This window comes from Myxine glutinosa, chromosome 13 (genome assembly GCF_964187855.1).
Source record: "Myxine glutinosa chromosome 13, kmMyxGlut1.1, whole genome shotgun sequence".
NCBI classification, from domain to species: Eukaryota; Metazoa; Chordata; class Myxini; order Myxiniformes; family Myxinidae; genus Myxine; species Myxine glutinosa.
In genome coordinates, this window is record NC_136273.1 from 78321291 (window position 1) to 78393379 (window position 72089).

Sequence of the window (72089 nt, forward strand, 5' to 3'; positions counted from 1 at the left end):
CTTTTTGGCGTTAATTCTGCACAAGGTAATTCTGCACCGCTTTTTGGCGTTAATTCTGCACAAGGTAATTCTGCAGCGCTTTTTGGCGTTAATTCTGCACAAGGTAATTCTGCACCGCTTTTTGGCGTTAATTCTGCACAAGGTAATTCTGCACCGCTTTTTGGCGTTAATTCTGCACAAGGTAATTCTGCACCGCTTTTTGGCGTTAATTCTGCACCGCTTTTTGGCGTTAATTCTGCACAAGGTAATTCTGCAGCGCTTTTTGGCTTTTTTGGCATTTCCTGGGTTATGTTAGTGTGACTTTTTCGGTTGCATGCACATTACATTGGAAATGTACCAAAAAATATTGGGTGTAGTATGAATACGCAAGGCCCCAGAAGGGCTGAAGTCTGCAAAAAATAAAACAACCCAAAAATTCCTCAAATAGTCTGTTTCAGTCCACTGAATAGACAAAGGCCTCCTTTAACTTATGTCGAGCGGTGTTTGCGAGAGCTCACCAAGCTTGCTAAGTGTGGGTTGGTGAGCACGATTAGCCATGCGTAATCGAGCCCGCAGCCTTTGGAGAAGAAGACATAAATTTAACCACTCGATCAAACAGCCAGCTCAGGGGGGGCAGAAAGAATGTTTATTCATGAATTATGACACTTCATTTTGTCAAATAATGAAACGATTTTCTCCTGAAAAGGAAACCAAACTTGAGCTTCAAAATATAGGAAATTAACATTATCGTATTTTTCATTTCACATGGAAATTCATTTACATTTCACCTGGAAAAATGTATTCACATTTTAGCAGCGAAGCTACACATTCAATTTTTGAGGAGGCAGCCATCGCTTACCAATAGGAGCCCCTGATTGGTGGTGGAGAGCTTATTTGCATCACATGGTTTTTACAGCCAATGAAATACCTGCATGGCTCGTTTACACCACTTCTTCAAGGCCACTTGGGAACCGGCGGGCACAACTAAGGGGGTGACCGCGCTGCTCCGACGAACCTGACGGGTCGCTCCTGTGAGATCGATCTCCGTGCCGCTGGTCTGTTCAACCAGAACTGACTGGGGCAACACAACAACAAGCGTTACGCCTAGGTCCCCCCGTCAGTGAAGTGATGTGAGTTGACAAAGTGGAAGACACAAGGCGGCCATCTTGGATTTTGATGTGGCGACTCAATTTTCAATAGCGTTCTTCCTTATGCGTAGATACACCCACACACCAGATTAGAAGTTAGTAGTTCGTTTATTTTTCAAGATATTTCACTCACAAGGTTCAGACATATATATATGGTGGCGGCCATCTTGGATTTTGACGTGGCGACCCAATTTTCAAAAGCATTCTTCCTTATGCCTACATACACCCACACACCAGATTAGAAGTTGGTACTTCGCTTATTTTTCAAGATATTCTGCTCACAAGGTTCAGACATACATGGCGGTGGCCATCTTGGATTTTGACGTGGGTTGCACCCACACACCAAATTAGAATTCGGTCCTTCGCTTACGCACGCACGTACGGACGGACGCACGCACGGACGGACGGGGAAACCATAGTCCCCCTTTCGCTCCGCGGTGCGACGGGGGACAACAACTAAGGGGGTGACCGTGATGGCTGAAAGGAATGTAAAAACATGCAGAAAGCTTTTCTTTCATCGTTCAGCGGATAATCTTCACGGAATGATGTATGCCTGTACGACAATGTATTAGCAATACCTGTATTAGCAATTTTTGCGCAGGTCTGGTATATAATGTATAATTACTTGGTGAAAATGAGAGAGTAATAGTTTCACTTGTATATTTTGCCAGCAATCACACTCTTCATCTGCACAGACCGGGAAATGTCCACCATTTTTTCTTTTTCTTCTTCTTTGAGTCAGCTAGTATAATGACTTGGCATGGAGGCCTTTACGCAGCTCAAATCATGATGAGGTTATGATGTGGCAGAGGAGCTTTGGCTCTTGGTGATCGAGCAGGTGAGACTACCTGATTTACACGTCCTTGACAGATCAGATTGGGTGCGAACACAACTTCACATGACCCTGCCAGGTCACAAGTGACATGGAAACGTGACTGTTATGACTGTCAATAACAATAATTAACAATAATTGACTGTTTAACAATAATTGAGTCGATAACAATAATTGACTGTAATGTCAATCATTTAGTTGCCTGTGCACATTACCTCCGCCAAGGTGGACGGGGGTTATGTTTTTACCAGGGTGTCTGTCTGCCTGTGAGCAGGACGTCTCAAAAAGTCATGGATGGATTCGGCCTAAATTTGGTGGGCAGGTTGGTTGTTTGATGAGGCCAAATTGATTAAATTTTGGAAAGAGGATCCGAATCCACATCCGATTAATTTCAATTTTAACTAGAGGTTCCAGGGAACCTGAACTCAACTGGTCTATATCAATATGGTTAGAATATGCATAATAGAACCACAAACTATATAGTTTATATGTGCTAAAAAATATATGACAAAAATTGATTTTTCAATATGGCTGCCCAGCCGCACCCATTTTTGGGCGTGCAACGCCCAAATGCAATCCCAAACTAGTTTATGTCTTAAAGAGACTGCATAACAAGTTTCATCAAATTTCATCAATATTTGTGACTTTTAGAGCGTAGACGTCGAATTGTTTACAGACGACAGACAGACAGACAGACGACAGACGGACGACGGACATTGGGTGTCGACAAATACTCAGCTGGACATAGTCCAGTTGAGTTTAAAATGATTCTTCACAATTGATAGGGCCGAAAACGATAAACAGTACTAGCAGGAGTACCTGGCAAAAAATGCGGCGTCAATTTATGTTTTCCTATTTTTTTGTGGCTGCCTACAACACTTCCCTACACCTATTAAGGAAAATATATATTTAATATCTTACTATAATTCACCAAATGTCCGTCTGTCTGTCTGTCTGTCCATTCCCAGGTACCGCAAAAACGGCTGAACCGATTGCAACGATATTTTGGGTGGGTAATCCTGGGACCCCCTGGAGTAAAATAGGCTGTAGAGTTTTTCCAATTTTCCAGTTTTTCCAAACACGATGGAATAATATTTACCGATATGAACAGTGATGTGGCTTTTGTTTAAATTCTACAAATACTGTTTAGATTTTGATGAGAATTATGAACCTGCCGCGAATGCGGAATCGGACAGATTACGGCAATTAGTGGGTTTGATAATATCCCAATACAACCGTCATTTAAAACAGTATTTTGTTAAAGTATAAATTGATGATTGGAATTGAGTGAATACAATTACGATTTTAAATTCGTAATTGTATTCACCCAACCGTATGGAACTTCACATCAGGATTTAAATATTTGTTTATATCATGAATGTTGTTAAAAGTTTCTTTTTTATATTAACGTTATTTAATTTGTGATTGGAGTTATGCTGTTTGGAATGAAAAAAGAGGTATCGAGTTCAAGTGAATGACTAAATGCCATGATGGTTTCTACTTTATAAACGTGAAATTCGCGGATCGCCATATGCAGATTCGCTATTGACTGGGTATGAAACAAACGTACCCGTTTGTTTGCCAACGGGTACGTTTTTCATGGAAGTCCTTCACAAACTTGCTGTCCATGTCTGACGTGCGACTGAAGGTGCTACAGAAATGCGGAATTTATTGGTTTTATGCTTTAGCATTCGCCGTTTCTGCATTGTCTGTTTGCTTCTGGCCTCCCACCAGTGCATATCACGGGTACCTCACTAGTTATAATAACACACACTCACACACACATAATAATCGGGGATAATTTAATATTACTTTTTCCATAGCTATGAAGGCTCAGGCACTACAGAGCAATTTTTTAAACATTCCCCAAAAATCACAATTTTTGAGGGATTTAAAAAAATCCAAAAAAGAAAATGGCACTTTTTTGGGGATTTTAAGAAAAAAAAACATTTTAACTTTTTTTTTTTCAAAATAATTCTTCTTTGTATAAAACACTCCATATCACTCACTGATGAACCCCTGCAACTTTGACGAAGATCCATTCAGCCATTTCTGATTAAACATGGAAACACACAGACAGACAAATGGCTCTCTTGTAGTATAGATAGCACGATATTTCAAAATGTTATGGACAGCTTGTAGTGAAAATGTATCAAAGTTGAACCCAGGTGTGATGCTCACTTAAACCGCTGAGAGGCGTCTATAAGACCTCGGACGTCCGCGACTCTGGGCCACTCCTGCGACATTATACTATGACATGTAGACTTGGATGGTATGTACCCGCTCATATTCTAGACTTGCTTGCATTGACTGATATCGATCCTTTCTATATGATGCTAAGATCCTGATACATATATTGCATGATTGTATTTTACAGGATGATGCCAGAGATCTGATTGTTATTAAACCTACCTATGGGACAAAGTTGTGGATTTGATTCATTCTCACAACACTTAATAACAATCAGTCTTGCCGTCCACTCGAGGACAAGAGGCGGAAATGGCGGGACACAAGATGATCCAGGTCCCGACATTCGGCGCCGACCCACAAGCTGTGGATTCGGGCTCGGAGCTAACGCATTGGCTCAAGACACTGGATAATCAGTTCAAAGCCCAGGATGCCGTTGTCACTGATGAAACGAAACTGGACGTGCTGCAGACTAAAGTTCACCATAGCGTCTACAGGAGCATCGAACAGTGTACGACATTCAATGCAGCTGTGACGGAGCTAAAACGAATTTACATTAAGAAACGGAGTGTGGTATATTCCAGGCATCTGCTCGCAATGCGGTGTCAACAGCCCGCTGAGTCGATAGATCACTTCGCCCAAGAGCTGCGACGTCTACTTGCAGACAGTACTCAAGAGGTACGCACTCACGAGCAAGTCCAAGATGATCTTGTCCGAGATTCTTTCGTCTCTGGGATCAGCTCTTCGACTCTCAGACTCAGACTTTTGGAGACAGCGGACCTGACGTTCACGGGAGCTCTACGGCTGGCACACGTATACGCTGAGGCCCGGGAGCAATCTAACGCCTATGACCACACACGGGTCGTTGCGGGGACTTCTCAACACGCGCGACCGGAGAGAGCTACCGCCGAGAATACGGGAGCGGACTCGACCACACTAGCGGAACCTCTGGCCGCTCCCGAGGAGGACCCGGATTCGGGCTTGGCGGCAACTGCGGTGGCTAGACCAAAGCCTGTACGAAACGCTACGTGTTACTTCTGCGGGAATCGACAACATCCCAGGACTGCGTGTCCGGCTCGGGAAGCGATATGCCATTTGTGTTCGACAAAAGGACATTTTGCTAAAGTCTGCCGAAAGACTGCGTGGGGCACACGAACTCGTGTGACCTTGAATGGGCTTATCGCCGAGCCAACGGGCCGAGCACGGAGCGGGGCGCCTCACCCGGCTTTGATGAGCGGCGCTCCTCCTCGTGAGCCCCTGACTGCACGCTCGACCTTGGTGAGATACATCGGGCCGCCAAAACAAGTGGCACTAACACGACCGAACGCGGAGCTACCATCCTTGACTGGTAACCGAACGTCTCATGATGGCTTTGAGACTCATCGCGCGACTCTAGCGCCATCCAAAGGCTGCCCGTACAAACTACAAGCTCTTGCTTCAGCACGTGAAACCCGAACGTCTCATGATGGCTTTGAGACTCATTGCGTGACTCTAGCGCCATCCGAAGGCTGCCCATACGAACTACAAGCTCCTGCTTTGGCACGGCAAACTATGCGCTTGACACGAGCGCTCTCCGGAGGCTGCTCGAACGACCGGAAAACTGTAGCCGGCGTCGGATCTACACGCGAGGCGCGATCATCTCGCTCGGATGGCTTAATAACTACCGGACCTCCCGGCCTTGCTCAGGCCATTATTCCACTTATGATCGAAGGCATTTTTGCGCGGGCTTTAATCGATACGGGGTCCACGGATAGTTTTATTGATCATCGACTGGTGCGAAAACATGGATGGCCGGTCCTTGGGACAACACGACGGATCTTTATGGCCTCCCAAGGGCTTAGGCTCAGCACAAAAGGGGAATGTCGATTGAAGCTTGTGATAAAGGGACGCATGTTTCCAGATGTACATCTCATGGTCTTACCTGCTTTATGTGCTGACATTCTGTTAGGACATGATTTTCTTAAGCGACATGGACGTTTGGAAATGGAGTTTGGTGGGACTGACACGCTTGCTGTGTGTGCACTCGCAGGAATGGAAATTGAGCCTCTTTCGCTGTTCCCCAACATGACCATGGACTGCACACCGGTAGCAGTAAAATCGCGGCGCTACTCACGAGCTGACGCGCAATTCATTGCGGAAGAGACTGCCCAGCTCTTGAAGGAAGGTATCATAGAACCTAGCCGGTCGCCGTGGCGGGCACAGGTCTTAGTGGTGCGAAGTGAGGAGCATCGCAAACGAATGGTAATCGACTATTCGCAGACGATTAATCGATTTACACAGCTGGATGCCTACCCCCTCCCGGGAATGGACGCCCTGGTTCGACAGGTGGCCCTGTACTCAGTCTATAGCACTCTCGATCTACGTAGTGCGTATCATCAGATCCCCATCTCCGAGGCAGACCGCATCTATACCGCGTTTGAATCAGGTCAAAGGTTATACCAGTTCACCCGACTACCTTTTGGGGTGACGAACGGGGTTGCCTGTTTTAAGAGGGCTATGGACGACCTCATCGCTAAGGAGAACTTGACCGATGTCTTTGTATATCTGGACAATCTTACGGTTTGCGGGCATGACCAGGGGCATCATGATGCTAATCTGAAGCGCTTCCTCAAGGTCGCGCAGAGGTATCGCCTAACCATGAATGAGGCTAAGTGTCGTTACTCCCTGCGCACGATAGATCTTCTGGGGTACACTGTGACCTACGGCTCTGTTGCACCAGATAAGGAGCGTCTGCGACCTTTGCTCGATATGGCTCCGCCCTGCGATCGAGCTTCGCTGAAGCGTGCTCTCGGGCTGTTTGCCCATTATTCTAAGTGGATGCAAAATTTATCGGTGAAGCTCTGCCCCCTTGTGGCCTGCGACACGTTCCCCATGAGCCCAGCCGCCTTGGCTGCCTTTAGGGGCCTTAAGTCCGACATCGCTGGCGCCGCTGTGGCGACGATCGACGAGAGCAAATCTTTCATCTTAGAAAGTGATGCCTCGGATCATGCAATAGCGGCGACTCTCTCCCAGGGGGGGGGGGGGGGGGGTCGCCCTGTGGCTTTCTTTTCGCGGACTCTCACCTCCGCTGAGCAGAGGCATCGTCTGTCAAAAAGGAAGCGTACGCGATCGTCGAGTCAATTCGGCGATGGCGACCGTACTTGCTCGGGCGATGCTTCCAAATCATCACGGACCAACAAAGCGTGGCGTTGATGTACGACACCTTACATGCTCAACGCATTAAGAATGAGAAAATCACTCGCTGGCGTATTGAACTCGCCGACTTCTGCTACACCATCAAATATCGCCCGGGGAAGGATAACCTGGTTGCCGATGCCTTATCGAGGCCGGCTACGTGCGCGGGTATCATAACTTTGGAGGGTCTGCACGCTTTGCACGACACTATGTGTCATCCTGGGGTGACGCGTTTCGCTCATTTTGTGTGTCGTGGTAATCTGCCGTACTCGGTTGAGGACATCCGCCGGGTCTGCCGCGACTGCGCTGTATGTGCGGAACTCAAACCGCGTTTTTACAACCCTCCCATGGGGACGCTGGTTAGGGCTACTAGACCGTGGGAGAGATTGGCGATGGATTTCAAAGGACCGCTGCCGGTGTCGAGTAACTCTCGTTATCTGCTCACTGTCGTTGATGAGTACTCGCGATTCCCTTTCGCGTATACGTCGCGAGTTTCGTGAGGAGTCTGGTTGGTGAATTCCCTTTCGCGTATGCTCACTGTCGTTGATGAGTACTCGCGATTCCCTTTCGCGTATACGTGCGCGGATATGACGGCTGCCACAGTCATACGGTGCCTGCAGAATTTGTTTTCTATGTTTGGGTATCCGACCTACGTGCATACCGATCGGGGTGCGGTGTTCCTGTCCCAGGAAGTGAGGTCTTTCTTGCTCCAAAATAATGTTGCTTCGAGTTACACCACTCCGTACAGACCCCAGGCGAATGGGCAGGTCAAACGCTTCAATGGGATTATATGGAGGGCCGTCATGCTAAGCCTCAGGACCCTCGGCCGGGGCCTAGATAAATGGGCTTGGTCGTTACCTGCGGCACTGAACTCGATCAGGGCTCTATTATGTTCGGCCACCAACCAGACTCCTCACGAAAGACTGTTCCACCACCCTAGAAGCTCGGGCAGTATCCGATCTTTACCCAGTTGGCTCGCTGAGCCGGGGCCGGCCTATCTCAAACGTGCGGTTCGCACAAGCAAGTACGATCCCTTAGTGGATAAGGTGCAGGTACTCCAGGCTAATCCCGAGCATGCTCGTGTGATGACGGCAGATGGACGTGAGTCCACTGTCTCCGTACGCCATCTCGCCCCTTGTGGGGTCATCGACCCTTATAGGGATATCGACGAACCGATCTACGAGTCTATGGACTCTCCCGAAGCTTCCCCTATGGAGCATCTGCCGTCCCTCCCTTCGCCAGATACACCCTTGCCTGAAGGCACTGAGGTGCCCCCTCCGACACCTGCCTCCAGCGGCTACTCCGATGCAGGGGACTCTGGGCTTGGGGATGTTGTACCCGGTAGTTTCCGGACCCGTGCTGGCAGGGTAATTCGCCACCCTGACCGCTACGGATGGACCGACTGACATGGAATGACATCCCCAATCAATTAATGCTGACGCACGCTTGATTCCTGCCTCGCGGCAGTGTAGTTCTAACGGCGGGGAGAATGTAGTGAAAATGTATCAAAGTTGAACCCAGGTGTGATGCTCACTTAAACCGCTGAGAGGCGTCTACAAGACCTCGGACGTCCGCGACTCTGGGCCACTCCTGCGACATTATACTATGACATGTAGACTTGGATGGTATGTACCCGCTCATATTCTAGGCTTGCTTGCATTGACTGATATCGATCCTTTCTATATGATGCCAAGATCCTGATACATATATTGCATGATTGTATTCTACAGGATGATGCCAGAGATCTGATTGTTATTAAACCTACCTATGGGACAAAGTTGTGAATTTGATTCATTCTCACAAGACGGCTTATGACAAAACTTGGTGGATGGGTTGAGTAGGTGACAAGAACAAGCCAATTCGATTTTGTTTAAGGTCCGATGACAACAAGCCTTGTATTCGCATTCTCAGCAGTACATTAAAATGAACATGTGCACACCAAAGCGAGAGTTAAACAATAAAGGGAATTCCAGACCTGGATCTTGAGCTTTCAGTGGAGAAGCAAATCCCATTGCATGAAAGCCAAAGGCTTTTATGCCATGAGGAGCTGGGGAGTGTCAAGCAAATCTTTTGTTCAATGGATTGTGTATATCTTTTAAGACCAGCTTGGGGTAAGTACTCTGAGGTGCATATTATAGGTCCCCGGAGTTTTATCTACTCTTACATTTCCTAGCTGTTTGTTTACTTCCTCCAACCAAGCCTGAAACTCCTATAAAAGCCCTTCCTCACCCCCTAGATAGATACCATCAGCTACTGGTTAATCCACTGACTGTCATTGTGTAAATATTGAAGAAAAATAATTATTTAATAAGCCTGCCATTTCACTTTCATCACTAACCACTCTCCCTGTGCTATTCCTCAATGGGCCCACACTTCCGAACCTGTTCTTCACCCTTTATATGCTTAATGATGCCTTGCTATTATGCTTAATATTCTTCGCCATGTCCTTCTCATACTCTCTTTTGGTTTGCCTAGTTGGTTTCTTAATATGCTAGTAGTAGGCAATAGTAATAGACAACCATCCTTGATTTTATGGAATGTCAGCCGAGGTCCTCACGTTTTCTTTCTTCCGCCCTCGTTTTTTCACCTTTATTCGCTCTTAAATTCGTTTTCTCCACGACTGCTTGAGCAATTGGACCAAAACCTTCAAAATAGGAGTGACTTCCCATGGAGAATTTTTAAACGAAGTTACATGATTATTGGATGGAAAATGCGGCCGTTTTCTGTAGGCATGGGTTGCAGGGTGTTTCACGTATCAGGAATAAACAGCCTAGTCCTCGCTTCGCTCGGCCGAATAAATTACAAATTGAGTTTTCTACATTTTAGATGTCATTCCATGATCTTGACAATGTCCAAGAGCTTTTGTTGGGATATTGCGATCAAGTTGGATTTGCTACAGTTCAAGTTTAGAAATGCGAAAACCCCCAGTATTGACACAGTTTAGTTCATTAATGAGTTCGTATTAATTATTTGATGTGAATATTATGCGAGATTTCAAATTGGCTATTTCATTGGACTTTAGACATCGTGTGGCTTCTGATTAAGAACCGAATAACAATTTTAAAAATAATTTTAAATCGAATCTAAATCCCAACACTATTTTGAAACTGTTTTTTAAGTGCAGTTTTACATGTTATTCATTTTCTTCGATGCTAACATAGGTATATACTGTAGTAATGCGTGTGAACGGTTCAGGTGACATGTGGTTTGCATTCCAATCAGGAAATGTGATTAACTTTTCATAACTATAGATTGCCCTGTTATAACTCGTCCAACGCCTAAATTTGAGTCATTTACAATAAATGGTTCAAATAAATAGTTGATGAAACAGTCCACCAACAAAATGCTCAAATATTCCGTCCACTTTACCTTGACGCACATGACGTAATTTTGATTCTCAGTCCTGCTTTGTACTTTTGAGCCGAGTTTCCATGCTTTTGTGGAATCTGTGATGCATGGTGGAAACAATAAATCTTCCATATAAAACACAATGTCAGTTTATGTATTTGTACAGGTCAGTCCCCCTTCATAAGGCTAGGTTTTAACACGAACGTGTTCACTACTGTCTGTTTTTGAGGATAAAACAAATTTGAAAAACATTTTCCATAAAAGAGTAATTATGTCTCTTCTATTGTAATTGTAGATGGTGGCTTGCAAACCAAGCCTCAAAGGCAGTGTACAGAAGCGTTTTTTTAAATAACAAGATGCAGGGAGGTGAAATTCGCTGCACATGATGTGCAACACACGCAGAGTAAAACGAGTGTTTATTAACATCCGTATGGTGTCTAATAAATAAAGATATAAGCACACTTGACACTAGGCCGAGGCTTCAGACTTTGGCATGCTTACGAGGCTGCACCGTCGAATAAACTGTTCCAACCCCATCATATTTGATGGGCTTTTTACTAGTAAATAAATAAAGCAGCAAGACTGGTGGAGGGAGGCTCATCCATTAATCATTTATTAAATGTAACAGTCAGAGCGAAGAGAGATAAACGAAGTATCTCATCAGCAGGGGCCTTCCTTGTGAAGCGTTGCTGGACGACCCTAGTCTTGGCCTTAAAACAAACCCTCACTGATCTCTCGACTCTTCTCTTTAGAAAGCACTTGTAGTTCGTCTGATGTCTCTTCCTCTTCATTATTTTTTCAGGGATAGTACGCACCAGTAAGCTCACGATAGCCCTCAATTTATGTTTCCGAGAGAATAAGGCTCCTGTGATTTGAAATGCCCATCCACACAAACTGCTCTATTTGTCTCGTCATCTTGCATCCTCTCTCCCAGCTCCCTTCCAGACAGTTGTTTTGAGTCACGATTACGAGATTGTTCTGGCTGAGAAGCTCGGCTTGTTTTTAAAGGATATCACAGTGAGGCCAGGATTTTATCTCTTGGACAAATTAACAATTGTCTTTCTTTGTTTCCCTCTCGGTGAGCTGTGTTGTCATGTTTTGTTTGCCACAGTAATAGCAGGTGTACCAAGCGGTCTAATATCTGTGCCGAAGGACCCCCGGGACCAAACCCCGATGGTATTTTCTTTCATACCTGTAGGCTAATCTCTCAAAGTGACATCCCCACCAATAGACGAGCGAGTGACACCTTTTTGTGATGAATCGTTGACGCAGTGCTCATTAAAAGATGAATATCATGAAAATTAAGTTCACGTGTTTGTGTCTTGATTTACATCGTGCTCTATGGAATTGTCTGCAATTATTCGTCAATTATTCATATGCCAAGGAGGAAGGCGTCAAAATATCTGTCAATTCATAAATCGCTGATTATGGATGAGGGAAAGTGGGAGTTCACGAGATGGAAACTTGAACATCAACTTAGAAATTCAAAACGGATTTCTGCCACCATTTTCTGATTCGAAATGGTTTTTGAACATATTTAATTGACGTTGTGTCAAGATCGCCTTATTGTCCACACCTTGACAAGTCAATTAGACTTCTCCTTTGAAATATTTGGGCTGGTTGGATAGCCAAGGCCCAAGAGGTATGCACCCTCGCATTTCAGCTGTTTAGATTGCAACATCTCAACACTAGCTATAAACTGTCATCCTGGTGTTTCACATCACATGCGGAACGAATCAACGTGTGTGCCGTCCATCAGAAGGATATTCAGCTGTGGGATACATCGGTGGTGGATGTTAAAGATCCCATGATGTCCTTTGCCAAGAGTAAGCATGCTGAACAAATAAAAAAAAATCCTGTTCTAACTGACTTATGGGGAAGGCAATGGCAAACCACCCATTGCATAACCCTTGCAAAAACACTGATTTGGGAGTGTCGATTATGTCTAAAGTGTCTGGTGTATTGATGATGATAATTATTACCTCCTCCACCAAAGGTGGGCGGAGATTATGTTTTTTACGCCATCTGTCTCTGTCTGTCTGTGAGCAGGATATTTCAAAATGTTGTGGACAGAATCGGACGAAACTTGGTGGACAGGTTGGGTGTGTGACAAGGAAGAATTGATTCAATTTTGGTGACTGTCCAAATACGGATCTGGATACGATAATTATTTAATTTTTTTACAATGATTCTTTACCATTGAGTGATAGGGCCAAGAACAATATTTCTAAATTTAATATGTATGGTATTTCAAAAAGTTGTGGACGACTAATGACAAAACTTGGTGGATGAGTTGGTTGGGCGAGAAAAACAAGCAGAATCGATTTTGGTTCAGGTCTGAATCCAGATCCGGCCTATCAGTGGAATACAAAACGTAAACTGTTCAGCCTGGTGGAGGTATGTGCTCTACCGAGTGCCGTTCTAGTTTAATTACGTCATACCAAATCAACAGTTTATATAATTTATGTTGATGGTTTTGTCTGGAATAGGCTGTCTCCATTTTGTTACCTGTGCAGGTAAGTGGCTCCAAATGGCTTTTTAACTCTTCCATGAACACGACTATGTATACTACAAAAAATGGCTGCTATGTATACAAAAAGTCCCATTTTTGCCTCGTACTCTCTATCTCACAACATGCATGAAATCCTAGTGGACCTTCATGTATTGTACTGCTGAATATCATTGCCACAGATTTTGCATTGGTAAGCTTATATTTTAATTTAAAAAAAAAGTCAAATAAGGGAAATAAATGTGTAACATGCACAATACGCCGAGGCGTGTCACGTTTTCAGCCTCGAACAGATTGAAAGCAGCAATGATTTTACCTTTACAGCATTGTTACTTGTTAACTGTTTTACAAAAATAGGGGCCGAAGTAAGAAAAGGCTGTACATCGTCCAGAGCTCTTTAATAATTGATGAATCACAGCAATATACATCTTTGTGACACGAGTACAAATAAAATTAATTCCAGTTTCCTTTGAATCCCTGAAAGTCTGTTGCCATATCCTCCAATGTACCTTCAATGCACCCATTGCTCAAGGTGTTCACTCTAGAGTTAATTTTAATGTACAGGAAATGTTATGAGACTGTTCATCTTCCAATGTGTTGTTTTTCCATCTTCATGTGTGTATTTTGCAATTAGTCAGGCATTAGTTGTATTTAATGGACACAAAGTGGTGGACCTGTGTTGTTCGACCGGAATTTGGTACCACAGCATTTCTGCAACAGGATGGTGGTCCAGCACATTATTCACGTGGGGTCCAAAATTATCTGGATGACAACTTCCCAGGTCGGTGAATAGGCAGAGGTTCAACGATGGAGTGGGCGTCTCGAAGTCCAGATCTCACAACATGTGATAACTGCTTGTGGGGGATTGTTCAACAAAAAGTAGTTGCAGGTGACGGTACAACCTCTCACATCCCCACATTTTGCCTCTGTATCCATCTTTTCCACCCTTGCGTTCTCCACTACCCCTTATAGTTACCCGCATCTCTTATTTGTTCTTCTTCGTCTGTTTTCTCCCTCGGCCTTAATGGTGGCATCTCCATCTCACTCCCTCTTTCTGCTGTTGCTTTTGTTATGTTGCATCCTGATCCGTTCTGTGTTCTAGCTCTTCCACAAACTTTGACTATGCATACAAAAACTCAGTGGACGATTTGAAAGCTGCTGTTACAGCTGTAATGGTAAGCCTGGTGTTGGCTTAGCGGTTAGGGTGCCGGCGTGGGATCTTAGGATCCTGGGTTCGAATCCCGGTCGATCGCTGAATTAACTCCAGGGGAGTTGACTCAGCCTGTCATCCTTCCGAGGTCGGCAAATTGAGCACCAGTTCACTGGATTCCCTGTGTGTCGCAAGAGGCGACCAACAGGGTTGGTGGCAGGAAGGGCATCCGGCCATAAAACATTGCTTCAAGAAAAGGGGACCATGGTGCCCAAAAAAAGGCCAACCCCTGCTCTGTGGGAAAAATGGCCTCTAAAGATGGTTTTGTTACAGCTGCAATGGCAGATATCACACATGCCATGTTGAGGAAGATGTCTCAGAGGACATGGCGACGCTTTCAGGTGTGTTTGGATGACGGTGGTGGTGATAAACAAATATAACTAAACGTTATCGAATTGACTCCCTACATTGTGGCCACCTGTAGTTGATCGGTGTTGTTCTGTTTGTCAAAAGTTTTTTGTTTTTTTACTTTTCAAATTGTATCCACATTGGAATTATTTCCACAGAATTGCTGTGACCTTACGCGACATGGCTTTTGAGTTCAGCATGTTTTGCCAACAAAATGAATTGCATTCGACAGCAACTTAATAACGCAAATGTCATGGATGAGCTTTCCTGCCCGGAACATTCAACTGGCAAGCAGAGCGTATCAAATCGACTATTGAACTTTAGCTAATTTGCACAAAACGTCTTTCATTGTGGATTTATACAAATGCAAGGTGATCTCGGAAGTAAATTATGTTTCATTCCACGAATTGAACTTCATTTTCATCCTGAGATATAAGTTGGGACATATTTGCTATCACACACTCTCTCTCTCTCTCTCTCTCTCTCGTTTTATTATAACCAAGGTGAAATACCTATTAAGGATGGGAGATGGAATGGTATGGGATTTTCCTGAATTGTGTTTCATACCTCCACTTGCTGCATCATGGAAAAAATATATCGACATTGGAACGTTCCTACTTTAATTTTGCCAAAGATTTGGATCGGAGGAAAGGGCAGTCTTTGTTTTTAAGGTCATCGTTTTTTGGGGTAGTGGGTTTTTGGAAAACAAACCCCCTTTCCATGAGTCGAAAAAAAAATCTTAGTTTAGTAATTATTGATTTACTTTACGCCCCAGAACAACCTCATGATGGAAAGGCACGCTGGAAGTGCTGCGAACCTTGTCAATATGCCCATCAAAGATGGGTTGTGAGATGGATATATGATTAGATATGTTAAGAGGAATATGCCAGAAAAACAAGAAGGATAATACAACAACAACAACAACAACAACAACAACAACATGCATTTTAAGGCCATTTTCCCTGCTAGAGCGGGGGTTAGCGTTGCGGTCCCCATGACAATCTTCTCCATCTTGCCCTATTTTCTGCATCTCTCCTTGTTAACCCCCTTGTCCGCATTTATTCTTCCACCATCTTTAGCCAAGTCTTTCTCGGTCTTCCCCGTCCTCTACTTCCTTCTACATTCATTTCCATCACTCTTCTCAACCAGTCACTTTCATCCTTCCTCAACACATGACCAAGCCATCTCAACCTGTTCCTCTTCACAGCCTCAATCACAGGCTCTATTCCCATCATTTTTCACAATTCATCATTTGTCTTCCTCTCTCTCAACGATACTTCGCACATCCGTCGAACCATTCGCATTTCCACCCTTTCCAACCTTCGTTGCTGCTCTACGTTCATTACCCATGTCTTACTCCCATAAATCATAACACTTCTCACACATGCAGCATACACCTTTCCCTTCAGCTTCAACGACACTCCCCTCCTCATCAGCATGCCACTCAGTTCCCGAAACTTCTTCCATGCACATCTCACTCAAGCAACCGTTGCCGAGTCTGATCCACCTTCTCCATTCAGCATGTCTTCGAGGTAGCAAAATGTTTTCACACCTTCCAGCTTCACGCCGTCTCCAAGATCCAACTCAACATTTCCTCCATCTGCAGCTCCCTCTGTGCACACCTTACATTTGAATGTAGCTGCCACACTGGTTAATGACCCTCTCAGACCACTACATTTTTGATGAACCCACTCAGCGCACATTGTACATTGAATGGAGTTCACTCCGACACCCTTCCTGCACACAGCACAGGGCCACTTCCCAGTTCTTTCCACCTCACCACATGCTTTACTACTTGCCATCACCTTCGTCTTTCCGATATTCACCTTCAGACCTTTTGTCTCCATACATTCCTTCCACTTGTTCATCTTTTCCTTCAGTCCATCCATACTTTCCGCAATCAACACCAGATCATCTGCATACAACAACTCCCACGGTAAACCCTCCTTTACGTTCTGAGCCAGCACCTCCATCACAGCTACAAATAGTAATTGACTTAGTACCGACCCCTGATGCACTCCCACCTTCACCTCAAACTCACCACTGTTCCCGTCCTTCGTCCTTACAGTTGTGCGCGCTCTTTTGTACATTGCCATCACTACTCTGATCAACCATTCCTCCACTCCTAACTTCCTCATTGCCCAGCCGGGAGTAACCAATCCAAATATATCTTGACAGGCAGAGCGTATGTACATGGCAGTGACGTCATTAAGTGCGCTCATTGAAAGCTGGAGAACTGAAGATATATTTGGTTTGGTTACTCCCGGCTGCATCCAGGTGATTCCATATAATGAGTGGATACCAGAGATAATGTGCCATGTGGCAGATGGTACTTATCGCTCCCATTAAGGTACAGCATAGCTGGATGGGATACCTTAATGGCGGTTCACCACTGATGGTATGAAATCGCATAGTAACTGGAATATAACTGAAAGGTTTTCAGAGTCATGAGTGTATGCAGGACTCACTGCGTTGCCCTGATGAGCCCGAAAAGGGCGAAACCAGGTCGGTAACTGTGAGTTTTGCATACGCTTCGGACAGTATCTGAACTAAGATCAAAAATTCTGCTCTGTCGGTGGGTTCTCTTGAGAGCTTGACAGGCAGAGCGTATGTACATGACAGTGACGTCATTACGTGCGCTCATTGAAAGCTGGAGAACTGAAAATATATTTGGATATATATGCAGACTTGGCATTTAATTTGGAATTTTTTTTTTGTGGGGGTGAACTTACTTTTCAAGATGACTTAGAACCAAAAGTTCATTGGAATTATGTTGAAATTATTCTAGATTTTGTTAATGTGACCTTTAAAAGAAACAAAAACCACATTTGACATTTCGAAGCAAATAAATTGATCCTTGAAAGTGATGTAAACTGATATCGAACTCAATTCACGGACAGTACTGTGTTAAACTTCTGTGCGTTTTCCAGAAGTATCTCTTTATTTTGCACATTAGCCAAAAATTTTTTTTAACAAAAACAAAAGTTAAATTACGACTGGGATTACGGACAGTAAAATTACAGTTCAGTACTTCGTGTAACCCCCACGAGCATTCAGGAGAGCACGTACACGTTGAGGCATGCTGTTCACGAGATTTGCCAAAGTTTGGACAGGAATCACTTGCCATGCAGTTACAATAGCCTGCTGCAATTCACGCACAGAAGCAGGCTGCTGGGCCAAGTTGTCGATTTGACGCGTTAATTCTGCCCACAAGTTCTCTATCGGATTCATATCAGGGGACATGGCAGGCTACTCCATATGCTCTACACCACGGTCAGCAAGAAAGTGTTGGATCATGCGAGCACGATGAGGCCGTGCATTGTCATCTTGGAAGACAAAGTTTCCTCGAAAGGCTGCACGAGCAAATGGAAGCAATGTTTCTTCCAGAATGGCCCTGTACTTGAACTGGTTCAGGTTTCCATTCAGAACAACAAGGTCAGTTTTGCCCCCTGCATGAAAAGCAGCCCAAACGGTCACCCCACCACCTCCAGCTTGGACTCTTGGCACTATACAATCTTCGTTGCAGGCTTCATGCACTTGTCTGCGCACTCGGACACAGCCATATTGACGATAGACCAGAAATCTAGACTTGTCACTGAAGATCACGTGATTCCAATGTCCTGGTTGCCATTGATAGTGCTCTCTGGCCCACTGCAATCGGCGCTGGCGGTGTTGTCTGGTCAGACATGGCTTTCTCAGGGGACGCCTGGCATGATAGCCTGCTTGAACCAGTCGTTGGTTGACCAGCCTTCTGGATACAGGCACATTTGTCAGTTGCTGCCACTCAGCCCTAAGCCGATTAGCTGACTTGGTACGGCCATTGCAGACTAACCGGTGCAGCTGGCGATCATCCCTCCTTGTGGTTCTGCAGAGACGTCCTGACCTCGGTATTGGAGTAGGGACACCCCTCTGAGCATTTCGTTTCAGGATCTTTGACACCTGACCTTGAGTGATGCCATACTGCCGAGCAATAGCACGCTGTTTCATGCCGTAATTTCGTAAAGCCACCACTAAATGACAAACAGCATTGTCGAGTTGACGGACCATCTCCAGGGGAAGCGGCAATAACTTTTGTAGACGTGCAGCAGTTGTTTTCCACTAATACAGAACGCAACAACCCTTACATACCCCCATTGTGAAGCCAATTGTCAAATGTACCTGTCCGTACATTTTGTCACGCCACCTGTGATATAATCCTGTTATTGACTTCTTGCTGCGACAGACAATCAGTGACATGGTTCTTTTAACAAAGAAATCACCGAAGCGTAAAAGAAACTCACCAGATTGATATACCGAGTTCAGAAAGTAAGCCCAAGTCAAGCAAAAAAAAAAAATTCCATATTAAATGCCAAGTCTATATATATATATATATATACGTATATATATATATATATATATATATATGTATATAAGAAAGTTTTTGGTTGTTTGTTTGTCTGTAAGTGCTAATCTCCTTAACGGTGAAAGATAGGAGGAAACCTCCAAAACAAAAAATGTCGGGACGGGCCTCGGGAAGGTTTTAGGCTAGATGGCGAGGCCGGTCGAAGCTGCTTCAGCCGGGCTGGGCCAATTTCGCAATTAAAAGCTGAGCTGAATTATAGTAGTCAATCTTCTACGGCCGCGAGTAAAAGCTGAATTATAGTAGCAAATTCATTCAAAAAGAACAAAAAATGTCGAGACGGGCCCCGGGAAGGTTATAGGCCAGGTGGCGAGGCCGATCGAGGCCACCTCGGCCGGGCTGGGCCCATTTCGCAATTAAAGGTTGAGCTGAATTATAGTAGTCAATCGTATACGGCCGTGAGTAAAAGCTGAATTATAGTAGTAAATTCATTCAAAAAGAACCCGGGCAATGCTGGGTGCTTTTGGCTAATATATATATACACTACTCAATAAGTTAGGGATATTGGCAGGTTCTTCTGTGTGGTTGATTTTGTGTACTAATTATGTTGAAAAAGGTTGTTGGTCCTAATTCTATGGTTATTAATGTGTGAAAAAACACAGCATTCATGATTTCAATACCTTAACCCTAACCCCTATTTAAAAAATTAACTCACTCCCACAATATCCCTAACTTATTGTGAGTAGTGTATATATATACAGTATACACATATATATCACTGTGCAAAAGTTTGGGTTACTCAAATGATATTTATACTTCAGGGTAAATTCCTCAAATTATATCAGTGATAAGTCATATTTGTTCATTATTGTAAATCAATAGGCTTTATAAATGTGCTTGAAATAAACTGCTGAAGAACAGTGTCATTTTACCGTTTCGGTCAATAGTTTGGGTGTCCGCCCTTGGCCTTTTTGAGTGTCATCACTCTTTTACCCATGCTTCCTGTATACAGCTGAAGCACTCTTGCAGGAATATTTGCCCAATATCCTGTCGTACATTCCACAGTTCTGTAAGGTTAGTTGGGTTCCTCTTCTTCTCTGTTTACAGGTAATCCTATATATGGCCTCGGTGGGACTCATGTCCAGACTCTGGGGCGGCCATTCTAACACTTGGAGCACACCAGCTGAAACATTGTTCTCCAAATACTGTTTTCCTTTATCGGAAGTGTGTTTTGGATCATTACCTTGTTGAAAAATGAATCCTCTTCCAATTAAACGATTTACGCATGAAATGCATGGTGCTGTAGCACCTGCTTGTACTTCTCTATTATTAGCATTGATTTCAACAAGTTTTCCAACATGAAAAGCTGAGATACAATCCCAAACAGACGCAGAGCCTCCCCGTGTTTAACAGTAGGCTACAAAATTTAAGTATAGTAACTTTCCCCAGGTATTTGTCATACGAACTGGCGTGTCTTTGACTTTAAAAAAGTGCAAACTTGGATGCATCAGACCGGGTACCGATTCCGCTGTTCATTCGCCCAATCTTGGTGTTGCCTTGTAATTTTCAGTCTTTTCACCTTATTCTGTGTTCTCACCAGTGGTTTATCTGCTGCATCTCTGCCATGGAGATCTGCTGCACTCTACCTTCTGTGCACAGCGCCAGATGAGATGTTAATCTTCAGTGCCGCTCTCATACCTCCACCACCAAAGGAGGATGGAGGTTATGTTTTCACCCCTGTCTGTCTGTTTGTCAGTCCGTTTTTCCCGTTTGTTTGTGAACAAGATATCTCAAAATATGGGGACGGATTCGGACTAAATTTGGCAGAGATGTAGTGTAGGTGACGAGGACGAAATGATTAGATTTTGGAGAAGATCCAGAATCCGATCGGGCTACTAGAAATTTTAAAGTGATTCTTCACCATTGGGAAATATGCCCAAAAACGATACATAGCAGGATATCTCAAAAAGTTAGAGACGGATTTGGACGAAACTTTGTAGACCAGTTGGGTGTCTGACGAGGACAAATAGATTCGATTTTGGTGAAGATCTGAATGTGGATTCGGATATGAGCATTATTAAATTTTTAAAGTGATTCTTCACCATTCAGTGATATGGCTAAAACCAACATAAAGCAGGATATCTCAAAAAGGTTATGGACGGATTTGGACGAAACTTGGTGGAGAGGTTGTGTGTTTGACAAGGAAGAATCGATTCAATTTTGGTGAAGATGCGGATCCGGCTCGTATAATTTTTAAAGTGATTCTTCACCATTGGGAGATAGGGCCAAAATCGATACAAAACAGGATATGTCAAAAAGTTGTGAACGGATGATTTTGATTAAATGTGATTCTGTATTGTGATTTTCTGGTCTACTCTGTGATACAAAACGTAAACTGTTCACCTGGCGGAGGTGTGCTCTCTACTGAGTGCCGTTCTAGTTCTAAAGTGTAATTCTAAAGGACTACAATTACCCTTTAGAATTATACAAAGGGTAATTGCAAAGGGTAATTGTAAAGGGTAATTCTAAAGGATAATTGTAAAGGGTAATTCGAAAGGGTAATTCTAAAGGGTAATTCTAAAGGATAATTGTAAAGGGTAATTCGAAAGGGTAATTCGAAAGGGTAATTGTAAAGGGTAATTGTAAAGGGTAATTGTAAAGGGTAATTCTAAAGGGTAATTTTAAAGGGTAATTCTAAAGGGTAATTTTAAAGGGTAATTGTAAAGGGTAATTCTAAAGGGTAATTGTAAAGGGTAATTCGAAAGGGTAATTCTAAAAGGTAATTGTAAAGGGTAATTCTAAAGGGTAATTGTAAAAGGTAATTCGAAAGGGTAATTCTAAAGGATAATTCTAAAGGTTAATTTTAAAGGGTAATTCTAAAGGGTAATTCGAAAGGGTAATTGTAAAGGGTAATTGTAAAGGGTAATTGTAAAGGGTAATTCTAAAGGGTAATTTTAAAGGGTAATTCTAAAGGGTAATTGTAAAGGGTAATTGTAAAGGGTAATTTTAAAGGGTAATTCTAAAGGGTAATTATAAAGAGTAATTCTAAAGGGTAATTATAAAGGGTAATTCTAAAGGGTAATTTTAAAGGGTAATTCTAAAGGGTAATTCTAAAGGGTAATTCCAATGGGTTTTGTTCATTTCTAGGCTTTGCCTATTTCATATTAAAAATGGCCAACGGAATCGCTTCCTTCGGATATGGGTGCGATGTTTTTTGAGGATGCCCACCCAACACATGATTGATAGCTTAAAGATGCCCACACGTTGACACCTGATCGATCTAGAGAGCGCTATTTATCGGTCGTAATTTAAAAGAAAAAACGCACACATCATCAATCGAGCTAATGTTATTTTACAGATTACCTCGGAAAAGTTAAGCAGAAGCAATGAAACAAAATTATCCAAGTGGGGCACCCACACACCAAATTAGAATTCGCTCCTTCGCTTACGCACGCACGCACGTACGCACGCACGGACGGACGGAGGGGAAAACCATAGTCCCCCTTTCGCTCTGCGGTGCGACGGGGGACAATAAAAGCAGAGAATAAATTACATGAAAGTTTACAAAAGGTTACTAATTTCTTCAAAAGTAAAACTAAGAATGAAGCTGCAGCGATAATGTTTGGGCGAACAGGGACAAACAATTCTACCTTATTAACCACGTTTTTTTTACCTAGTTATAGCTAGAGTGTGTGATATTTCAAGCTCAATACAATGCACTCACACTGAGATGTCAAATTAATCTAGTCATTACATTCCTATTAAAATATAGATTTTCTTTTTAAAGTAATAGCTGCATGTTTTCTGTATTTTTGGTGAATATTGAAGAATAAAGTAAAGTTAAATCACAAACTGCAGTGCATTATTGAAGGGTGGGACATGCATCGACTGTAAATTGACAGTTGTGTGTGTGTGTGTGTGTGTGTGTGTGTGTGGGGCATGTTTTTTGTGGAGTTCTACTGGAGCTTTCTGTTGTGGAGTGCGACACACCAAAATGATCGCCATGATCTCCTGAGTTGACTGGACTCTGACAATAAAAAAATCCGGAAGAATTCCTATGTTTTAAACGCACGTCTGATTAAGGTGTATAGAACAGCTTGATAGGTCCTTCCACGGTATGGCATTCCATTACAAAATAAATAACAATGAAAACATTGTAACAAAGCACATATTAATTAATACTAATGATGTTAACAACAACAATAATAGTAGCATCATCATTTGGCAATAAAAATACGAATGTATAATTCCCGCCTTGGCCCAAGCACATCTGGGATTGGTGAAAGGCAAGCCGGCGCTTTTTTTTTTGTTTGTTTTTTGTATACTGAATCGAGGCTCGTGAAAGAGCTAACATTTATTTCACAAACAAATCAACCAGACAAACAAAATATACAAAAAGAGGGAGCGGAAGACAAGATTGGGAGAGAAGGGGAAGCACACAACCACAACATTTGAGAGCAGGGAGAAGTGTGGGAGGGAGAGGGCTTTGGGGCAGGAGGCGTGGGAAGGGGGGGGGGGGGGTGTGGGAGAAGTATAAAACACAAGGGGACCGAAATTAGCGGGGGTAGAAAAGACCAAGGTTTTGGATGGGGGAGGATAAGAGATGGTGGTGAACAGCTGTTTTAAAGACCTGGAGGGTGGAGTGGGATTGAAGAGAGTGAGGGAGTTTGTTCCAGAGGCGGGAGAAAAGAGGAATGAAGGAGTGAAGGTGAGCAGAAAGTCTTGATTTTGGCAGTTTAACCATAAGAGGGTTGCAGGCAGATCTTGTGCGACCTGCAGGAATATTTGGGGGACAGAGCCCAGAGAGGGCTGGGGGGGCAAGGCCAGAGAGGAGTCGGTAGAAGACGGAAAGACCACCAACCTGCCTGCGGTGAGTGAGTGAAAGGCCCTTGGAGTTAGCTTCATCGCGGGAGATTCCAATGATTCTGAACGCTTTGGTTTCAACAGCGTGAAGACGAGCTAGGTGTGAGGCAGGAGCACCAGACCAGAGGGGAGAGCAGTATTCCATAGAGCTGCGGATGAAAGTCTTGTATGTGGTGAGGAGCTCAGGTGTGCCAAGGAAGGACTTCGCACGACGGAGGATGCCTAGTCGGCGACTGGCTTTGGAGGCCAGATTTGAAATGTGGTTTTCCCAGGAAGCAGTACAGCAGGCAGGCATGCTAGAAGGCTGCAAAGACTCATGAAAATTTGGTCCAATGGACCAACAGGCCCAAGATTTGTGAAAATTGGGTGCTTTATTCTCGTTCAGAGAGGGTTGGATGGGAATAAGGCTGATGTGGGGGACCTCATCCTTGAGTTTTGTCCAGGGCCCCAGAATCACGGAGACGGCCCCGTGTACCTCACGTGTACCTCACACCATTGTATATCTCAACTATTCTGACATTTTATTCATAGTGTGCCCTTATTCTCACAGAGTTTGGATCTTCACACGCTGTTCTGTTGAAAGTTGCTTCATTGGCGCCATTCTGAACCCACACAAAGACTTTAAAGCAAGCTCATGAAAACCAATTTTCAACTTTTATTGTGCTTTCTTATAATTCCCATTGATGTAACTGGTGTTGATTACTTAAATATTTTATTATTATTTACTGTACGAAAATCCACAAACTGTTTCCTGCATCTTTTATTCGTCATCAGTGGATATTATTAGCTATACCATTTATGATCCTTCGAGTGGATTGCAACAAGACATAGCTGTTCAAGTTTTTGTCAGACGCCGTCCTCAAGTGGTTCAATGAAGAGGGCAAACAACTGGGCATCACTGATGGAGAGGGAGTTCTCAGTGGACCACCACTCGAAGATCTGATATCAATTGTTCCATGCAATCATGAGGAAGCAGACAGTCGCATGCTGCTGCATGCATCACATCCTGCAAACCATGGCCACCACACGATCCTGATCCGGACTGTTGATACTGATGTAGTGGTGTTGGCCGTGTCTGTGATATAGAAGCTGCAGTCTGGAGACAAATTATGATTGGCATTCGGGACTGGAAAGAACTTCCGGTACTTAGCAGCCCATGAAATGGCAGCTCGGCTTGGACCAGAGAGGGCCCGGGCATTGGTCATGTTTCACGCTCTGACAGGGTGTGACACTGTCTCCAGCTTTTCTGGGCATGGTAAGAAAACTGCTTGGGCAATCTGGTCTGCGTTCCCAGAATTTACAGCTGCACTACTGAAGGCATCCGTGGCCCCAAGCAGCCTACCAGAGGACGTCCTGTCCTACATTGAAAGGTTTGTCATCCTTTTGTATGACAGTACAAGTACTACTAATGACATAAATAAAGCTCGGAAAAATTTGTTTGCCAAGAGGAACAACGTGCAGTTGATTCCACCAACAAGGGCGGCTCTAGAGCAACATGTCAAGAGCGCGATCTACCAAGGAGGTCATATTTGGGGACAGATACTGCAACTGAAGCTCGAGCTTCCGTCACCCACTGACTGGGGTTGGACCAAAACTGATGATGGCCTGTGTTACCCACATTGGACAACTCTACCTGAGGCAGCCATGACCTGCAAAGAGCTGGTGTCCTGCAAGTGCAAAAAGGATTGTGTGAAGCGATGCACCTGCAAAAACGTTGCATTTCCATGCACAGCTTTATGTGTGTGAGGGAGAGTGTTCTCGGCATTGACCATTTGGTATCGTCAGAATCAAAGTCTAACTTTCTGGTTGATGGATAATAAAGTTTCTGGTTAATGAATAATAAAGTTTTAAAATTAACTTTCTGAGTTGTACTAGTTATTTGTTAAAAATAATAATACTAATAATAGTAACTAGCCGAAACCCGTGGAACATCCACGGAAGGGAGGATGTGGTGTATGGATAGAGTGTACCATTATGGATGGCATAGGGGATTTGCTTGTCCGAATAAGAGTTAGGAAGAAAGATGAGAATGAAGAGTGCATATATGAACAACGATCGCCGACACCGGCACAAATGCATGCTCTGGATTGTCCACTCAGTGGACGGCTTGCTTTCGCATTCGCCTGTCCAATCAGCGGACGGCTTGCTTCACCTTCGCCCAGCAGGCGCCAATACGATGGCGTCGTAAGATGGCGTCGTATCGGCAGTTAATCGGATGCTTTTGGGCCCCAATGTCGGCTAATTCAGATTTTTCGAGTATGGCTGTACGTGATAAACAAAGAGCGCGGTTCGTAGATCGTAAATCCATTAGTGCCGTGGGCATCGGGTCACTGGGTTCGGCGTAAAAGGGATAACAAAGTCGATGAGTCCTTACGCTATTATTATATAGATAATGGTAAAAATTTCTAACTATGTACTATCTGTTTTGTCAGTAGTAAAAATAAAGAGCAGATTCTACCTCAATATAAACAATTTTCAAAAGAGTTTTGACTATATCTAATCAGATTCACATACTTGTTCTGTGACATGGCAGCCATTTTGAAAAATGGCTACCATGGCCGCCTTGGAGGTTTTGTGCATTGCCTCCATATCTAGATTTGTTCAGAGTATATTCAAGTATCTCTGTGCAAAATTTCATGCTTTTATCACAAAATGAACAATTGATTTGATAATCTGCCCTACTATAGCACATGATAATATATGTGGAGCAAAAATTAAACTTTTTCAATCTTCTAATTTATTTTTTATACCTCAAATTGTAACTGCAAAATTCAATTGAGTTTCACAGAAATTTTTATAATTATCTATATTGCACACTTCAAACTTTCCCCAAGTGTTTAATGAGGAATAGCACCACAAAAGTGAAAATAACCTGAAGTTTTGCATAGCACTGTATGTATGTATATATATATATATATATATATATATATATATATTGTTACATATTTATGGGAATGTATGTGAATTACTATTCAGGTCTTTGCTTATCAATGTGTAGTCGATTAAGGGTTGTTGTGGTTGGAGGGTCAGGAGCCCTTCTGGAAAAGAGACCGGAAACGGAAGAGGAAAGACACGAGGTCGGGAGAAGCGACGAGGTTTTCTTCTTCCTCGCCCCGCTCCGACGAGAGGTGGGATCGATATTGAGCCGTGTGGAAACGCGGCGTTCCCAAGCCCGTCTGGCGAGAGGAGTTACCGGGACGTGTACCTACCCGGTGGAGACGTCAAGCTGCCGTGGGGCCGTGCACCGACCCAGCGTCTGGCACCGTTCGCGGCACCATCTACAAAGACGCGTACGGGTCGCACGTTGGGGCCTAACATGCGTTGCAAGCGGCGTGTGGCTTTTGCTTGCTTTACAGTACCCGCTTCGCGTGGCCAGGAGGGGGCTGCAGCCGTGGTGCCCGGTACGATACCTGCCCGGTGGAAAAACGTCCACCCGGGGTTCGTTCAACCGCCCGAGTGCGGCGAAGCCGACCAGCATCTTAGTCAGGAGGGGCCCAGAGACATTGTGAGGGACAGAGACCAAAGGGGGTCGTGAGTACAAAAGGGGACACACGTATGTAAGATGGCCATCTTAATCATCTAGGGGATTGATTGATTGTTGAGTGTGAATTGTGGATGGTGGATTGCTCGGGGAATATACCCTTGATTGTATTGAAGGAACTGCGCTCCAACGCGAGTCGAAAGAATTGACGCGACCAAAGACGGAATTCGTCCGAGTTGCTTTATTGAAACAAAAAAACAGCTCAGGTATTCTCACAAGCCCGTTTTTCGGGCAACAATATATATACACATTTATGTCGGGAAGTTTGCCCGGCAAAAGCTATACCGGGCATGCCCGGGTATCAAGGGCGAGCCTTGGAAAGGCGAGTCTGGACCTGCCCGGGCGTGTTTGTCTGCGGCCTGGCAAGTCGAGGCTGGGCGTGCCCGGGCGCTCTGGGCAAGCACTGGAAAGGCGATAGCGGGCATGCCCGGACGCTCTGGGCGAGCCCTGGAAAGGCGATAGCGGGCATGCACGGGAAAGACGAGACCGGGCGTGCCCGGGAGGTTCGAGCGTGCCCGGGAACAGTGAGTCCGGGCATGCCCGGGAGAGGCGCGTCTGGCCGTGTTCTGGCCGGTGCAAGGCGATTATGTACATCCAGCGGTAACCGCTACACACGCCCCTCCAGAATCGACCTGCACCGGCAGAGTCAATTTAAGGGGGGTCCGGATGACCCGGCCGAAGCGACCCCTGGAGGGTCATGGGGAGGGGTCTGACGTGGTGGTGGGTGGTCGAGCGGGGGGAACTGTGGACGGGGGGCGGCCTCGCCGCGGAGGAAGGGCCAACCGTGGTGGTCGGTCGACGTCCATGTGCGCCGGTTTGAGGCGGTCCACAGAAATCCGGTCCGGCCGGCCGCCGAAGTCGACGATGAAAGACTTGGCGCCCCGTCGCAGGACCCGGAAGGGCCCGTCGTACGGCGGCCGGAGTGGCCCCCGGTGCGCGTCATGACGCACAAAGACGTACTCCGCTGTGCGAAGCGCCGGGGGGACGTAGGACTGGGGGCCACCGTGGCGGGACGTCGGCACGGGGGCAAATCGTCGGGCGGCCTCCTGGAGGTCCGAGCGCTGGCGAGCGGCGGACCAGGGACTGGTAGCGTCAGGCACGAATTCGCCCGGGACGCGGAGTGGCTGGCCGTAGACGAGCTCGGCGGCGGACGCCTGGAGGTCTTCCTTGGGGGCCGTGCGAAGGCCCAAAAGGACCCACGGCAGCCGGTCGGCCCAACCGTCGTCCTGAAGGCCGGCCATGAGTGCGGCCTTCATGGAGCGGTGAAACCGCTCGCACAACCCATTGGCTTGGGGGTGGTAGGCCGTGGTGCGGTGCAGCGTGACCCCCAACGAACGGGCGACCGCGCCCCAAAGCTCAGACGTGAACTGTGGGCCGCGGTCGGACGAGATGTCCGCTGGTGCGCCGAAGCGCGCGACCCAGGTGGCGATGAACGCCTGCGCCACGTCGGCGGTGGTGGTGGAGGTGAGGGGCACGGCCTCCGGCCACCTGGTGGTCCTGTCCACCATGGTGAGCAGGTGGGTGAACCCCCGCGAGGGGGGCAGGGGACCCACCAGGTCCACGTGGACGTGGTCGAAACGCCGTTCAGGCACGGCGAAAGGTGCCAGCGGGGCCTGGGTGTGGCGGTGGACCTTGGCTCGCTGGCAGGCCGTGCAGGCGTTGGCCCAGTCGCGGATGTTTCGTCGAAGGCCGTGCCAGACGAAACGCGCCGACACCAGCTTCTGAGAAGCTTTCCGGCCCGGGTGAGAAAGGCCGTGGATGGAGGCGAAGATGCGGCGCTGCCAGGAAACGGGCACGATGGGGCGAGGCTGGCCCTGGGAGACGTCGCAGAGCAGGACGGTGCCCGCGAAGGGGATGTCGGCCAGGCGGAGGCCCGTGTCCGCCACGCGGAGTGCCTGCACCGAGGCGTCGGTGGTCTGGTCGGCCGCCATGAGCGTGAAGTCCACGCCGAGGTGGACCGCGTTCGTGCTGGCCCGCGAAAGGCAGTCGGCCACGGCGTTGTCTTTGCCGGCGACGTGCTGGATGTCCGTGGTGAACTCCGACACGGCAGAGAGGTGGCGCTGCTGGCGGGCCGACCACGGCTCCGTGACCTTAGCCATTGCGTAGACCAACGGCTTGTGGTCGACGAAAGCCGTGAACGGGCGGCCCTCCAGGAGGTGTCGGAAATGGCGAACGGCCAGGAATAGCCCGAGCAGCTCGCGGTCGAACGTGCTGTAGTTTAACTCGTTCGGCCGGAGTTGCCGGCTGAAAAAAGCGAGTGGCTGCCAAACCCCGTCCACCCATTGCTCATGGACGGCGCCCACCGCGTAGTTGGAGGCGTCCGTAGTGAGGGCGATGGGCGCGTTGAGCACCGGGTGAGCCAGCAGCGTTGCGTCGGCGAGGGCCCGTTTGGCACTGGCGAAGGCCGCGTCCATGGCCGCGGACCAAACAATGTCATGCTTGGCCGGCTTGCCCCGGAGGGCCTCGTAAAGGGGCCGCATGAGCTGAGCAGCGCGGGGCACGAATCGGTGATAAAAATTCACCATGCCGAGGAACTCTTGGAGGGCCTTGATGGAACGGGGACGCGGGAACGTGGTGATGGCCTCGACCTTGGTCGGCAGCGGCACGGCCCCAGTCTTGGTGATGCGGTGGCCCAAAAAGTCAACGGTCGTCGCGCCGAAGTGGCATTTGACCGGGTTGACAATTAAGCCGTGCTCGCTGAGGCGACCGAACAGTGTTCGGAGGTGGAGGAGGTGCTCGGCGCGGGATGTGCTGGCGACGAGGATGTCGTCCAGATAGACGAAAAGAAACGGCAGGTCGCGCAGCACGCCGTCCATCAAGCGCTGGAACGCCTGGGCCGCGTTCTTGAAGCCAAACGGCATCCGCAAAAATTCGAACAGGCCGAACGGCGTGATGACGGCCGTCTTCGGGACGTCGGCCGCCCGGACAGGTACCTGGTGGTAGCCCCGTATCAGGTCAATTTTCGAAAAGATGACCCGTCCCGCCAAACGGGCGGAAAAGTCCTGAATATGCGTGATCGGGTACCTGTCGGGGGTGGTAGCGTCATTGAGACGGCGGTATTCGCCACACGGGCGCCATCCACCCCCCGGCTTTGGCACGATGTGCAGTGGCGAGGCCCACGCGCTATCGGAGCGCCGCACGATGCCGAGGTGCTCCAACGCGTCGAATTCGGCCTTTGCCACGGCGAGCTTGGCTGGGTCGAGGCGGCGGGCCCTGGCGTAGACCGGCGGGCCCGTAGTGGGTATGTGGTGCTCGATCCCGTGCCGCACCGCGACGGCCGAAAACGTCGGCCGCGTGAGGGCCGGGAATTCCACGAGCAGGCGAGCGAACTCGTTCGTTGCCGGGAGGGCGCACGCCAGTTCGGTCGGCGCGGAGCTGCTCATTGTGCACGCCAGGGAGCTGAAGGTCTCGGCGTGGACAAGGCGACGTCGTTTGACGTCGACCAGCAGCCCGTGCGCGCAGAGGAAGTCGGCGCCCAGCAAAGCCACGGGGACGCTGGCGGTAACAAAAGTCCATTGAAAGCGCTGGCTGCCGAAGCAGAGGGTGACGACGCGTGGGCCGAAAGTGCGTATGGCCGAGCCATTAGCAGCGACCAAAGAGGGGCCGCAAACTGCATCCAGCCTGTCCTGCTCGGAGGCAGGTATGACGCTCAGTTGGGCGCCGGTGTCGCACAGGAAACGCCGTCCAGACGCTTTGTCCCGAATAAACAGCAAGTTGCCCGAGTGGCCGGCGCTCATGGCTGGGAATGAACGCCGGCCCGGCCGTTTCCCGACCTGCCGAAAGTGCACGGGGGCCGGCACGTCCGAGCCTGGTGTCCGAACCTGGCCTGGTAATAACACCACGCCCGGTCAGGTGGAGGCCCCGGCCGTCGTGTCGGAAGCGGGCGGTGCGGCGTGGCGGCCGCCAGTTGCACCGGCAGTTCGGCCTCCAACCGCGCAGGGCGCTCGGGCGTCGCCTCGGACGGCGGCGGGCTCCAGGTAACCGCGCCGATGTGCTGGCCCGCCGAGGAGATCTTATCGGCTTCCCTGGCGAGGGCGCGGGAATCCGTGATCAACGTGCCAGCCAGGGCGAGGCGTACCGGGTTAGGCAGCTGACGGAGGAACAGCTCCCGGAACAGGAATGCCGGAGAGTGCTCGCCGAGCAACGAGAGCATATAGTCCATGCGCTCGGACGGGCGCGTGTCGCCGAGCTCGGGCAGGTCAAGCAGGCGCCGTGCGCATGCTGCCGGTGAGAGGGCGAAAGCGCCGAGGAGGAGCGTCTTCAGCGCGTCGTATTTGTCAGCAGCCGGCGGGTGCTGGAGGAGGCTCAAGGCGCGGGCCGCGGTGGCGGAGCCGAGCGCCGCCACAACATGGTGGAAGCGGGTGTCGTCCGCGGTGATGCCTCGCAGGGCGAACTGGGAGTCCGCCTGGGCGAACCAAACAGCCGCGTGAGTCTCCCAGAAGGTAGGCAGTTTAAGCGTCACTGCCGTATCCATGTCGGTAGGTCACCAATGAAGGAACTGCGCTCCAACGCGAGTCGAAAGAATTGACGCGACCAAAGACGGAATTCGTCCGAGTTGCTTTATTGAAACAAAACAGCTCAGGTATTCTCACAAGCCCGTTTTTCGGGCAACAATATATATACACATTTATGTCGGGAAGTTTGCCCGGCAAAAGCTATACCGGGCATGCCCGGGTATCAAGGGCGAGCCTTGGAAAGGCGAGTCTGGACCTGCCCGGGCGTGTTTGGCTGCGGCCTGGCAAGTCGAGGCTGGGCATGCCCGGGCGCTCTGGGCGAGCACTGGAAAGGCGATAGCGGGCATGCCCGGACACTCTGGGCGAGCCCTGGAAAGGCGATAGCGGGCATGCCCGGACGCTCTGGGCGTGCCCTGGAAAGGCGATAGCGGGCATGCCCGGACGCTCTGGGCGAGCCCTGGAAAGGCGATAGCGGGCATGCCCGGACGCTCTGGGCGAGCCCTGGAAAGGCGAGAGCGGGCATGCCCGGGAAAGACGAGACCGGGCGTGCCCGGGAGGTTCGGGCGTGCCCGGGAACAGTGAGTCCGGGCATGCCCGGGAGAGGCGCGTCTGGCCGTGTTCTGGCCGGTGCAAGGCGATTATGTACATCCAGCGGTAACCGCTACAGTATCATTGAAATTGTATGGTATCATTACCCTTGAAATATATCATTGAACATCAGTTTTCTCTTGGGTGGAATTCATAGGGATTGCGTTGCGAAAGCGCATATATAATACTACTTTCTGGCGAAGTTCCTCTCACGGTCCGGGGGTCACCGAGACCAGGTAGTCACCGAGGGGACCACGTAACAGAATTGGGGGCTCGTCCAAATTACGATTTGCGGATTCGCAAGTGGGTCTACGTCCGGGATCTAAAATTGTATAAAATAATAAAATAATATTTTTATTAATTAAAATTTATTAATTAAGTATTAATTGGTAAATTTTGGGGAAATTGGGGGTAAAGTATTGGGTGAAGGTTAACAGGTGTTAACGATAGGCACCATGGCGTTTGTGGCACAGAACTTTGCGGTAACCCCGAGTGAGGCACAGTTCCGAGCGTTACTAAAGTCGGACCTCTTGAAATTGGCCAAACATTTTAACTTGGAGGTCCGAACTAATTTGAGGAAGGCAGAGTTGCAGGCCACGGTGATACAATCTATGGTGGGATTAGGAACATGGGACGAGTTAGCCTGGGAGTGGCTACCCGAAGAACCAGAAGACGTTGAGCTCCGGAAACTGGAGTTGCAATTACGGAGCCAGGAACGGATCAAAGAAGAAGAAAGGAAAGCAGAAGAGAGGAGAGAAGAGAAACAAGCAGAGGAAAGGAGAGTGGAACGAGAACTCTGGGAAAGGATAAAAGAAGAAGAAAGGAAAGCAGAAGAGAGGAGAGAAGAGAAACAAGCAGAAGAAAGGAGAGTGGAACGAGAACTCCAGGAAAGGTTAAAAGAAGCAGAAAGGAAAGCAGAAAAGGAAAGAGCAGAAGAAGAAAGGAAAGCAGAAAAGGAAAGAGCAGAAGAAGAAAGGAAAGCAGAAAAGGAAAGATCAGAAGAGGAAAGGAAAGCAGAAGAGAGGAGAGAAGAGAAACAAGCAGAGGAAAGGAGAGTGGAACGAGAACTCCAGGAAAGGTTAGAAGGGAGAAAAGCAGAGGAGAGGAGAGCTGCAAGGGACCTCGAAGCAGAGGAGAGAAAAGCGGAAAGGGAATTAAAGGAACGTGACATGGAGCTTCAGCAAGAAATTAAATTCAAGGAGCTGGAGTTAATGAGAGAACGGGGAGAGGCACCACCCTTGCTGACGGGGTCGACACCTAACCAGAAAACCTGGGATGTGGGCAGACATGTGAGGCTGGTTCCACCGTTCAGTGAAAAGGAAGTCGCGAAATTTTTTTCACACTTTGAGAAAGTGGCTCGACAATTAAACTGGCCGGAGGAGGCCTGGACCATACTCGTGCAAAGTGTGCTGGTGGGAAAAGCTCAAGAGATTTATTCGGCGCTACCAATGGACCAATGTGCAGATTATGAGGTACTGAAGAAGCACATCCTCAAAGCCTATGAGTTGGTTCCGGAAGCTTACAGGCAAAAATTCAGGAATGCCAGGAAGAGGGAGAGTGAGACCCATGTGGAGTTTGCCAGAGTGAAAGAAAACATGTTTGATCGGTGGTGTGAGGCAAAAGGAGTCGGGAAAGACTTCGAAACATTGCGTGACTTGATCCTGGTGGAGGAATTTCAGCAGTGTGTCCACGAGGACATCAAAGTGTACCTGCAGGAAAAGAAAGTACCAAAGTTGTGGGACGCAGCCACCATGGCAGATGAGTATGCCTTAACCCACCGAATAGGGGTCCACGAACCTAACTCCTCGCCTAGATCTCCGCAGGGGAGGTGGGGAACAGCAGGTGCGGAGAACGACAATACATGGCGGCGGCCTCGAGAGGATTATGGGGACAACGCGGATACCCCACCTGTTCGAAATCAGAGGGATGCGGGCCCAAGACAAACGTATATTTCGGGGGGACCGAGGCAGACCACGAGTTTTTCCTCCGGGCCTACTTGCGCTTTTTGCAAGAAACCTGGACACTTGATGTCCAGTTGTTACCGCATGAAAAGGGAAGACCCAGAGCGGAGTCCGACTATTACGACTCCAAATGCAATGGGCATTGTGAGAAATCGCCATCAAAAGGGTTACCAACCATTTATTTCAGAGGGGTTTGTGTCACTGGATGGAGCCTCGACTAACCGGAGACCGGTTAGGATATTGAGGGACACAGGGGCACATGAATCTTTAATGCTTGAAGGCATTTTGCCATGGTCCGAGGAGACGGCAACGGGGGATAGTGTTCGTTTACAGGGGATCGGGGGCGGTGTTAGTGCTCCACTTCATGTCATCCATTTGGAGTCCGATTTGGTGTCAGGACCGGTCACCGTTGGTTTACAAGCCACACTTCCTGTAGAGGGTGTATCTGTGGTTATCGGGAATGATTTGGCCGGGGGTCAAGTTTATGGTAACCTGAGGGTTGGTAAAGAGCCCAGCAGGGAAAATAACACCACACCAGCTCGGGATGGCGACAAAAGTACCAAGTTATTTGTAGGGGGACTGAACTTCAAAACAGAGGAAGAAGTTCTGACCTCTGTCTTCAACAGATATGGGCCGCTGGTGGAAGTGCGGTTGGTAAGAGACAGGGAAACGCAACAGTCAAGAGGGTTCGGCTTTGTCACGTTTGCAAGCACAAAAGATGCCAGGGAGGCAGAGAAGAATTGGAATGGCAAGGATTTGGAGGGTCGGACCATAACAGTAGGGAAGGCATTTCGTAGGCGTCGAGAGGTCTACAGGAGAGTACAACTGGGCGGTAGTTTTGGTGGTGGCCGCAATCAATATTATTATGGAGGCTCCCTGAGTTACGGCAGCTCCCAAAGGAAGGATTGTCAAAGTAGTGGCCGAGAAGGAGACCGCTATTCATGGGACTACCGTGACAAGCGGTCCCACCATAATTATTAGGGAAGCACTGAATGCGGCGGAGCCGCCGAGCCAAGATTCCTACACGGATTAACCATGAACGCCACGTTCCTAAAGGCGTCCATGTAGTGAACTTTCATGCACGGACTAACCGTGAACGCCACGTTCCTCAAGGCGCCCATGTAGAGAACTTTCCTGCACGGACTAACCATGAACTTCACGTTCCTAAAGGCATCCATGTAGTGAATACTCGGCTTGGCCTCCCGGAAAAAGTGCTATCGAGTTGCTTAACTTTGGATCTTTGATCAACCCCTTAACCTTCATTCACAAGAAACTGACAGTCAAAGTCAGAGGGTCATGAGATGGAGTTTGGCTTGGCAGGAGTCCAACGGGAAATTGAACATGTAAAGGGCAGGGACAATGTCGTTGCTGGTGCTTTGTCCAGAGTGAATTACCTTTGAATATCTCTGGGGGTTGTGTGAAATTTTGTTGCTTTATTTTTAAGTGATAACTGTGCCCGGGGGGAACTGATAATGTGGGGGGGGTTGAGTTATCTGGTTTGTTTATCCAAGTTGGCCGGCAAAGAAAGTTTTCGCTGGGTTCAAACTTTCTTTCTTGAAGGGGGGGAGTGTTACATATTTATGGGAATGTATGTGAATTACTATTCAGGTCTTTGCTTATCAATGTGTAGTCGATTAAGGGTTGTTGTGGTTGGAGGGTCAGGAGCCCTTCTGGAAAAGAGACCAGAAACGGAAGAGGAAAGACACGAGGTCGGGAGAAGCGACGAGGTTTTCTTCTTCCTCGCCCCGCTCCGACGAGAGGTGGGATCGATATTGAGCCGTGTGGAAACGCGGCGTTCCCAAGCCCGTCTGGCGAGAGGAGTTACCGGGACGTGTACCTACCCGGTGGAGACGTAAAGCTGCCGTGGGGCCGTGCACCGACCCAGCGTCTGGCACCGTTCGCGGCACCGTCTACAACGACGCGTACGGGTCGCACGTTGGGGCCTAACATGCGTTGCAAGCGGCGTGTGGCTTTTGCTTGCTTTACAGTACCCGCTTCGCGTGGCCAGGAGGGGGCTGCAGCCGTGGTGCCCGGTACGATACCTGCCCGGTGGAAAAACGTCCACCCGGGGTTCGTTCAACCGCCCGAGTGCGGCGAAGCCGACCAGCATCTTAGTCAGGAGGGGCCCAGAGACATTGTGAGGGACAGAGACCAAAGGGGGTCGTGAGTACAAAAGGGGACACACGTATGTAAGATGGCCATCTTAATCATCTAGGGGATTGATTGATTGTTGAGTGTGAATTGTGGATGGTGGATTGCTCGGGGAATATACCCTTGATTGTATCATTGAAATTGTATGGTATCATTACCCTTGAAATATATCATTGAACATCAGTTTTCTCTTGGGTGGAATTCATAGGGATTGCGTTGCGAAAGCGCATATATAATACTACTTTCTGGCGAAGTTCCTCTCACGGTCCGGGGGTCACCGAGACCAGGTAGTCACCGAGGGGACCACGTAACAATATATATATATTCCAGGTAGGTTTTGATCAATGCTTATAGTTATACTTTTTGTAAATAAAAAAAAATGCCTTCGCTTGCATTTGATGGTGAAATTTCCAGGTTTTATCAGTAATTCATGAAGCAAAAACATTATGAACATAATGAGGGGGGAAATAGAGTCATGGTGAGCAGCTAATGGCCATTAAAGAAATGTATTTGAGATGTATGACTGCCCTTTCAGCAGAGAATGGATGAGGAAAGAATTACTGACGGAGTTCTGCAAGCTGAGATGGTAAATTGAAACCATAATGCAGATTTCCCATTAACTACAGGCAATAAATGATATTACGGCATTACAATCGCCATTAACGGTACACCATGCCCCATTCTGTGACATGGACAAACTTATGACGAGTTTGATTTGTTCATTTGCAAGAAGGAAACTGCTGTTATATTGTTTGCAAGCCATAAATGGTATCATTTTGTTGTTTTATACTGGACATTTATTATTTAATTGCATCCAGACTCACGATAACACAATACTGTATTTGGTGCAAAATGTAATCCTGGAGAGTTATGTATTTATTTGTAAATTATTAATATATTTCAGGAGAGTTAGGTCACTGCATGCAAGAAAAGGTGATCATAAGGCTCATGCAAGAGCTTGTACAAGTATCACATGCAGGACAAATTTGCAAATGGCCAACCAGGTACTTTTCCATTAATTATAGGGGCATTAACACACAATGAGCAAACATATTGCACAAGGAATAAGTGGTATGCAGGAGACGTGAAGTTAAATGTAAAGGGATTTTAACAAAAAAGACAAGTGTAATACATATTTTTGCACATAATAAGAATAAAAACAAGTACACATACATTCAAAGTACACCGCCCCATGCCAAATAATTAAATATGCTGCAGCGCGGCATTGCCGGGGCGCCTCCGGCGCCCGGCAATACCGCAGTGCAGCTCATTGAGGCTGCATTGGGAGGGAGAGGTGTACACTAATTGATTGATTAATTGTATAATTAAAATCAATAAAAGATTATCACAAAATATTTTCATAATCAATTGGCTAATCGCATAACTAAACCACTAGTGCTTCATCCGAAGATGTATCTTTTAGAAATTTAATTAAATAAGTCATTTATAAAAAATTAAATAATTAATTGATTACTCAATAAATAATTAATCGATTAATCAATAAATACTTAATAGATGAAATGATTAATCAATAAATCAAAAATATCCTTGATAGCCACATCACTTGGTCACTCATGTCCAAATATTAGCTTCCCAGCTCAAAAGGTGCCTGAGATATTGGCCAAATGAGAAAGAAAATAAATAAATGATTAATAATGAAAATAAATAAATAATAATCATAAAAAAATTAAATTATTAATCAATTTGGTCAGAGAACACATAAACTACCACTATTTCATCAGAATCTGTAACTTAAAAAAAAAAAATTTTTTTGTCATTAATCGAATAATTAAATAATTAATCGATTAATTGATTAATTAATAAATCAAAAATATCCTTTGCAGCCAAATCACCTGGTCATTGGCATGTCCAAATATCAGCTTCCTAACTCAAAAGGTGCCTGAGTTAATAATGGTCAGAAGATAAATGAAATGTAATTAATTAAATAAGTACTTAATTAAACGCTAATAATTAAATAACTCCTCAATTAATTGATTATTCAAAAAACAAAAAATACCGTATTTGACAAAGGACTTGCTCACTACTGTGCCGAAATTTCAGCTTCCTAGCTCAAAGGATGGCTGAGATATCGTCCGGACAAGAAAACAAACAAGAAACCAGAGTGAAAACTGAGTACTCTCTTTCAGCGTGCGTCACTGCCGAGCCCCCTTCGGTGCCCGGCAATGACGATTTGCAATGCCTGGAGGTGGCATAGGAAAGGAGCGGTGTACAATTACAAATACAAATGATAGATACTCGCTAATGCAAAGAAGAAATGTGAAACAGATAAACTAGAACGGCACTCAGTGGAGAGAATACCTCCGCCAGGTAAACAGTTTACGTTTTGTATCCCAGAGTAGACCAGAAGATCACAATATAGAATCACATTTCATCAAAATCATCCATCCACAACTTAGAGATATCCTGCTATGTATAGTTTTTGGCCCTATCTCCCAATGGTGAATAATCACTTTAAAAATTCTAGTAGCCGGATCCGAATCTGGATCTTCACCAAAATCTAATAATTTCGTCCTTGCCGCATACCCTACCTCTCTGCCAAATTTAGTTCAAATCCATCCACAACCTTTTGAGATATCTTGTTCACAAACAGAGACAAATAGTCAGGAGTGAAAACATACCCTCCTTCCACCCTTGGTGAGCCTGGTGTTGGCTTAGCGGTTAGGGTGCCGGCTTGGAATCCTAGGATCCTGGGTTTGAATCCCGGTCGATCGCTGACCCTAACGCCAGGGGGGTTGACTCAGCCTGTCATCCTTCCGAGGTCGGCAAATTGAGTACCAGTTCACTGGTAATTCCCTGTGTGTCGCAAGAGGTGACTAACGGGGTTGGTGGCAGGAAGGGCATCCGGCCATAAAACATTGCCTCAAAAAGGGGACCACGGTGCCTGAAAAAGGCCAACCCCTGCTCTGCGGGGAAAAATGGCCTCTAAAGGTGGTTCTTTTTCTTCTTCTTCTTCCACCCTTGGTGACAGAGGTAATAACAGGTATTCCTTCTGGAGGCATTGTTGGTCCAATATTTCTTGAAGAAAATGTGAATGCTGCAAAGTACCTTCTAATGTTGGAGCAGCATGTATTTCCATTCAATGATGGCCAAATGTGGTTCATGCATGATGGTGCGCCTGCTCATTATGCTGCCAGTGCACACGGGGCCCTTGATTTGAACTTTACAGACAAATGGATTGGCTGTCTTGGTCCGGTTGAATGCCTGCCGCGGTCTTGTGATTTAACACCCTGTGATTTCTTCCTTTGGGGTTTCCTCAAACATAAAATGTATGCGAAGAATCCTACGACCCTTAGACTAATTACACGACCAGACAGGGGATCAAATCAAAAGATGGAATCCCAGATGGGGGATTCAATCAGACTAACAGCGTATTGCTGACATATTTTCATTATCTTGACATTTCGTGAACCAATTTCCATTTAGCGTACATTAAAATATGCCAATTTATATTCTGAATATATTTTATCCTGGGGTGCATGTGCCTCAGACCATCTGATTAAAAGTTATGTCCAAATTTAAGAGATATGCTCAAAAATTAGTGGCCATTTTGGAAAATGGCCGCCAAAATGAGTTTCAACACATCAGGCAACATATTAGGCTACCTTAAAAATATAGTGGTGTCTTGCCCTCTTTTTTGGTCGTCAAATGTTGTCTGGCTCATGGACTATTTCTCCAAGGAACAAGACCAAAGACATAAACCAACTTGTGGTACCAGAGTTCCAATTCAAACCTCAAAAAAGAATAATAAACTGATGACCACAAGCGGAAATCAATGAACTAGATATCAAAACAAGGAAGCTTCTCACTATCCACAAAATGTTCTACAAATGAATGCATCCCCAGAATGTACCTTTTGAGACGAGAAGGAGGAAGGCCTGATGGAGCTGAACCAATCGTTTTGCAATATGGTTAAAGGACCTTGAAAGCCTTGAAAGAAAGTGTCAAAATGCAACAAATGCAAGGATTAAAATTAGGCTTTTCCTGTTGTTATCATTATTTTGTTTTATGGGATTTAAGGCTCGTCGTGGAGCTGCCACGCACACATCTCACATACATGGACAAACTGATGAATACATGAAACACAACACAGGACGAATACATGAGACAACAAAGGACTGTTAGACAGGGACAAACACAGCCACTGAGTTTGGGGGAAGTGCCGTTACATCCTGGGGCACTCTGGGTACCAGTGACGCCACAACAATGGCGCCGCCTTTCTCACCACACTCAGTGGGGCATTTCCTAAGAGGGAATTTCCTCTTCTGCATTTATACCAATTCATGGGGATTTTGCGTGCTCTTGTTTTTAAGTCCTGAGAATCAAGCAAGGAAGCAGCACGTACCCTTTTTAAAGTATTTTGCCTTTTTAAGTCTTCTGGTACAACTAGGCCGGGGTTTATTGAACCACCGACCTCCCAGACTCGAAGCAGACTTTAAGAACCTGGTTTTTTTTCCTTGTGTGAAAGGGGCCTTTGGAGTATGTCCTCACCAGAACATTGTACATATCTCTGCATAACTGATGCATGACTTACAAATTCGTCAAGGCCTTCATCTTGGTCATTTCCAGGCAAGATCCATGGCGTCACCGTGCGAGACGCGTCCGAGCCTTGCTGGAGCAAGGTGCTGTGACAACCATCCCCTGGCCTGCGTACAGTCCTGACCTGAACCCCCTCGAGCACGTTTGGGACATGTTGGGACGACAAATTGCGAAGATGGTCCCTCCAATAGCCAATCTGGATGAATTGGAACGTGCATTACATCGGGAATGGAACAACCTGCCACAGCAACGCATACGACGGCTTACAGGGTCTATGAGACGTAGGGTTGAGTCAGTGATCCGATCACGTGGGTCCTACACACGTTATTGACGCAAAGATCGCTAGAGGTCTTCTCAGAACAATGACTGTACGTTAGAAAACATAAACGTCATCCACACTGTCCGTGATGGACCTATAGCTCCATACTTAAATTGAGGTGAAAATATGCCTAAAATTCCCAAAAAATTTCACCTTAAATTATTCAGAATAAAATATTGAAAACGGCATGATTGTTATGTTTTTATGTGACCATAATATCACTTCTCCAGAAAATATAGCAATATCATGGGTATATTACACTGTTTTGACGACAACAAACTTGTAATGTGCGAGGTTGTAAAAAAACGGGGGGGGTGCTTAACTTAATTCTTTGTGTATATGTAAATTGCCTTCAGGTCACAATTTTAAACCGATCTTTACCAAGTGGTGGAGTTGGCAATAAGGAAGAAGCCTATTGATTTTGAGGTCAGAAGGTCAACATTGGCCAAAGGTCAACAACTCAAGATGGAATTTCTAAAATCCTCAATTTTCATCTGATTGACTTGAAATTTGAAGAGGATTTGCATATCAGGTCACTGAATTCAACCGCCAATTATTTTTGAGTCAACTTTGGCCAAAATCTCCACATAGGCCAAAGGTTAATAACTTAGTTGAAGTTTCTAAAATCCTCAATTTTCATCGGTTGACTTGAAATTTCAACAGGATTTCCATATCCGGTCACTGAATTCAACCGCCAATTATTTTTGAGTCAACTTTGGCCAAAATCTCCACATAGGCCAAAGGTTAATAACTTAGTTGAAGTTTCTAAAATCCTCAATTTTCATCGGTTGACTTGAAATTTCAACAGGATTTCCATATCCGGTCACTTAATTCAACCACCAATTATTTTTGAGGTCTTAAAGTGAAAAGTTCAACATTGGCTACATTTCTAAAATCGTCAATTTTTATGCCTCCGCCCCCGAAGTTAGCTGGAGGCATTACGTTTTCAGGTTGTCCGTCCGTCCGTACGTACGGGCTAAACCTCGTTTTTCTCAGCAACCACATGTCTGATTGAGACAAAACTTTCAGGGTCGGAGTGATACCCATGCAGAATGTTTTATGATAATTGTGATGTCATAGGTCACATGGTAATGTTTTAATCGAATTATTTATCCTAAAAATCTGAAATTGCATGCACATGATCTCTGACCCATTTGTATTGAAATATTAAATGTATGACATCATTGGTCACATGGTTTGGCAGCCATATTGGATTTAACCCAAAACCTTAAAAAACATCTTCTCTCAAACCGCCAAATCGATTGACTCAAAACTTTACATGTGTCATTGACTAGGCATGGCGATTAAAAGATGATCACGAAAACATCATTGGTCACATTGTGTGGCAGCCATATTGGATTGAACGAAAATATAAAATAATTATTATATCTCTGAAAACGCTTACCCTATCGATGCGAAATTTTACAAATATCATCCAACACCATTGTTGCATATAGTTTGAAAATGATGATGTCGTAGATAACGTGGTTTGGCAGCCATTTTGGATAGAAAAACGGACCTTATCCGATCAACAGGAAACTTCACAAACGTGATCCCTTACCCATACATATGCAGAGTGTACACTTTAAAGGTCATATGTCACGTGGTGTGACAGCCATATTAGCTTGAAAGCTAATATATATTTTAAAAATCCCTTCTCTGAAACCGCTTCACTGATCGATGTGAAACCTGTCATGGCTGGTGAAAATGTGATACTTGAAAACAGATGAAGGGATATATAGAAAACTTGTTTATTTTTAGGACAGTGAACGAGGGCATCTACCCGTTGTGGGACTAAGTTGAGGTATATTGGCGACAGTCGTATTGCTCTCGTCATCCAATTGACCTGAAATTTGAAGAGGATTTGCAAATCAGATCACTGAATTCAACCACCAATTATGTTTGAGGCCAAAAGGTCAACAACCTATTTTAGGGATTTTGCAAGTACCGTGTGATGCACGACATATTTCTTGTTTATTTATTTATTTCCAAATGTATTCCTATTTTTAAGTTATATACAGCATATGCATATATCTCGTGCTACTTTCATGGTCCCAATTAATCCCACCTTCTTCTGGGATCAGCCATAAGAGTTTTTCCTCTCTCTCTGCACCCAAACTTCTGTCCTGTCCTTCTACACCACTACAATCTTGATCTCATCTAACTCTCACCTCTCTTAATATTCCCATCACGAAACGACACTGTATTGCCCAGCAACGTCAGGAGCCTTTGCTAGTTACAAACAAACATATAAAAGGTAAGAAAGTGTCTTCCATACATCTGCCTCCTGTGCGTGTGCCATCAATTATGGTTAATTGGGCTACCTTGGGGACGGTAAAGTTGCAAATTAATGAAAGTGAACGCAGTAATTAGAAACCCTTTGGCCGTTTTCGAGACAAAGGGTCCCAGTGTAGGCAGCCGGTGTTAACAGAGACTATCTGACGTGACAATACACTCACTGTCTGTCTGTCTATCTATCCCACCCTGAAATGCGGAAATGCTCCAAGGAGAGAAAATTTTATTAAGTAAAAGTTGGTTCACATTTATCCAAACCTCAGGGAAAAAAAATTTAAATTTCAATCAGACAAGATAATTGAACTCGGTTAGTGTATAGGCAACAACTATGGGTGATAGGAGAAGGGGAAGGGAGAGGAAATGGGATGTGAACGTGGAGGGGGGAGGGCGAGAAGAGAGTGGGATGGGTAGGGCAGGGGAGAGAGGGAGGGGAAGGGCCCTCCTTATGCCGTTCACTCATATGGAACTCACAGCCCTCCTTACGTGTTCACTCACACGGAACAACCAATGGCCCTCCTTACACCATTCACTCACTCAGAACAACTCACGGCCTTCCTTACACTATTCACTTACATGGACCTCATGGCCCTCCTTGCCCCATTCATTCACACGGAACTCACAGCCCTCCTAATGCAGTTTACTCACATGAAACTCACAGCCCTCCTTATGCTGTTCACTCACACAGAACTCGCAACCCTTCTTACGCTGTTCACTCACATGGAACAATCCATGCCCCTCCTTATGCCATTCACTCACCAGGAACAACTCATGGCCCTCCTTACACTATTCACTCACAGCCCTTCTTACGCTGTTCACTCACATGGAACAACCCATGTCCCTCCTTATGCCATTCACTCACTCGGAACAACTCATGGCCCTTCTTACATTATTCACTTGCAGGGAACTCTCCTTATGCCGTTTACTCACATGGAACTCATAGCCCTCATGATGCTATTTGCTCACTTGGATAGCATGGCCTTCCTCACAGTGTTTACTCGCTTGGAACTCATGGCCCTCCTTACACATTTGACTCACATGGAACTCACAGCCCTCCTTACACCATTCACTCACTCGGAACTCATAGCCCTCCTTACGGTTTACTCACAGCCCTCCTTACGCCATTTATTCACACAGAACTCACAGCTCTCCTTACGCCATTTATTCACACAGAACTCACAGCCCTCCTTATGCCGTTTACTCACGCGGGACTCATAGCCCTCCTTACACCATTTACTCACTTGGAACTCACAGCCCTCCTTACACCGTTTACTCACTTGGAACTCACAGCCCTCCTTACACCGTTTACTCACAAGAAACTCACAGCCCTCCTTACACCGTTTACTCACTTGGAACTCACAGCCCTCCTTACACCGTTTACTCACAAGAAACTGACAGCCCTCCTTACACCATTCACTCACTCGGACCTCATATCCCTCCTTACGCTGTTGACTGACACATAACTCACAACCCTCCTTACGCCATTTATTCACACAGAACTCACAGCCCTCCTTATGCCGTTTACTCACGCGGGACTCACAGCCCTCCTTACACCGTTTACTCACTTGGAACTCACAGCCCTCCTCACACCGTTTACTCACAAGAAACTCACAGCCATCCTTACACCACTCACTCACTCGGAACTCGCAGCCCTCCTTACGCTGTTTACTCACATGGAACAACCCATACCCCTCATTACGCCATTCACTCACTCGGAACAACTCACGGCCCTTCTTACACTATTCACTTACAAGGAACTCTCCTTATGCCGTTTACTCACATGGAACTCATAGCCCTCATTATGCTATTTGCTCACTTGGAAAGCATGGCCTTCCTTACAGTATTTACTCGCTTGGAACTCACAGCCCTCATTACACCATTTATTCACACAGAACTCACCGCCCTCCTTACGCCATTTATTCACACAGAACTCACCGCCCTCCTTACGCCATTTATTCACACAGAACTCACAGCTCTCCTGACGCCATTTATTCAAACAGAACTCACAGCCCTCCTGACGCCATTTATTCACACAGAACTCACCGCCCTCCTTACGCCATTTATTCACACAGAACTCACCGCCCTCCTTACGCCATTTATTCACACAGAACTCACAGCCCTCCTGACGCCATTTATTCACAGAACTCACCACCCTCCTTACGCCATTTATTCACACAGAACTCACCGCCCTCCTTACGCCATTTATTCACACAGAACTCATGGCCCTCCTTACACCATTTATTCACACAGAACTCACCGCCCTCCTTACGCCATTTATTCACACAGAACTCACCGCCCTCCTTACGCCATTTATTCACACAGAACTCACCGCCCTCCTGACGCCATTTATTCACACAGAACTCACCGCCCTCCTGACGCCATTTATTCACACAGAACTCACCGCCCTCCTGACGCCATTTATTCACACAGAACTCACCGCCCTCCTGACGCCATTTATTCACACAGAACTCACAGCCCTCCTGACGCCATTTATTCACACAGAACTCACCGCCCTCCTTACGCCATTTATTCACACAGAACTCACCGCCCTCCTTACGCCATTTATTCACACAGAACTCACAGCCCTCCTGACGCCATTTATTCACAGAACTCACCGCCCTCCTTACGCCATTTATTCACACAGAACTCACCACCCTCCTTACGCCATTTATTCACACAGAACTCATGGCCATCCTTACGCCATTTATTCACACAGAACTCACCGCCCTCCTTACGCCATTTATTCACACAGAACTCATGGCCATCCTTACGCCATTTATTCACACAGAACTCACCGCCCTCCTTACGCCATTTATTCACACAGAACTCACCGCCCTCCTGACGCCATTTATTCACACAGAACTCACCGCCCTCCTGACGCCATTTATTCACACAGAACTCACCACCCTCCTTACGCCATTTATTCACACAGAACTCATGGCCATCCTTACGCCATTTATTCACACAGAACTCACCGCCCTCCTTACGCCATTTATTCACACAGAACTCATGGCCATCCTTACGCCATTTATTCACACAGAACTCACCGCCCTCCTTACGCCATTTATTCACACAGAACTCACCGCCCTCCTGACGCCATTTATTCACACAGAACTCACCGCCCTCCTGACGCCATTTATTCACACAGAACTCACCACCCTCCTTACGCCATTTATTCACACAGAACTCATGGCCATCCTTACGCCATTTATTCACACAGAACTCACCACCCTCCTTACGCCATTTATTCACACAGAACTCATGGCCATCCTTACGCCATTTATTCACACAGAACTCACCGCCCTCCTTATGCCATTTATTCACACAGAACTCACCGCCCTCCTTACGCCATTTATTCACACAGAACTCACCGCCCTCCTGACGCCATTTATTCACACAGAACTCACCGCCCTCCTGACGCCATTTATTCAAACAGAACTCACAGCCCTCCTTACACCATTCACTCACTCGGTCCTCACGGCATCTTTTAGATTAGACTGTTAACGTCCACAGAACATCACACTATTCACACACAACTTACACACCACTCACTCGCACGATTCACCCCACAGTTTCCCTTGATCGCTCCCTCATATCACACTATTTTAGTAAGAACAGAACAGATTACCGGGTTTGGACCACGTCCAGACAGCCATTTTCGTTTGCAAAAAGAGAAACTGCATAAAAACATTTTATTGACTCAATAAAAAAATAAAAAATTCGGACTCATCAGTATCTGGGGCCGGGAGCAAATGGAGCTACACACATACACACCTGCACACACCTGCACACACCTGAACATTGATAAGAAGATGGTATTGCGCTATTTCCCAACCCGTGCGCCCTCAAGCATTTTATATCACTCTGCGAGTCCATATGAAAGCTCTGAGCCATCTCAGTGACGTTTCTGCAGCTCTATTTTTCCCCCTTTGTAAGTACCAAACCCACCTCCCTCGAGCTGTGTGTTGTTGCAGTTCCATATACAAAGGACTTCACATTCTGCACTGATGAATGGGGTGGCATTTGCGTCGAAAGCTTCCATTCTTTCCCTTAGGTTTTTCATTTCCTTTGTGGCTGCAACTTTGAGGAACCACGGCAAATGCTGCGTGCGATCAAATGCATTCCAAATTTGCATCCGACAGACCGCATGAGGTCTAATAGGTTGTGATGTAAATGAAAGCTCGCCCGCTTTGGCATTTACTCCTTTAAATGGACGGTTATTGCAGGGAAACTACAATTGATGTCGACATCGGCTGGATAATAATTTCGGAGACTGCTGCGGTCAAAAGTAACATTTCAATGTGTGTGTGTCATCATTTACATTACTGGGCAAAAGTTTGTTATTCCAATTATATTCTTACTTTAGGGTAGATTTTTCAAATTATCGGTAATAACAGTCATATGTGTTCATTAATGTAAATTAACAACCTTTATAAATGTGCGTGAAATAAACTGCTTGAATAAACTACATGGTTTATAGAACACGATACCCCGCGCAGCGTTCGAGTACATACCTCAATTTTAATCAAATAATAATTGTAACACGTTGACTGCCAACTACGAGTATACTCGGAGTGCTGGGTGTACCAGATTGTGTCACTACGAGTATACTCGGAGTGCTGGGTGTACCAGATTGTGTCACTACGAGTATACTCGGAGTGCTGGGTGTACCAGATTGTGTCACTACGAGTATACTCGGAGTGCTGGGTGTACCAGATTGTGTCACTACGAGTATACTCGGAGTGCTGGGTGTACCAGATTGTGTCACTACGACTATACTCGGAGTGCTGGGTGTACCAGATTGTGTCACTACGAGTATACTCGTCGTGCTGGGTGTACCAGATTGTGTCACTACGAGTATACTCGTCGAAACGATTACACTATTGTATTGTAAACAGAATATTAATAAACAGAATATTCCGCAACATAGGATATGCTGGCACTTTGGTGAAAATAAATAAATGTAATAACTAGAACAGCACTCGGTGGACCGTATACCTCCGCCAGGATGAATAGTTTACATTTTGTATCCCACTGAGACGCCAGATCTGGATCCGGACCTGAACCAAAATCAAATCGGCTTGTTCTTGTCCTACGTTTGAAACACCCGACATGTTAATGTGCACAGAGCAGTTTAATAGGTCCTTCCATGGCATGGTATTCCTTTCACAACATAACGACCAAAAACAATAACATTGTAACAAAGCATTTATTAATACTAATAATATTAACAACAATAATAATATTAGTACCATTTCGCAATAATAATAACAAACGTGTGGAGCTATGCTCGCACGATAAAGCCGGGTAAAATGGACGACACCAGGAACGAAGTTTCATTGAGATATTTATTCTAGCTCAACTCGAAATAACTCAAAAGCACTGAATAGCCCGTTAACAGGGCGGCAATTTATATCAAAAGTTCACCACACAAAAGCCACGCCTCTCAATGGGGCGTGGTATGCAAATCGAGAGTCCGCCCGGGCAAGGCAAGTCCGGACACGTCCGGGCGAGTCCGGGCAAGTAACCGCCCGCCGGTTACGTCATCGGCCGGTGCAAGGTGATTGCGTCATGCTTCCGGTAACCGCTACATGCGCCCCCCCAGAATTAACTTGCACCGGGAGAGTCAGTTTGAGGGGGGTCTTGATGACCCGGCCGAAACGACCCCTGGCGATTCGTGTAGGGTGGTAGGTGGCGTGGTGGTGGATGGTCGGGCTGGGGGCTTGGTTGACGGAGGACGGCCCCGTCGTGGAGGAAGGGCCAACCGTGGAGGTTGGTCAAGGTCCAAATGGGCCGGCTTGAGGCTGTCCACGGAGATGCGGTCCGGTTTGCTGCCGATGTCAATGATGAACGACTTGTCGTCCCTCTTCAGGACCCGGAAAGGATAATCGTACGGCGGCCGGAGCGGTCCCCGGTGTGCGTCGTTCCGGATAAAAACGTACTCTGCAGTGCGAAGTGCTGGGGGGACGTGGGGTTGGGGGCAGCCGTGGTGGGACGTGGGCACGGGGGCAAATCTCCTGGCGGCCTCCTGGAGGACCGAGTGTTGGCGAGCCAGGGGTCGGTGGCGTCAGGGATGAACTCGCCCGGCACGCACAGTGGCTGGCCGTAGACCAGCTCGGCGGTGGAAGACTGGAGGTCCTCTTTAGGGGCCGTTCGGAGGCCCAATAGGACGCACGGGAGCCTGTCGGCCCAACCGTCGTCCTGGAGGCTGGCCCTGAGAGCGGCCTTCATCGAGCGGTGGAACCGCTCGCACAAGCCGTTGGCTTGGGGGTGGTAGGCCGTGGTGCGGTGTGGCTTGACGCCCAAGGCCTGGGCGATCGCGCCCCAAAGCTCGGAGGTGAATTGCGGGCCTCTGTCGGAGGAGATGTCCGAGGGGGCGCCGAAACGGGCAATCCAGGTGCCAATGAAGGCCTGTGCCATGTCGGCGGATGTTGTTGATGCCAGCGGGACGGCCTCCGGCCACCTGGTGGTCCTGTCCACCATCGTGAGGAGGTGGGTGAAGCCCCGCGAGGAGGGAAGGGGTCCCACCAGGTCCACATTGATGTGGTCGAAGCACCGTGCGGGCACGTCGAATGGTGCCAACGGGGCCTGGGTGCGCCGCTGGACCTTCGCGTGCTGGCAGGCGACACAGGCGTTGGCCCAGTCGCGGACGCCCTTACGGAGCCCGTGCCAGACGAACTTTGCTGCCACGAGCTTCTACGACGCTTTCCGGCCCGGGTGGGAAAGGCCATGGAGGGCGTCAAAAATGTGCCGCTGCCATCCGGTGGGCATGATGGGGCGAGGTTGGCCCAGGGAAACGTCGCACAGGAGAACTGTGCCTGTGTCCTCGAAGGGGACGTCGGCCAACCGCAGGCCTGTGTCCGCTGTCCGGAGGGCTTGCACCGTGGGGTCGGCCGCCATGCGGGCGAAGTCCACACCGAGGTGGACGGCGTTCGCGCCGGACCGGGAGAGGCAATCGGCCACAGCGTTGTCCTTGCCCGCGACGTGCTGGATGTCCGTCGTAAATTCGGACACGGCGGAGAGGTGGTGCTGCTGGCGGGCCGACCACGGCTCTGCAACCTTGGCCATGGCAAAGACCAGGGGTTTGTGGTCCACAAACGCCGTGAATGGGCGGCCTTCTAAAAGATGGCGGAAATGGCGAACGGCCAGGTAAAGGCCGAGGATCTCTCGGTCAAAAGCGCTATACTTGCGCTCGTTAGGGCGAAGCTGCCGGTTGAAGAAGGCCAGCGGTTGCCAAGCCCCGTTCACCCACTGTTCATGCACTGCGCCCACCGCGTAGTCGGAAGCGTCCGTGGTGAGGGCGATGGGTGCGTCGAGCGCCGGGTGCGCCAGCATGGTCGTGTTGGCGAGGGCCATCTTAGCGCCCGTGAACGCCTCGTCCATCTCTTTGGTCCAGGCGACGTCGTGCTTGGCCAGCTTGCCCTGGAGGGCTTCGTACAGGGGGCGCATGAGTTGGGTGGCGCGAGGCACGAACCGGTGGTAGAAATTTACCATCCCAAAAAATTCCTGTAGGCCTTGATGGAGCGGGGGCGCGGGAAACTTGTGACTGCCTCCACCTTGGTATGCAGCGGGACGGCCCCGCGCTTCGTGATGCGGTGCCCCAGGAAGTCGACGGCCGTTACGCCAAACTGGCATTTCGCCGGGTTGATGATGAGGCCGTGCTGGCCGAGGCGCTCAAAAAGCGTGCGCAGGTGGATGAGGTGCTCCGCCCGGGAAGTGCTGGCGACAAGAATGTCGTCCAAGTAGAGGAAAAGGAAGGTGAGGTCGCGCAGCACGCTGTGCATCAGCCGCTGGAAGGCCTGGGCCACGTTCTTAAGGCCGAACGGCATGCGGAGGAACTCGAAGAGGCCAAAAGGTGTAATTACCGCCGTCTTCGGCACGTCGGCCGGCCGGACGGGTACCTGGTGGTAGCCCCGAATGAGGTCGACCTTGGAAAAGATCACCCGCCCCGCCAAACGGGCGGAAAAGTCCTGTATGTGTGGTATCAGGTACCGGTCGGGGGTGGTGGCGTCGTTGAGGCGGCGGTAATCGCCGCATGGTCACCATCCGCCACCCGGTTTGGGCACGATGTGCAGGGGCGAGGTCCACGCGCTATTCGAGCACCGCACAATGCCCAATCGCTCCAGTGCGTCGAATTCCGCCTTTGCCATGGCGAGTTTGGTCGGGTCGAGGCGACGAGCCCTGGCGTAGACCGGTGGACCTGTGGTCGGGATGTGGTGTTCGACGCCGTGTTTGACGGTGACGGCCGAAAACGTCGGCTGCGTGAGGGCGGGAAACTCGGCGAGCAGACAGGTGAAATCGTCCGTGGCCGGGAGTGCGCAGGCTGGCTTGGTTGGTGCTTAGCCGCTCAATGAGCAAGCGAGCGAGCTGAAGGTCTCCGCATTGATGAGCCGCCGCCGTTTGACGTCCACCAAAAGCCCATGCGCGCACAGAAAATCTGCACCCAGCAAGGCCATGGGTACGTTCGCCTTGATGAAGTCCCACCTGAAGCGCTGGCCCCCGAAGCAGAGTGCGACGCTGCGTGAACCGAAGGTGCGGATGGAGGAGCCGTTTGCGGCGACCAAGGCCAGGCCGCAAAGCGCGGTCTGTTTGTCCTGCACCGAGGCGGGTATCACGCTCAGCTGAGCGCCGGTGTCACACAAAAAACGCCGCCCGGACGCTGTGTCCGTGATAAACAGAAGGCTGCCTGAATGGCCGACGCGCATGGCAGGCAGCGAGCGCCGGCCTGGTCATTTCCCGACCTGCCGAAAGTGCACGGTGGGCGGCACGTTCTGGCCTTCTGCCCGAACCTGGCGTGGTAGTAGCACGTGGTCCGTTCTGGTGGAGGCTCCGGCGGTCGCGTCGGGTTCGGTCGATGGGGCGTCGCGGCGGCCGCTGCCGCCAGTGGCGCCCACTCGGCCGGTGGTGGCGCCGGTCGTGGCGCGGGCGTTGCCTCGGTCGGCCCAGGGTTCCAGGCGGCCGCTCCGACGTGTCGCCTGGCTGAGAAAAATTTATCGGCCGCCTTGGCCAGGGCGCGAGGGCGCAAGGGCCAAAGCTAACCGTACCTGCCCGGGTAGCTGCAGGAGGAACAGCTCGCGGCAGAGGAAATCCGGGCTGTGGTCGCCGAGTTTAGCCAGCATGTGGTCCATGCGCTCGGATGGACGGGCCTCACCCAGGTCAGGGAGGTCGAGCAGCTGTCACGCGCGTTTGGTCTCCGTGAGTCCAAACGCACCGAGGAGTAGGCCTTTGAGCGCGCCGTATTTGTCGGCATTCGGCGGGTTCTGTAGGAAGCTCAGGACCCAGGCAGCAGTGGAGGTGTTGAGCGCGGAGACCACATGGTGGTAGCGCGTCGTGTCCTCCGTGATGTTCCGCAGGGCGAAGAGAGAATCTGCCTGGGCGAATCAGACGGCTGCGTGTGATTCCCAGAAGCCAGGGAGCTTCAAAGCTACAGATGACTCCATCGCCGTGTTTTCGAAAAGGGGTCACCAATTGTGGAGCTATGCTCGCACAATAAAGCCGGACAAAATGGACGACACCAGGAACGAAGCTTCACTGAGCTATTTATTCCAGCTCAACTCGAAAGAACTCAAAAGCACTGAATAGCCCGTTAACATGGGCGGAAATTTATATCAAAAGTTCACCACACAAAAGCCACGCCTCTCAGGCGGGGCGTGGTATGCAAATAAGTCAGCCACGCCTCTCAACGGGGCGTGGTATGCAAATCGAGAGTCTGCCAGGGCAAGGCAAGTCCGGACACGTCCGGGCGAGTCCGGGCAAGTAACCGCCCGCCGGTTACGTTATCGGCCGGTGCAAGGTGATTGTGTCATGCTTCCGGTAACCGCTACAAACATATAATTCCGGCCCTGGTCCAAGCAGACCTGGGCTTGGTAAAAGCAGTAGAGCATGTGGTAAACTAATGCTGAAGCAGTAGAGCAGGCAGGTATGCTACAAAGTAGTTAACAATGACATCAAACATGCGTGTGGTATTTATTAGTTGAAGGGGATTGTACAACCTGGGGGGTGGGGATACCAGTTTCCAGTAAGCAAATAATCCATGTATTAAAATTTTGACTTCAGGCATGGACGGCCGGTTCGTGAATGACTTGGGGAAAAAAAAAAAAACGATGAATAGTAAACGATGAACCAATAAATTCCACTTTCCTGTCCCACCTTCGGTGGGAGGTAAATCATTGCCATCAGGTTAGTGAAGAACTTGGACAAAAAAAACGTACCCAGTGCGAATGTTCCTATTAGTCCAGTCATTCTAGCGAACTTTTACCCCTAACCCACCACTAATTGCAAGAGAAAAAAAATGATATTTTTCTGAAACCTGTCGATCCTCTGAACAAATACATAAAATTATACTCAATTATAATGAGTGGATCATACTTTATTTTCAGATTGCCCGTAGAGCTGTCTCGGCAGAGGACATCGCACAAGTGGGGCGAATCAATATACGACCTTTCACATCAGCATGTGGAGGAATGCAGTCCTTTCTCTACGAGAAGCTTCCAGCCTGTACCAACTTGAGACAAATCAGCTCAAATGTTGACCTCCTCTGGAAGGTTTCGCTTACTGTTCGATCACCTCGGCCCTCTTGGACAGGAATGATGCAGATGGTACACAAGGGAGAACATCTGGGTGAGGCATCAATAATGTTTCTGCCCATGATTGATCTCAGTCCAAGTGACTTGGACTGCATCAACTCCACACTGCATTTCGTTTGTGAACATGCGCAGAGATATGGTGTAACCCCGATACTGACATTTGATCAGCCACTTTGGTGGAAAGCTCTCACCATAGTCAAGAGCGAGCCAGTGGACAGCAAACTTCACTCGATTGTTCTAAGACTAGGAGGATTCCATACACTCATGAGTTTTCTTGGGTGTATTGGCCACCTGATGTCTGGTACTGGACTCAAAGAGCTTCTGGAAGTTGCATATGCCAGCAACACTACAACCCACATGATGAGTGGCAAAGCCGTGTCTAGAGCTATACGTGGATATCTACTCGTTGATTCAGCACTCAATGCAAAACTTGCTTCGAAGGTATTTCAGATGAACCTCCCAAGTGATGGAGACAGCGAGCGTACAGTTCCAGCAGAGCTCAATGATGCAGGCGACTTGTTTGACGGTCTGATGTCGGGTGACCAAGCAGTGTCAAACATCGAGTCATCGAAGGTGATGGAGGTCATTGGAGACAAAATCAATCAGGTGATTGATACAATAAGGCATCAACGGACAGCGAGACTGTGGTTACAATACATGGAAATGGTGGACATTTTCCGTTTTTTTCTGAAATCTGAAAGAACAGGGGATTGGATGCTTCACTTGCATATCCTGCACGCCATGCTTCCATATCTTGCAGATTCCGGACACAGACACTACACAAAGTGCCTGCACATATATCTGCAACTGATGACCGAGTTACCAAAGGACCATCCAGAAGTACATCAGAAATTTCTCCAAGGATTCCAAGTTGTCCGACGGAGCGACAGATACTGGGCTGGTCTGTCTACATATTTAGTCATCGAACAAGTACTTATGAGAAGTCTGAAGACATCAGGTGGTCTGACCAGGGGACGAGGGATGACAGAGACACAACGCTCAGTCTGGGTCATGGCTAGTCCTTTCTTTGCAGAGGTGAACAACGCCCTCCAACACCTCACTGATGTGATGTATGTGACAAGTGAACAGCACAAGGATCTATCAAAGTCTAGACAGAAGAATGATGTAGCTGATACCCAGAAAATGCTTGAGTTTCTTCATGAGAGGGATCCCTTTCAAGACGACGATACTCTTCACAACATTTTCACTGGTATAGTTGCCCAGACAACGGTGAATGTTGATGAGGCGAAAACTGTGGGAGAAAGGCTCTTGGGCCAGATGAGTGGTAAACGTGTGCTTGAATACAGCTTCAAGAAGAAGGGTCAAGCCATAACTATGGACTCAGAGTCTGCAATGAAGACACCAGACGGAGACATCAATATCGACCCTCAGTTACTCTTCCAGAGACTTGTGATCGCTGGCACTGAAGTAGGAGACTTATCCAAAGCACTCCTTTGTGAGTTATGCACATATCCTCCATCTTTGTTCGAGACCAAATATGCCTTGCTGTCCGCCAATAAGCCAGCGTTAGCCTCAGCAATCAAATCCTTGGCACCTGCCGATACTGCACAACCGTCCGATATACAATACGTACTCGAGGGCGGTGCCCTATTGCAGCGCATACCGTGGCAGTCAGGTGAACAGTACAAGGATATTCTTGACCGCTACCTGAAATATGTTAGTAGGCATTACGGGCATGCTATCGTCGTGTTTGATGGCTATCGTGAAGGTCCCTCAACGAAAGACTGTGCCCATCAGAAAAGGGGTGAGCGACCATCAGTGAAGGTATCGTTTTCTCAAACCATGACGCTTTCTGTCAAGAAGGAAGAGTTTATTCGGAACAAGGAGAACAAGCAACAATTCATAGACATTCTTGGTAAGAAACTGGAAGAATCTCATTGTGAAGTGCTTCATGCGAGTGGGGATGCGGACCTACTCATAGCAACAACTGCAGTTTGTAGCTCTTCAAAATCCAACACTGTTCTTGTTGGCGAAGACACTGACTTGTTGATACTACTGTGCTACTATTTTCGCAAGAATACTGCGCACACTCTCTACTTAATGTCGGAGCCGAAAAAGGGTTCATTGAATCCAAGACAATACTTGGACATTGGCAAAGTCAGAGAGGCTCTGGGTGATACTGTCTGTGAAAACATTCTCTTCATCCATGCGTACCTGGGATGCGACACGACATCAAGGGTCTTTGGGATCGGCAAAGGCACTGGACTCAAACTGTTCAAGGACAATGAAATGTTCCAGCAAGAGGCCCTAATTTTCGGCAATAAAGAGTCAACACAGGATGAGGTCATTGCTGCAGGAGACAGAGCAATGGTTTGTGTGTACGGAGGCAAACCATCAGACAATTTGAACGAATTGAGGGTAGCAAAATTTCATGCTAAGGTGACAACAAACAAAACATCGTTGCACCCACGGGTACTTCCGCCCACGAGCTCAGCTTCCAAATATCACAGCCTACGGGTATTCCAACAGGTTCAGGAGTGGAAAGGACACAAACTCAACCCGCTTGACTGGGGATGGAGGATCATGGAAACCAGGATGATCCCTATGCATTCTGACCTCGCTGCAGCACCAGACTATCTCCTAAAGCTGGTTAGGTGTTCTTGCAAGGGTGGTTGCAGTGATAAACGTTGTGGTTGTCGGAAACTTGGGCTGCCTTGCACATTTGCATGTAGGGAGTGCAGAGGTATTTGTGCAAATGCAGACGAATCAGTGGACGTTTTCGAGGATGCTGATGATAGTGACCATGGAAGAGACGAAGTGACGTGTTAAATATTGTGAACGGACAGAAGGACATTGGGTACAAATAGTTGTGGTAGTGTATTCAAACATGGTTAAATAAATAATTTAGAGTTGATTTGGGGTATTATTAAGAGTGATATTGTCATATAATTAATTTCCAAACATTGCGGTAGTCCGAAAAGTTCCAAAATCGGAAAGGACCTGAAAAACCATGTTCCACTCGATATATTTAAGTATAATTTTGGGCAGATATTTAGTAGACATCAAGGTCTCAGAAAAGTATTACTTCGTTTCTCTTGCAATTAGTGGCGGGTCCATTCACATTTTGACTGGACTATATATCCAGTCAATGGCGAAACTGCAAATGGAGAATCCATGAATGTCACGGATAGAAACCCTTACGTCATTTCTTCATTCTGCTTTAAACTCAATATCTCTATATTTTCAATCCCAACAACATTCATCATTCCAATCTCAAATTAACACTATAGTATTAATATATCAAAATGTAATGTTAAATCACAATTGTATCGAGATATTTATATCAAACCAGCAAACCGTCGTCATCTGTTCACTTCCGGATTCGGAAGCAAGGTCCATGTCGATCGCATTTCAAAATCATAATTGTATTGAGGAATTTCTGAAACCTACCGACCTTATCACACTCACTCGGACCCCAAAACGTTCCACAGAAGGTTATTATATTTCCTTTTAGTAAAACATGCAATTGTAATGGTTACTAAACGTTGTGCCCTTGTCATGTGACCAGATCCTCAGCTCTGATTGGTGCATGTTTGTGAGGGACATACAAACGCTGTGCTGGACAGCGTTACCCTTAGGGCTATGCCGTAAAATGTAGGCGATTGGACAGATCATCAAATCACGTTCCAATGTCACTGCCCCCAAGCCCTCTCCGTCCCACACTTCTCCCTGCTCTCAAATGTTGTGGTTGTGTGCTTCCCCTTCTCTCCCCATCTTGTCTTCCGCTCCCTCTTTTTGTATATTTTGTTTGTCTGGTTGATTTGTTTGTGAAATAAATGTTAGCTCTTTCACGAGCCTCGATTCAGTATACAAAAAAACAAACAAAAAAAACCAAAAAAAAACGGTATACCAAATTACTTCTGTTGGAAGTTAGTATTCGAGGAGCGATCAAATACAAATAGGTTGGAGGCCTGAGTAGGCAAGCGAACTGCCGTGTCTGTAATTAGGCCATGGGCTGGGGATAGCTCTCCTACTCTTTCAAAAGAACACCGTGGGATCTTTAACATCCATCAACCAATGCCGACAAAAGGGACGGCCAGCTTAACGTCCATCAACCAATGCCGCCAGGTGGGACGGCCAGGGTAACATTCATCAACCAATGCCGACAGATGGGACGGCCAGCTTAACGTCCATCAACCAATGCCGACAGATGGGACGGCCAGGGTAACGTTCATCAACCAATGCCGACAGATGGGACGGCCAGGGTAACGTTCATCAACCAATGCCGACAGATGGGACGGCCAGCTTAACGTCCATCAACCAATGCCGACAGATGGGACGGCCAGCTTAACGTCCATCAACCAATGCCGACAGATGGGACGGCCAGGGTAACGTTCATCAACCAATGCCGACAGATGAGACGGCCAGGGTAACGTTCATCAACCAATGCCGACAGATGGGACGGCGAACTTAACGTCCATCAACCAATGCCGACAGATGAGACGGCCAGGGTAACGTTCATCAACCAATGCCGACAGATGAGACGGCCAGGGTAACGTTCATCAACCAATGCCGACAGATGGGACGGCGAACTTAACGTTCATCAACCAATGCCGACAGATGAGACGGCCAGGGTAACGTTCATCAACCAATGCCGACAGATGGGACGGCGAACTTAACGTCCATCAACCAATGCCGACAGATGGGACGGCCAGCTTAACGTTCATCAACCAATGCCGACAGATGGGACGGCCAGGGTAACGTTCATCAACCAATGCCGACAGAAGGGACGGCCAGGGTAACGTTCATCAATCAATGCCGACAGATGAGACGGCCAGGGTAACGTTCATCAACCAATGCCGACAGATGGGACGGCCAGGGTAACGTTCATCAACCAATGCCGACAGAAGGGACGGCCAGGGTAACGTTCATCAATCAATGCCGACAGATGAGACGGCCAGGGTAACGTTCATCAACCAATGCCGACAGATGGGACGGCGAACTTAACGTCCATCAACCAATGCCGACAGATGGGACGGCCAGCTTAACGTTCATCAACCAATGCCGACAGATGGGACGGCCAGCTTAACGTTCATCAACCAATGCCGACAGATGGGACGGCCAGGGTAACGTTCATCAACCAATGCCGACAGATGGGACGGCCAGGGTAACGTTCATCAATCAATGCCGACAGATGGGACGGCGAACTTAACGTCCATCAACCAATGCGGACAGATAGGACGGCCAGGGTAAAATTCATCTAATGCCGACAGAGGTGACGGCCAGCTTAACGTCCATCCAGGGATGCCACACACACTGATGAATCATCCCTCCAGTTAAACACCAGGATAACAGTTAATAGCCGCGTCGGGATTCAAACCCAGGTTGGACAGCTTAAAGGTGATTGTGCTACCTCTAGGTTTCCTTCCAATCCACCACACTCGCTGAGGCGTCTCACTCTCACCACGTTTACCTTTTTGTCTAGACTCTTGGAGTGCTCGCACCTTCACCTTTTCCCCTCACATAAATGTCTACGTACTACGTCATACGTCACAAGTCACACGTCATGGCTAACATGACACGTGATAGTGGACGTCGCTAATTAATTGATCTCGAACGGCACAGCGAGACATCTGGATCTGATCAACGCGTGAGATATAAACGTCCAACAGTTCCACCCCTCTATCCCTTGGAGCAGTGGGCGATCTCCATGTTACAGAGCGCACATAGTAAACCTCATTATTCAAGATAAGAGATCTACGCAGCAGGACCGGAACACAGATTTATTTACTGTGCCAGGTGATAGAAATAGAAATTAGGAAAAAAGTGAATCCGGATGTAAAGAGTTTGTAAATATCAACCTGACACATTCAAACGTAGCACGGAGTTGCATAAGGAATTAACTTTGATTTGCTCATATAAGGGTAAAATATGAAAATAAAGCGCATGCATGTGCACACCTGGCTTGCAAATGGGAGTCGTGTACATTATAGGCCTTCTATAAGATTTGGCAGTCTACGTGTTATAGATCGTTAAAAGAAATGCGGTGGTTTAGCGCTACTCAAGCAGTCTTATACATCACCCTATTCACTGTAATAACACGACGTTGGGTCGCAGCTTGAAAGATGGAGGCATCATCGATCACAATATATGTATATCGCAATGTGACAGCTTCTTCTTCTTCTTCCTAATCTTCTTCTTCTTCACCCCAAATACTGCACTATCTCACATACCACGCCCTCTAATGTTATTTATCAGTGGTTCCCAAACTCTTTTGTATATGACCCAAAATTTGAAATCACATTTGCCTCGTGACCCAAATGGTACTGGTACTTACTTGATTCCTATGATAAATATTTGTTTGGTTTAAAAGCGTATAAATAAAATAATTCTGGGTTCTACCGCCATTTTCTCCAGCATCTATTACATCACCCAATGTCACACGTTAAAGTAGGTTTTCGTGCCTGTTGTTTGTCTTTTATGACGTAATTTTTAGTAAGTAAGAAACATTAAATTCCTGTGTGGAATGATTTGAATTTTGTTTGACTGTCAGACAGAGTAAAAATATTATCTCATTCTTCTACGCATGTGCGATCGGGCCGAATTCAGAGACAATATACGGTAAAAATGGCAAGCTTGTTTTACTATCCATGTTCTGATTAATGTTCAAAATATAACATTCAGTTTAAATAAGCTGTTCCTCGTTCATAAACTAACGATCATAAACTGACGAGACGGATGGAAAGGCATGACCCAATTGCTTAACCCCACTTTTCGCTTCGCGTGCACAGAGTAACAAATAACAAGTGTCATTTTATACTGTAGTATCACATCAATACTTCGTGTTTTCGTCGTTTGCCTTATTGAGTGCCAATACCCTTTTCTCCATACGACCTGCAAATGACTGAAGCACTCTTGTTAAGTCGCTGTCACACCTTGACGTTTTAGCCAGCGTATGCCGACGTATGAAAAATTTGGCGAATACGCTGGCACACGTCGAATACGTTATGGGTAAGTTTTGTATACGTTAAGAGCACGCTGAAGCACGCTGGCATACGTCGTAGTACGCCGAGCTCGTCGACAAATTTTGTGCATGTATGCCAGCGTATGACTCACACCAGCACTCAATTTTGATACGTCGGCATACGCTGGCTAAATCGTCAAGGTGTGACAGGGGCTTTACCTGTGCCACCAAAGGTGTATGGAGGTTATGTTTTCACCCCTGTCTGTTTGTTGCTTGTATTACGTGCTCCTCCCCAAACCCCGGTCACGGTGTACCTCCAAGCCCCGAAAGGAGTCACGGCAGAAAGATGTGCTATTATGTGTGCCAATGACCAATGGTGAAACCACACCAATCAATCGATACAAACCCCAAGTATTGTATTAAAATCGCACAATAATAACAACTTGCGCAAGTACAAGAAAACCTCAATTGCACAGCAAACACCATATAATTCTTATGATGGTACCACCAGTTTCTTAACTCAATAACTCACGGTACTCCGTGAGCGAACTGTAACACCCCCCAAAGTCACTGTCACGACACCAGGCCAAAGTCGATCCACGCTCCGGTGATCACAAGAAAACAGGTCGTACTGAGACCTGAACCCAGGGCGGCTGACTGTCGACGCTGCAGAAGAGCCGCTTGGTGAGGACGGGCAGACGCCGGTCAGGTAAAAGTTCACCCAAAAGGCGACTGGGAATTCACACCTTCGGTTCACCAGACAATGACGCTGGCATGATCGAGCAGCAGTTCCCAAGCGGAGAACCACGAATTCCCAAGCGAAATCCACGACCCACACGAGAACCAGGCTAACGGCTGGTGCGAGGTGAAATGGCTGGTGCGAGGTGAAATGGTGGCCGGGCCCGTAATGGAGGCGTACCTGCTCTCCAGCAATGATTCACTTTCAGAACCAAAAGCAAAACCCGTCACGCAGGTTTATCTGCCACAGCAATAGCGACAGTCACAGGAATCCCTTTCCCAGGGAAACCAATATTCGCTCGTGACCAACGTCCACCAGCGTCGGCTCGACACATCGAAGCAGATCGGCCTTCCTTTCCCGATCTCACTTGATCCGCTCCAGCCTCTTCTTCCTCCTCTTCCGTTCTCTCCCGATCCATTTCGTTTACTTTTGAAACACTAATTTTTACCTTTGAAGACAGCTATCTCCTTTTCACACTCAAACTGTAACAATAATAGTATATGAAATGCTCAATGCTTCCAGTGGATGAAAACCACAAAGACGGAAGTGACGAATCCGTAACACTTGGCAAAATATATTTATATTTTTTGCAGGTATGTTCATCACTCCGGTTTGTGTATGTGTGTGTGTTTGTCACCCTGCACTCGTGAAGCAAAAGCGGGGCTAAGCATTCAGTTGTATTCGTGTGCCGTGTGCCTTGTGCCACACGTGTCTGCATTTTAAAAATTCATTTTCTCGGCAACCGTTGGTCCAATTGACACAATTTTACCATAGAAGCGCGTCCGCCTGTCTAATTTTTTTATTAATGATTATGACGTCATCGGTCACGTGGTACGGACGCCATCTTGGAAAAACGTTACACCTCTATATCTCCCAAACCACTCAATGGAAAAAATTGAAATGTGATTCATTGTCAAGTACTCACCATGGGGAATAATATATGTTGATGGTGATGTCATCGGTACCTTAATTATGACGTCATAATTCGAAAAGTACAAAACTTCATCCTATCAAGATGAAATTTCTTGAGCGCAATGTCGGCATGAAGTCGGCGCCAAGTACAACGTTTGATCTGATCAGTATGAATAAAACAAAAATTCCTCTGCAACTTAGTCCGATGGACACAAAATTTTCAGAAAATGTGCGGGTCCTCCTGTACAATTTTATAATGATAATTATAACGTCATAGGTCATGTGGTACAGACGCCATGTTGGAAAAACCAAAAAATGTTGCACCTCTATATCTCCAAAACCGCTGCATGGAAAAAATTGAAACATGGCTCATGGTAAAGAACGCCATATGGGGAATAAGATATGTTAATGATGATGTCATCGGTGCCTTCGTTATGACGTCATAATTCAACAAGTACAACACTTATCCGATCATTGTGAATTTTTTTCTCAGCAACTGTTGGTCTGATGGGCACGGAATTTTCACCATAGGAGCGCCTCCTCCTGTAGGATATTTTAATGATAATCATGACGTCATAGGTCATGTGATACAGGCGCCATCTTGGAAAAACCGAAAAATGTTGCACCTCGATATCTCCAAAACCGCTGCATGGAAAAAATTGAATCATGGCTCATTGTAAAGAACTCCACATGGGGAATAGGTGTTGTTAACAATGACGTTATAATTCGACAGGGACAACGCTTAGTCTGATCAGTTTGAAATGTATTGAGCGTGATCTATGCAACAATTATATTAGAGAATAAAAATTTATGATGTCATCGCTCACGTGGTGTGGCAGCCATATTGGATCAAAGAAAAAAAATGTTCAAAAACAGAAGAGTTGGCTCGCAACAAGTTGACTGCACTCGGTAAGTATTCTATGAATACCATCCAGTTTGTTGCTTGGCAAAAAAAAAAAAAAAATTTTGCTGGAATGTTGATCACTCCGGTTTGTGTGTTTGTGTGTTTGTTTGTTTGTCTGTCCGCTCACTTATACTTGCCTATAGGTCACAATTTTAAACCGATCTTCACGAAACTTCACCAAACGGTAGAGTTCGTGGTCCGACAAAATCCTATATACTTTTGGGGTCAAAAGGTCAAAAGGTCAACATAGGCCAAAGGTCAACCACTTTTTTCAAATTTCTAAAATCCTCAATTTTCATCCGATTGACTTGAAATTTGAATGAGATATACATATCTGCTAAGTGAATTCAACCACCAACTATTTTTGAGATCAGCATCGGCTAAAAGGTCAACATAGGCCAAAGGTCAGCCACTTTTTCTGAATTTCTAAAATCCTCAATTTTCATCTGATTGACTTGAAATTTGAATAGGATTTACATATCGGCTAACTGAATTAAACCACCAAACTATTTTTGAGATCAGCATAGGCCAAAAGGTCAACATAGGCCAAAGGTCAACAACCATTTCAAATTCCTAAAATCCTCAATTTTCATCCGATTGACTTGAAATTTGAATGGGATTTACATATCAGGTAATTGAATTCAACCACCAACTATTTTTGGGATCACCATAAGTCAAAGGTCAACAACAATTTCAAATTTCTAAAGTCCTCAATTTTCATTCGATTCACTTGAAATTTGAATGGGATTTACATATCAGTTAACTGAATTCAACCAACAACTATTTTTGAGATCAGCATCGGCCAAAAGGTCAAAATATGTGAAACGTCAATCACTTTTTTCAAATTTCTAAAAGCCTCAATTTTCATCTGATTAACTTAAACTTTGAAGACGGTTTGCACATCAGGTCACTGAATTCAACCACTAATTATTTTTGAGGTCAAAAGGATGCTCCACTGAGTGCCATGCTACTTTGTCCTGTTTTTCCAAGTGTCACTCTATGAGTGATTTTTCATTTGTGTGTTTGTTTGTTTGTGTGTTTGTTTGTTTGTCCGCTCACTTATACATGCCTACAGGTCACAATTTTAAACCGATCGTCATGAAACTTCACCAAATGGTAGAGTTCGTGGTCCGACAAAATCCTATATATTTTTCAGGTCAAAATGTCAAAAGGTCAACATAGGCCAAAGGTCAACCACTTTCTTTCAAATTTCTAAAATCCTCAATTTTCATCCGATTGACTTGAAATTTGAATATGATTTACATATCGGCTAACTGAATTCAACCACCAACTATTTCGGAGAGCAGCATAGGTCAACATAGGCCAAAGGTCAACCACTCTTTTCGAATTTCTAAAATCCTCAATTTTCATCCGATTGACTTGAAATTTGAATAGGATTTACATATAACTAACTGAATTCAACCACCAACTATGTTTGAGATGAGCATAGGCCAAAAGGTCAGCATAGGCCGAAGGTCAACAACAATTTCAAATTTCTAAAATCCTCAATTATCATCCGATTGACTCGAAACTTGAAGACGATTTGCATATCAGGTCACTGAATTCAACCACCAATTATTTGTGATGTAAAACGGATGCTCTACTGAGTGCCATTCTGCTTTGTTGTCTTTCGCCAAGTGTTGCTATATGAGTGATTTTTCATTACTTGGCAAAAAAAATAAAATAATAATTTGCAGGTATATTGATCACTCCGGTTTTTTGTGTTTTTTTGTGTGTTTGTCTGTCCGATCACTTATACTTGCCTACAGGTCACAATTTTAAACCGATCTTCACGAAACTTCACCAAATGGTAGAGTTCGTGGTCCGACAAAATCGGCTGGGGGTGAAATCCCCCACAAAATCGATGGGGGATTTCGCTCCCTCCACTTTTTTGCCATATTTTCGCAGAATTTTTTTTTTCTCGTGCTGAGTTTTCATGACTTTGATGTTCAGGTCTTGCACATGTTTTGATACTAATTTTATAAAAATCGGACGTACGGTTACCGTGCAGGGTGCAATTTTTCGACGCTACGCGACATAAACTGTGAATTTTCTCATTTGCTTGACACAGCACACATATCAAAATTTGCACATATGAACATGTAAAGAGCTAATATAATCGAAAAAGGATTGAGCGTATGATGATTAAACTTCATAGACATACTCACCTTGACATAGTCTACTTGCGTGCCAAAATTGCTTTCATTTTGTCGCTTTACAGCGGAAACCGTCCCTGACCCCCACCTCTCACCCCTCCCTTCATCCCCTCCTCCCACCCCCTTCCACTGGCTTTGAGAAGGTCCAAAACAACCAGGCCTGATTAGGGTTAAATCATGTACACCTCACGTTACAGGTTACATGCACACTATACCCCGCACGTCCATTTTGCTTCCAAAATAAGGCTTTTGGTTGCATCTCTCCTGGAGCACTAGTGTAATGCCCTCCCTTACCTGCCACGTTCTTTGCGAAAAGGGATCCTGATCACCAAAAATATCTTTAACATCCATCAGTATAAGCAATGCAGGCCGACGGATCCCCGTTGCTAACCGGTGAACACCCTGCCTGCGAAGGAGCAAAGTGAGGGTTTTATCATCGGGTCGAGAATGGAACCCAGACTAGGCAGCTCAAAGGGGAGTCTGCTCCCACTGAGCTATCATGCCAACCTGACAAGCACTCATTATCACACGTTTGCGAGAAGCATGAGTGTTCATATGCAAAACACTTGTAATTAAACTGTTGCGAGTTGTGAACAGATGGTATCCGACCCATGCAGGGCCACGTATTTTAAAAACTTTGAAGTTTCATTCCCAAACACCAGTTCACCTTTATATAGGTAAAACATTAAGTTCAGCGAATTATAAAATTGCGCTTTCAATTCAAACAATATGTCGAGTTAATAATTCAGCTGGTAAAAAAAAACATTTATTATTATTATTATAATTATTATAATTATTATTATTGGTTAATGGAAACTCGAGGGTTAACGCTTTCATGCCGAACAAGTGTTTTTGTAGATGCAAGGCCTGTCTCGTGATGTAATTTACAAGTTTGTGTGATGAGCAGGTGACTTTCCTTTCTTCCTTGTCAATAATGACATGAACACAGTGTGCAAACGAGGTCCAGATTGAAAGGGAAAGAGGCCAAGATATCAGGGCTTCCAAAAATAAATTATATAAACCATGTGGTATGAGGGTTGATGTGGGGGTGAGGAGGACTAAAAATAAGAAAATTCAAATTGAAGAGAGAGAGATTAGTCGACATCTGTACTTTTACATCAACTCAAAGTTGTGCCAGCTACCGACCTCACGAATGGGTTTCATTAAAAGACAGCATGTTTATACTTCACAAACACATTGCATGTCAATCTATTAACGAGGATGTAAAATGAACCGAAACACATGACAATTTTTTTTTTTTAATAATACGTTATTACCTCCACCAACAACAAGTTGCGGACGGATTCTGACGAAATTTTGTGGACATGTTTTGTGTGTGACAAGAACAAACCGATTGGATTTTGTTTCAGGTCCGAATCCAGAATCGGCCTATCAGTGGATACAAAAGGTAAAGTGTTCAGCCTGGTGGAGGTATGTGTTCTACCGAGTACCTTCCTAGTTTTAAACGTATATAGGTAAGGAGTAAATTGAGGAAAATAAGAGAATGTAGGATGCTCGGAGAATGAAAGGAGTTGAGTGGAGTTTGGAAGAAAAGGGAAGGAAGATTGGGAGGATAAGAGAGTATGTAGATATAATAGAAGCGAAGGTTAGAGAAAGGAGATTGTTATATATGTGTGTGTGTATATATATAATATTGTTGCGGATATGAGATTGGCCTCCATCCATATCCGCTTGTAAATATTCCCCTATTTCCCCAATACTTCCCAACTATCCCCAATCCCCCATTCCCTAGTCCCATTTTCTGTAAACAACACTCTGTAGACCCGACCTCCCCCTATTTCCCCCATTAAATGTCGCATCCAGGTCCACCGCATCTCACGTAGACAACTATAGGACATCTTGCTAGTTATTCTTAGTCTATGTCAGTTAAGGACTCGTTTCCATTAATTCTGACTCTTCGTTGCACCAGAATGTGATTGTATGGCACCGTTAGGAAGTTTAGGACCTCCCAATACCTCCCCGCAGCTCTTCCTCATGGTACAACAACAACAACAACAACAGCGGCGGCGGCGCGGGGAGTGTGCGTCCTCACTCCGGCTTGGTTGGTAGGGGGTGTTGAAAGGGCACCAAGCCTTTCCAATGAGCCGCCATCGAGCATGTGCTCGACGGGGTTACCACGTAGGGGCTCGCTGTCAGCTCCTCGTCAAGGGCGGAGCCCGGTAACCCCCCGCACCCAATAGAAGCCGCGGACCGATTCCATCTGGGGCGGAGCCAACGAGCCGAGGGCGTGTCACTCCCCGCTGAGCATGCGCAGGAAGAGGGAGGTGACGTCAGATGCGCGCTGGACTTGAAGGAAGAGAGACGCCACCAACCGAGCGCTGTGACACCTCCCTGCATCTACTGGACCATGCTGTATCCTGTCCCTGAGCCAAGGTGCACCTTGTGCTATCGACTGCCTGTCCTTCCCTGCCATCAATCCCTGTGTAAGTCAGTCTTGTTCCGTTTGTCTGTGGTCTGTCGGGGATAAGATAAGATTATGTCTAAGTGCCTATCTCTTCTGTGCTTTACCTCATACCTTGTAATCTACCCCTTTTCTCCCCCACCAATTATATCCTCCTCCGGAGGTCTTGAGAACTGTACCCCTTGCGTCGTTTCATTTATCCCAGTCGTTGTGTCCTTTCCATCATAGATTTAGCATAGCGCAATTTGGCCAACGTTCGAGTGTAATCGGGTAAACTGTGCGAACACGGCGGCCATTCCGCTCGGCCCATCACAGCATCTTAAGTCGTGTCCGTAACAATTGGTGTCAGGAGTGTGCCGCGCCAGGTGACCCAGACGGTTGCAGGTATAGCACCTCACCTGATAAGGTGCTTGTCTCCGGAATTCCAAATTTCCCCCCCTGAAGGTCGGAATTGGATTACCCGCTCGTGGTCCACCGCGGGCCACCTCCGGGGCCACCTGCCATGGTCCAGGTCCCGCCAGGCGCTGGTCCACCAGCCTCCGGACCATGCCCGCCAGGTCAGGACCCACGTCGGGGGTGGGCCCCCTAAGGGGTCCGCCCTCCATCGGGGGTCCCACCTGGCGGACCGCCATTGCGTGACGCTCGCTCCCCCGGGCCAGGGGCCTCGCTGCTTCCCAACGGGCCGCAGCGTCAGCCGCCTGGCTCAGAGTCTGCGGGCGCCACATGGCGAGGTGTTGCCGGAGCTCAATATCCGGGAGGGCCTGGATAAAATGGTCCAGCGCCAGGCTTTCCCGGGAATCCGCTGCCATGCTAGCATGTGCGATCCCCACTGCGCGGCGAATGTCGTGGGCAAGTTCCCCGATGGCTTCCTGGGGCTTGCGTTTTCGCAGCGCGAGCTGAGCTTTAACAAGCTCGCTCTGCTGTTCAACGCCGAATCGATTAATTAGGGCGTCGCGGAGGGCTGGCAGGGTGAGAGCACCCGGTGGTAATGCCGTCAGCACCTCCGCCGCCGCGCCGCGCAATGCGGCCACCAGGTGTACTAGCACAGGTGTGCAACAACAGGTGTATGTGGCTGTGTGGAATAAATGGTGGTGTGGAGAGAGTTGGAGTAAGTGGTACAGAGTGGTGTGCATGGTGCGAAGGTGTGGATGGGGGAAGAGTGGACCCCTTTCACGAGTACCCGGGGCGGGTAATGTAAGTGTTAGGTAGAGGGCATAGGTAAATTGTGGTTGGAGATTGGCATTTGTGGTGTGGTTGCAGAATGGTATTGTGGATGGGTGCATTAGTGTTGTGGAAATGGCTGGGCGTGTAGCCTGTTAGTGTGTGTAGTTGGTTTGGGCACTCCACCACTGTGAGGATGTCGGCCAGGTGAGGCCGCAGGTGGGCTCTGGGAGCCGTTAGTGTCAGTGGGTGCCTGAGGATCCTGGGTGTGGATCGGGCAGCCCGTGCCAGCGAGGGCACTGAGGGGGTGAGAGTGCGAGAGGGCCTTCCCCAGTTAGTTAGGTTAGGGTGAGGAGCAGGTAAGCTCGGGTGGCAACTACAGTGGTGGAGGTGTGCAGGTGGGTAGACCTGCTGGGAGAGCTACACGTCACAGCCCAGAAATTGTGCGAGGGCACCGGGAAATGAATCGGGGGAGTGAGACCCCAAATTGAGAAGCACCAGAGTTTGGCCAATGGGAATTGGTTTTTAGAACCCATAGTGTAAGTTGGCCAATGGATTGGCAGGGAAAGACCCCGGGTAATGTAAAGTTGTTAAAGTCATTTAGGAAATAGTTAGGATTGATGAACCTGTCGCACCATACGCAGCCACTTACCTGAGGTGGTGATGATGACTCCACACCTGCGTTTTCTTTGTTTTGTGTTGCAGGAAGTGAGAATTGCTGTTTGGATTTGTGAGACGCATCACGACGTGGATGAGACATTGGGGTGATTCCATCTCTCCCTCCTTAGGAGGGACTGATGATGAATTGGTGATGGCAAATTTTGATGTTGAGTTGGAGATGGCAAATTTTGATGTTGAGTTGGAAATGGCAAATTTGATTGGTTAGGAGGGAGAGAAGACGAATTTGGTTTATGGGAGGAACGGGGAAGATAGTAGGGACGTTTGTTGATGTGTAAAGTAGATGTTTATGGGTAGTGTTGTGTTTTGTGGATACAGTAAGGGGTAAGGGAGGGGCAATGTAGGTTACCTGGTGGGGGGGGGGGGGGCGTACGGTAGGAACGTACCTGTCTCACCTGGTTCCCATGTGCCCCCAATGTGCATTACCTTGTATTGCGTGCACTTTTGCGCCCTTACCACCTTACTCACTTGTCTTCTTTTGTCTCCCGCCTCCGAGGATCTGGCTTTGGGGCGGAGAGAGAGGAGAGAGAGGTGCTGGCTCCGCAGTTGTGGGACTGTACTTTCGCTGCTTGCTGCCTGGATCGATACACCATATGGACCGCAATTTTTGTGGTCGCCCACCATGGACCGCAGTTCTTTTGCGGGCAAGCACCACCCATTGATGGACCTCTGGGTCAACGTGGCACCTAAGCCATACAGGTGAACCACTTATAGTTGGCCCCCTGACGGCCACAATTTAGAAATGGACGCGGTTGGCGCCTTTCTTTATTTCTAAAGAAGCCAGAAGGCCAAGTGGGCTCCAAGGCAAGACCAGCGGCAGAACATCGGCCGGCTGCGACACCACCGGTGACCATGGACACTTGATTGTGCATTTTTATGAACACTTTATTGGTGCACCGGATGGTGCTGACTGTGTGTAGGGGGTGGTGCTTTTGGTGCTTGGACGGGGTGCTCTGCACATTATTAAAGGCCGTAGGGCCACAGGGCACTCGTGGGTTGGTGTATCGATGCTGGCATGCGTGCTCTCTCTATGCATAACATCTGCATGTGTTCCTCAAAGAACAGGTCCTGGATCGTAGTGTAAATATCAGTGTAGTCTTGTATAAATGATGCTCCCTACCGGCTGTATGTTTAGTTTGAGGATTCTTTCCGCGATTCGGTTATCCTGTGGGTGTGTTTCTGTGAGGAGAAGGGTGCAACGTCGCAGGGGGACATATTTACTCATTTGTGAACATCTGTAAAACTGTCGCACTCAGGGTTGAGTTAATAGTAGAGGGAACTACATCTGAGTGCCACACTAAAGTAAGTAAAAATTTATCGGGTCGGGTCGCCCCGAGGTCGAGAAGGGTGCAATGTTGCGGATATGAGATTGGCCTCCATCCATATCCGCTTGTAAATATTCCCCTATTTTCCCAATACTTCCCAACTATCCCCAATCCCCCATTCCCTAGTCCCATTTTCTGTAAACAACACTCTGTAGACCCGACCTCCCCCTATTTCCCCCATTAAATGTCGCATCCAGGTCCACCGCATCTCACGTAGACAACTATAGGACATCTTGCTAGTTATTCTTAGTCTATGTCAGTTAAGGACTCTTTTCCATTAATTCTGACTCTTCGTTGCACCAGAATGTGATTGTATGGCACCGTTAGGAAGTTTAGGACCTCCCAATACCTCCCCGCAGCTCTTCCTCATGGTACAACAACAACAACAACAACAACAGCGGCGGCGGCGGCGCGGGGAGTGTGCGTCCTCACTCCGGCTTGGTTGGTAGGGGGTGTTGAAAGGGCACCAAGCCTTTCCAAC

General features: G+C 47.1%; 1 long non-coding RNA gene across 1 annotated transcript; it reads right to left on the reverse strand.

Annotated features, from left to right (window-relative positions):
* Nucleotides 1-521: 521 nt before the first annotated feature.
* LOC144888605 (uncharacterized) lies at nt 522-60489 on the reverse strand. The gene is made up of 4 exons (XR_013621159.1): nt 60308-60489; nt 40504-40580; nt 908-1054; nt 522-556 (listed from the first exon to the last, which is right to left on the reverse strand). It is a non-coding gene; the product is annotated as an uncharacterized LOC144888605 (long non-coding RNA).
* Between the last annotated feature and the right edge of the window lie 11600 nt (nt 60490-72089).